The sequence below is a fragment of the Grampus griseus genome, assembly GCF_964374135.1.
Source record: "Grampus griseus genome assembly, chromosome: 5".
NCBI lineage: Eukaryota > Metazoa > Chordata > Mammalia > Artiodactyla > Delphinidae > Grampus > Grampus griseus.
The window spans coordinates 43,071,272-43,143,360 of NC_138998.1; positions in this window are offsets into that span (position 1 = coordinate 43,071,272).

Below are 72,089 nucleotides of genomic sequence, written 5' to 3' on the forward strand. Positions count from 1 at the left end.
GTCAAGCTGCCTAATTTTTCACATCATGAAATTTCCCATGTCATTATATGTTTTTCAAAAACATGATTTTTAAAAATAGTGATATAACATTTCATCATATGGATCTACCTTCATTTAAAACACTGTTAAAAATGTAGATGGTTTCTGGGTTTTTAATAATTCTTAGTAATAATTCTTGGTAATTTTTCATAATTTTTAACAATTACTGTATAACATTTTAAAAGAAAAAATGCCAGGTGAACGCCATCAACAAACAAAGTGACCCTGGATGCTGCAGAGGGGGATTTTGTTATTTACCTAATTAGAAAGTCTTCCTCCCTCATCTTGACCAAGAGTCAAAGACAGATTTTCAGGAGCCCTCAGAGGTAAGAATAGAGTTGTCTTCCTCCACTTGCAAAATACCTCTATCCTACATACTGGAATAGTAAGAAAAAATCCTAAGTGACTGTGTTTTTTTTTCAATAAGTCTTTGTATCAACTTTAGAAATGTATTCTTCGAATAATGGCACACTGAAATTGTTGCTGTTTATAGAAATTTAATGAAAAACCGAACTGACATGAACTAAACTGAATTTATCTTTAAGACCTATAAGTTGTCTCATTTTTATAGAAAATTTCATTTTCTTTCATGTGTGAAATAAACCTTTTCTTTTCAATTGCATTTTAGGATACAATAATGAAAACATGTAAAACTAAGGAGAATTCCAGAGCACTGGAAGAATATACTCTTTGTTTTCTAAGAATATGGCCAAATGATTTTAAAATATCTTTTGCAGGTAGACCTTGGGGAAAATTGTGTACACTAAATTTGCCCATGGTGGTTTAACTTTTCCATTTATCTTCTTTTCCTTCCTGCACAAGCCCTTTTCAGTATTATCTCCCCTAAATTCCAACCTTAATAATTGGGAAGAATAAAAGCAGTTTTCCAGTAATTTCTATCTCACCTGATTACTGAGGGAACATTGCCAAGGGAAGAAAAGAAAGCAGGTGACCCAAGCTAATGTCTTTGTCAACATGGTCTTCTGGGTAAACAAATAACATTAACATTCTTTACAGGAAGAATCTATTGCTATGGAATGTCCTCAAAAGTTGCTCCTGGTAAAGGATCACTTATGATAAGGAAATCTAGAATCAATGGATTTTTGATGCATGGCTCTTTGACGAATGTCACATAAGCTATACAACTCTGGGCATAAAATGGGTTTGTGTACTTTGGGCTAGAGAGTGTCTGTCTGACAGGAGAAAGGAGGACAAGGAGGGCTGGCTGCAATGCGTGTGTGTGTGCCTATGTTGTGGACCTTTCTCTGCTCTGTCTGAATCTCCTAGATCCTTGAAATTTCTAATATGTGTGAGTCTGATTTAGCAAACTAATCCATTGCAATAGCTCAGTTACTCATAATATTATGTACTTTCCTATGACTAACATAATTATCCTAAGGGATACTTGCATTTGGAAAGATGATAAATGCTTTAAATACGTAACTTATTTCTAATTCTAGAATGCCATTCATTTGCAAAGAGAGCATAATAGATGGATTAAGCAAAAAGTCTGTTGTGTTTTATTTTAGTTTTTTTTTTTCTGTTTTATTTTAATGAGAAGTCTGAGTTACCAGCTCTTCTAAATTTTGATTTTACTTTCCCCTCTGACATGTGATCCCACATTGTTTCCCTTTGCAATTTTCCAGGCTTCATCATCACTATGGGATCTTTTTTGGAATAGTAGTTGTGTGTACAGTGTCAAATATTTCTTATGTTGCATACTATCTAAATTAAATTATTTAGGATCAGGTCATACCTGATATTCCTTTATACTAAGCACAATGCTAGGCCAATAATATATTCACATTATAAATATGAATAAAAATAATAAAAATGAAAGTAGTTTTAAGAGTGTAGTCCTAAAACGTCATGTTCTTTAAAATAATACTGGCATGTAGTCATAGCCATATATGATAAGGGCCATCATTTCTGTGTATAGGGAGTGTGAATAACCCAACACCAAAAGAAATACATAGAGAATGTGATTTTTACATGTATATTAAAATAGAATATAAAATTGTTTGCAAAATACACACAATGTAACCAAGCAGGCAAAAGGAACCCTTATAGAGTTAATCAAAACTTAATTGCACTAAAAGTTATTTTTCAAAGACACAAAAATCCTGTAGGGGAGTGTAAGTGGACTTATATTTATAAATGTTCATATTTTTTGTTATAAATGTATCATTAATCATCCAGAAGGAAAAAATTTACAAGAATTTAAACAATTGGTAAAAGTATTTTTAATGAGGTATATTAATATGAACAAAATGTATTGTAAATACCCATGAATCATTTATTAGAATGAAAGAAGAAACAACATATAGAAGAAATTATTCCAATATTTAATCACATTACATTGTAGATGGGAAAATTTGAAAATTACTGGGGGTAGGAACCCACAAAAGATGTAGGAAAATAACGATAATTAATACTAACAGGAAAGCCTCAATTTATTAAATTTTCTCCTATACTTTAAGGATTAAAAAGTATATTAAAATGATGTAGTGAAAGGAAGTGACTTTCAGAATATACTGTTGGTAATTATAATCATTTCAATGTTTTATACCTACAGGTGTATAATCATGATTAATATTCAAGGTGGTCTTCTTGAGGCAATTCATTACTTTATTTAAAAAAAGACTAAATTACATTTCATATCATGGTCAGAAAGTTAATAACATACAGAAATGTTTTTAGCAATGTTTTAAATAAAATGATTTTATACTGGCAAATTTATTTTCATTAACTTATATGTTCAAAGATTTGAATGTAAAGAGAAAAAGTCAATATGGTCCAAGACCATACAAATCATAAAGAACATGGAAACTACTTAACTGGGATATTTAAAATAAATTCTAAGATAAAAGTTATCACTTCCTTAAATTATAACACTTTATAATACTAAAATCTGAGATACAGACAGTGGCATTACATGAGGGCATCTACACTGCCTTACAAAATGTGATGGCTTTACAGCATGTTCAGAAATTCTTTGACATTCCTCCCTTCAAAAGGTGAAGCCTAATTCCTCTCCTTTTGAAGGTGGGTCAGGTTTAGTGACTAGCAGCTAATGAACAGAATATGGCAGAAGTAAAACTATGTGACTTTTAAGATTAGTTTATAATAGGTGTAGTTTTCACTTGGTTCTAGTTCTCTGATGGAGGGTTGCCATGCCATGAGGATAATCAAGCAGTCTATGGAGAGACCCATGTTGCAAGGAAATGAAGCCTCCCACCAACAACCAGCACCAACTTGTCAACCATGTGAGTGAGCCACCTTGGTAAAAATCCTCTGGTCCCAGTCAAGCTTTCAGGTGACTCTGGCTTTGAGTCATTAAATTTGTGGTGATGTGTTACAGCAACATCAGGAAATTAATACATTACCTGTATGACTTCTCAACTGTCTCATATATAGATAGTCCAATCTGGACTCTACCCCAATTCCTTTGCATTCCAAAATTTCACCCCCAGTCCTAAAACACTGAAAGGTCACTGTAACTGGAAATCAAATTAATAGCTGTATCAGCAAAGATCAACATACAAAATCCTAACAAAGGGGAAAAAATAAAACTATGACATAAAATTAAAGGCTTTAAAGGGGACTAATTTATTCTGAAATAAGGTAGACCAGTTTATCTGAAATAAAGATACTTAAGTATACATGAAGCGGTCAATAAGAATCTTAGTAGCTAGGTTAAAAAAGCAGTCGTTCAAACTCAACTACATTAGGTTTATGAATAGAGAAGCTTTATCTGGCCTGTTAGTTGTGTATTTCATACTTAGCACATGATTTGCCTATAATACATTGGTCCATAACTCTTTGTCAAATACATTTCATCTAAAGATTGAAGGATAAATAATTCAACATAAAGATGTACTCTAGGTAATATAAATCTTGTTTTCAAGTAGAAAAAATATTGTTAAAACTTCCAAAATTTATTCTTAATGCAAAAATTTTCATTGTTCATAAAATCTAAATATGCTCAATGTTTTCTGATATAGATTGCTGTTATCATCAATGAACCATTAGGTTCATTTTATGAACCATTAAGTCAGCCAATGTTCCAATTATAGTGGAATAAGAGCCTTATAAAATCTGGGGGCCAAAAGGGAATTGATAATTTTTAAAAGGAGGTGATAATTGAGAAGCAGAAAGCATGGATAACACCAAAATGTAGTTAGAACAGCAAAAGATGAGTTAAAGAATGATCTGCGTTAGATACTAATTTAATATAGCAGGGGACATTAAATTCAAGAAGGTCTAAGTAAACGAAAGAAAACCATTAAGTCCAAATTCAAGTGATTATTAAATGGAATACAGCTGGTTTAATTCAGAGGGATCTTTGATCTAAGATGAACTGCAGGGACTCAGAACATGCTGTGATATGTTCTGTGTATTTTGCTGGCATATGAAATCTGCAAGGTAATCAGCGATTCTAAAATAAGTTGTGAATCATAGATCCAGATCAACTTTTATGGACATTTTTGAAATTAAAATGACCTGTTTCCACAATCATAAAAGTACAGGCTTCATAAAGCTTAATTTCATCAAAAGTGCCCAAAACAGATGTGTTACACTAAGATGTTAGATAGGTTCATAAATTATCATATCTTTAAAATACCTCATACTTTTGTATCCTCCCATTCCCATCTTAGGCATCATAATCTAGATTTCCTATCATCCTACACATCTGGTTTTAAAACTTTGGAGTAATACTGGAAAGCAAATTTATAGGCAATTTAGCTATGACATTTTTTGAAGTGGCATAATATCCTGCATGTATATATATATATATATATATATATATACATGCGTGTGTATATATATGTATATACACATTATATATATTATATATGTGTATATATATATATATATATTCTATTGTAACAAAATTCAAGTCAAGGGAATAGTATAATCCATAACCCATCTTCTACTATTATCAACCCATGACCAATCTTGCTTTATTTATACTGTCTTGTCTACAGTTCTCATCTTTGGATTACTTTGAAGCAATCCCAGGAATTGTATTATTTCATCCAAAATATTTTCTTTATATGTTTCTAAAAGATGCTTTTTTGTTGTTATTTATCCCATCTCTTTTATATCTATAATTTATATTTTATGTTTTCCTTCTATTAATTTGTTAGTTACATACTTTTTACTATTCTTTTAGTGTTTCCTGTATTCATCTTTAACATTACCACCTAATAAAAATTCTTAGTTTTACCAATTCTGAGAGAGTTGTAGAACTTCAGATTCTTTAAAATTTGTTTTCCCCTCAATCAGATTTTTCCATTTTGGCATGCATTGCTTTTCCTAATATAATCTGAACAGTATAAGACATAATTATTGTGTTCTTCAGTTGGTATTTATTTTATTGACCTACATATTTACCTTCTGTGATGGTCTTCATTTGCCCTGAATAGTCATGTTTCTGTCTGGAAATTTTTCCTTTTCTACCAGAAGAACTGTGTTTAATTTTTTAAGTGCAGGCCTGCTGGTGACAAACTTCCTTGGTCACTATTTGCTTAGAAAAGTCTTTATTTCGTTTTCTCTTTTGAAGGATGTTTTCACTGGGCAAATATTTCTAGACGCATTTACTTCCTTTTATCACTTTATATATGTCTTTCATTGCTTTCTGGCTTTCAATGTTTCTGTTGAGTAGTCAGTCACCTATCTATCATATTGTTGGCCCTTTGAAAGTAATGTGTCTTTTTATCTGACTTTTTTTAAACCTTTTTTCTAAGATTACCAACAGGTTTACCTTACATGCATGGGTGTGGTTTTCTTTGGTTTAGAGGTTTGCTAAATTCCTGAATCTGAGGGTTGATATATCTCAACAGTTCAGAAAATTCTCAGCCATTATCACTTCAAATATTATTTCTACCATATTATCTCTTTTGTTTCCTTTTGAGATTCCACTAGCACACAAATTAGACCTTTTGCATATAACCCACATGTCTTCTTTTTATTAAAATACTTTCTGTATTTTATTAGAGTATTTTTTATTGACCTGTCTTTGAGTTCATTGATCCTGTATTTTCTGTTAAAGCCATCCAGTGAGCTCTTAATTTTATATTTCAACTCTAGAATGTTCATTTTATTCCTTTTAAAATTTGATTAAAATTATTTTTTGAAAATCCTTATTCTGCTTTTTTCTCATTTTAAAAATTTTGTTTAATAAATTTATCATAGTTATTTCAAAGACTGTGTTTGGTAATTCCAGTAACTGTGTCTGCTAATTCCAGTAACTGTGTAGTCCACATATATTGTCTGATATTTCCCTTGATTATCAGCCATTGCTTTTGTCTCTCACATGCTTCATCATCTTTGTTATTATATGCTGAAAATTGTGTACCAAAAAAAAAAAAAAAAGAATCCAGATGATCTCATCTTTCACCAGTCATGGGTCTCTCTTTACCTTATTAAGTAATATAATCAGGAGTTGAGCTGGGTCAGGCTAGATTGCAGTTTTAGTAAAAATCAGTCCATCTTAATTTCACTTGTTTTTAAGGCACGACCCTTCCAGTATAATGGGGCTCTCTCCTTTGCCTTGATGTACTGTGGGAGATCAAACTCTGTCCTTCAGATATTCCAAATCAAGCTTTTTCTTTTTCAGTTCCAAGTAGTTCAAAATTGAGCAGTATCTTAAGGGGAATAAAATTGTTGTGCCTGAGGTAAATATCCTTCCAATAGGTCTTTATAAACTTTCAACCTAGTTCCCCAGTCTCCTAAACAGCATCAGAACTCAACTAATGTCCAATGACACAAACTATGAGTTTCTTTCTCTCTAGTTTCCAATTGTTCCCATCAGCCTCACATGACCACTACATTTTAGGTTAATTTCTCTTTCTCCTAACAGATGTTTTTTGGTCTAGAAAAATCCCAATATTTAGCCCATTCCAAGAATTAATGAACTCCCAGAGGAGAGCATTAGCTTCTGTTAGAAAAGTTCTTTTCTTTGTGGAATATTTGCTTGTCTAATCCTCATGGCACCAAATCTCTGATACCATTACAATATTATCTTGTAATTTAGGCAAGTTTTTGTTTGAGCCATATGAAATTTCCAATATTTTTTAGGTCAGAAACAAATTGCCCCAAGAGACTTAGCCAGCCTTGACCTATCATGTTTTATTCATAAGCAGAATTTTTATATAAAAAGACTTTTTACAATATATAGAGCATTTGCAGCCTGCAAAACAATCTTTATGTTTTAAATCCAATAAAATGATTAATTTATTTATACAACAAAGAGCTAATACATGCCTTTTATTATTCTCAGACTTAGTGTTACACGCTGAACATGCAATAACTGGTAAAACAGACTCAGTTCCTACCTAGATGAGCTGAAATCTTTAATCAGGGAGGCATCTTTGCCCACAAATTCACACAAATACATAATCTAAAAAAGTATTTAGATGAAAAATTCTGTTGAGCTATAAAAATATTTATAAAGTGGACCTGATCTAGTCTGAGGAGTTTAGATAAGTCTTCTATAAGAAGTGGCTTTTAAATTCATAGCTGAAGAATATACTAAGTAACACAAAGGTAGGATTTAACATGTAGATAAGTGCAGTACTAAATAAATGCAGATAAATGGAAATATATTTGCCAAAAATGAGGGTACCTTAGTAAAATAAAAACCCATAATTCTATAATAAAATAGGACACATGATGTTATGTTAACCCTTGAGTGTCATTTAATCTGGCTTTGGTGGGCCAGAGTATGTGCCTATAGAATTTTCCATCTAAGCTCACACAGGAAAGGTGAGTTGATGTCAGCCATGAAAATATAGGGAAATCTTATATTTTAGGCAAAGGGAATTACAGAGAAAAACATGACAGTCCTTTAAGATGTCTGAAAACAACATAAAGGATAAAGATAAATAGCTATTCAAGGATTTTCATCAGGGAGCTGACATGACCTGTTTAGCATTTTATAAACTTTACTCTGAATTCAATGTGCTGAAAGATCTGGAGAGAAAAAGCCTATAATCAAGAGGTGACTATTCCAGGATGGAAATGAGTAATCAAAATTCCAGACAGCATTGTGAACAGTGGCTATTTTGAGAAATTTTAGAAGACTGATGAGTCAGGACTTTTCGTTTGATTTGATCTGGGGGTTTAAGAGAGAAGAAAGATAATATAGGGAGTAAGGGAAGAGAGCAGCAAGCTTGTCATCTGAGGGAGATAGATTGGAATTTGATATTGATGAAGTAAATTTTTAATGAGGCTGAAATTTAAAACATAGTCTATGTAGGCATTTGGTTGTAGTTATGCTGAAATAAAGGTCATTAGTGTTTACAAAGGTAAAACAACTAAGAGGCTAGGATATATAAAATTAAGCAAAGTGGATATTGAAGTCAATCAAGTGGATAGTAACTGGAAAGATCTCTAGGTAGAATGACATTGAGAAGGTTTAGAGGGTGTAAAACTTTTAATACAGATGAGAATGTTGAAGATGGGAGAAATACATGAATTATCCTAGGTCAGAAGTTGACATCAGACATCACTTTTACCATGTTAATTCCACTTAACCTTATTTATGTTTTGTTTTACTTATAAAATCATGTATATTCTGACACTTTTGTTTTGATATTAGTATAAAGTAAGAAAATGTGCCAGTCATGAAAGTAAATCACAAGAGCACAGGGTAGCAATTCATTTGGAAAATAGGGTTAGCTGTAATAGCAATATGATATTAACCTAAAGAGTATATTTTAACTTATATAAATATAGCAAATTGCTTTTCTGAAACAAAGAGTTCAGTACAACCATGAAGAAAAGAATAAGACTCTTTCATTTTACCTGGGGGAAGTAAATGGATACTGATACTGACAAGGATGTTCCTTCCTGTGCTTATATTTTTACTAAAGAAGTCAGAAGAGTTGTCCATTTTAGTTAAATGCGGCTATATTCAAGAAACTTGGACTTTGAAAATGGCACAGAAAAGCAAAGAAAGATATATAGGGCAATCCTGACAATATTTAAATCAGTCCTAACCCATAATGCATATCAGGGGAAGATAAATTATTGTAAAGTGATCTTATCTCTGTTCAAAGTTCAAATAAAATCTTTGCACTTTTGTAAAAATAATTTCCTAAAAGAGTATTCCCCAAAATAAAAGATGTAAAGATTTGCTATTTTTTGCTTACCTGCTCTCGTGAAAATTTTATTCAGGTATACAACTCAGGAAAAAATATCCCTGAGTTTATAAGCAGCTAAGAAAACAGTGACACCTACAGCAGCAATAGTTAACATTTGTAAGTGATATCCATCACAAACCAAATATACCTATTTCACATTCAGTCTGGAGAGTGGGAGCCAAGTGACAGCTCATGTGCGTGTATGCAATCTAAATGATGAGAGGTGAATCATTCAAATCCTCTTTACTGTAATAAGAATGGAGAAACCTGCTGTAATTAGCTCAGAAAAAGAATGACCATCTCTCACTCAAGTAATGTTTAAAATGTAGATTGTGTAAAGTGGTTTCTTTTGTGAGGTCATGAAGGAAGGTCTACACATCTGTGTGTAGAAAATAATTTTGGAATACTGTGTCACAAAACAAATCAGAACCAAGGGGCCATACACACACACACACACACACACACACACACACACACACACACACACATTCATCTACACAGAGAATATAAGTCAGAAAAGAAAAAAATAGAAATGTAATCTGAAGTCTCGTTTCCTCCTAGCAAGTAAATCTCTATGTCATTTTCTATATATCACTCATTATTAAGTTCCACCTCTGTCTTGTACATGTCTTTACTTTCTTTCTACCTACTGAATATCTATCTACTTTTCCTCCAAATCTGATTATTTCCCAATTACCTTCAAGAGGTAGGTTCATGGTCACCCTTTTCAAAAAGCATCTCTGTGTTCATGTTCTAGACCAAGACGAGGGTCAAACTGATATTAGCAACTAGTATTAGTAGTTGTTGAAGTTATGCTAAACACACAATGGGAAAGACAAATTGCATAGGGTATAATTCAAGTCAGGCCAGACATGGAACACTCCCAAAACCAAGGTATTCAAAATAAGAAAGGCAAAGTTCAAAGGCAGAAAGTATAATTAAGACTACACAAAGTCTCTGATCCCCTGAGTCAGACAAAGGGAAACTTTACTTCTCTGGCCAGCTCTGTGAAAAGTACACAAAATTGACAAATTCTCAGTTTGGACTAAAGAATTCTATTCTCTGCTTTCAACCAAGGCTTCACAAACTTCTTCTACTGGTCTGTAAATAAGCTTTCACTAATTTGCAAGAGAAAAAACTGTGAAAAATGAGCATTAATGTAATTAGTTCTTTATACGGCAACATTTATTAAAATTAAGACTGTGCTGTGTTTAGAGATTATGTCCTTCCTACACTTTTGGTGGTAATAAATGATAATTTGAATTATTTGTTTTGCTTGTTTCCAGGTCTTAATTCTGTAAATTAAATATCATAAATTATACTTTAGTTACTGATTTCCCCCCCCACCGGGGTCTATAAAAAAAAAAATCAAAGGGATCTACTGTCACTTAGTTACTCTCTAGATAAAATTCTTTTTGATAAGTGGATATCAAAGAATTTTGTAACTCTGAAAAACCTTCTCAATTCTTCAGGAGATTTTTTAATCTCCATTCTTTCATTCATTCCCTCAAAAAACATTACTAAACCTTACCATATGCCTGACAGTATACTAATCACCTAGGATATATGTGAAAATGCCAGACAAGTTTCCTTCTCTAACGGAGCTTAAATTCTACTCCAGGGACAAAACCAATAAGCAATTAAATTGATTAATTTATAGAGGCATAGCTCACATAAAAACATAGAATATATAGTATGTGTAAAATTAAAATACAACTATATGATAGTCACTGAGTAGTTATTTATATTTGGAAGATCATAATGGAAAGTCTTTCTGAGAGGTAGCATTTAAGCTAAGATCAGATTGACAGAAGCCAGTCAAGGAAAGCCTCTTTCAGGAAGATGGAAGAGCAGCTGGAAAAAAAGGCCTGAAGGTATATTCTATGGAGAGTGACTGATGCCCCCTGGAGCTGCACAGTGCAGGAGAGCTAATTCCAAAACAGAAAGAAGGCAGGTATGTTGAAAAATATTAGGCAAGACTAAGGAAAAGGAGTAGGTTATGGTCAGAGAGATAATGAGGATTATGAAATCAATTCCAAAACATTGTCTCCTCAAATTTAATCTTCCATTCAATAATAACTCATATCTATTGGATGTTCGATATAGTTCATATGTGCAATTTCTCATTTCTCCCTATAAGGCTTTAATGTTTACTTTTTAGACCTCCATTTTATAAAGGCAAAACTGAAGTAATCTGTGCTCCATCATACAGATAATAAATCAGAAGTAGTATTTGAGTGCATGCAATCTAACTCTAAACTCTTAAGTAGGATGTTACACTTACTGATACGTTCCTTGCAGTTACTTCATGACCATGCCATAAAAAGATAGATGTCCTTATGAAATTTAAATTCTATTTGAAGATAATGTATTTGGTTAAAAATTCTAAATAACTGACTTGAGAATTAAAATATGTTTACCAACGTAAGTGCTTTGGACTAGAATTTCAATGAATGAGGATATTTTGTTTGCCATAATTGGGAGGGGTGCAGAGTGGCTACTGGCATCAAATGGGTAGACACCAGAGATGCTGCTCAACATTCTACAATACACAGGATAGATCCCATAATAAAGAATCCAAAACAATCATCGACAGGAAGACACTGGAACTCACCAAAAAAGATATCCAACATCCAAAGACAAAGGAGAAGCCACAATGAAATGGTAGGAGGGGCGCAATCACAATAGAATCAAATCCCATAACTGATGGGTGGGTGACTCAAAAACTGGAGAACATTTATACCACAGAAGTCCACCCACTGGAGTGAAGGTTCTGAGCCCCACATCAGGCTTCCGAACCTCGGGGTCCAGCAACAAGAGGAGGAATTCCTAGAGAATCAAGCTTTAAAGGCTAGTGGGATTTGACTATAGGACTTCGACAGGACTGGGGGAAACAGAGACTCCACTCTTGGAGGGCACACACAAAGTAGTGTGCACATCAGGACCCAGGCAAAGGAGCAGTGACCCCATAGAGACTGAACCAGACCTACCTGCTAGTGTTGGAGGGTCTCCAGCAGAGGCGGGGGGTGGCTCTGTCTCACCATGAGGACAAGGACACTGGCAGCAGAAGTTCTGGGAAGTTCTCCTTGGCATGAGCCCTCCCAGAGTCCTCCATTAGCCCCACCAAAGAGCCGGGGTAGGCTCCAGTGTTGGGCCGCCTCAGGCCAAACAACCAAAAGGGAGAGGACACAGCCCCACCCATCAGCAGACAAGTGGATTAAAGTTTTACTGAGCTCTGCCCACCAGAGCAACAGCCAGCTCTACCCACCACCAGTCCCTCCCACTAGGAAACTTGCACAAGCCTCTTAGATAGCCTCAGCCACCAGAAGGCAGACAGCAGAAGCAAGAAGAACTACAATCCTGCAGCCTGTTGACAAAAACCACATTCACAGAAAGACAGACAAGATGAAAAGACAGAGGGCTATGTACCAGATGAAGGAACAAGACAAAACTCCAGAAAAACAACTAAATGAAGTGGAGATAGACAACCTTCCAGAAAAAGAATTCAGAATAATGATAGTGAAAATGATCCAGGACCTCAGAAAAAGAATGCAGGCAAAGATCGAAAGATGCAAGAAATGTTTAACAAAGATCTAGAAGAATTAAAGAACAAACAGAGATGAATGATGCAATGGCTGAAATGAAAAATACGCTAGAAGGAATCAATAGCAGAATAACTGAGGCAGAAGAACAGATAAGTGACCTGGAAGACAGAACAGTAGAATTCACTGCTGCAGAACATAATTTTAAAAAATGAATGAAAAAAAATGAAGACAGCCTAAGAGACCTCTGGGACAACATTAAACGCAACAACATTCGCATTATAGGGGTCCCAGAAGGAGAAGAGAGAAAGGACCCGAGAAAATATTTGAAGAGATTGTAGTCAAAAACTTCCCTAAAATGGGAAAGGAAATAGCCACCCAAGTCCAGAAAGCACAGAGAGTTCCATACTGGATAAACCCAAGGAGAAACATGCCGAGACACATAGTAATCAAACTGGCAAAACTTAAAGACAAAGAAAAATTACTGAAAGCAGCAAGGGAAAAATGACAAATAACATACCAGGGAATTCCCATAATGTTAACAGATGATTTCTCAACAGAATCTCTACAAGCCAGAAGGGAGGGGTGTGATATAATTAAAGTGATGAAAGGGAAGAAACTACAACCAAGATTACTCTACCCAGCAAGAATCTCATTCAGATTCGATGGAGAAATCAAAAGCTTTACACACAAGCAAAAGCTAAGAGAATTCAGCACCACCAAACCAACTCTACAACAAATGCTAAAGGAACCTCTTTAAGTGGGAAACACAAGAGAAGAAAAGGACCTACAAAAACAAACCCAAAACAATTAAGAAAATTGTAATAGGAACATACATATGAATAATTACCTTAAACGTGAATGCATTAAGTGCTCCAACCAAAAGACACGGGTTCGCTGAATGGATATAAAAACAAGACCCATATATATGCTGTCTACAAGAGACCCACTTCAGACCAAGGGACACATTCAGACTGAAAGTGAGGGGATGGAAAAAGATATTCCATGCAAATGGAAATCAAAGAAAGCTGGAGTAGCAATACTCATATCAGAAAAAATAGACTTTAAAATAAGGAATGTTACAAGAGACAAGGAAGGACACTACACAATGATCACGGGATCAATCCAAGACAAAGATATAACAATTATAAATATATATGCACCCAACATAGGAGCACGTCAATACAGAATGCAAATGCTAACAGCCGTAAGAGGGGAAATCGACAGTAACACAATAATGAAGGGGACTTTAATACCTCACATACACCAATGGACAGATAATCCAGACAGAAAATTAATAAGGAAACACAAGCATTAAATGACACAGTAGACCAGATACATTTAATTGATATTTATATGGCATTTCATCCAAAAACAGCAGATTACACTTTCTTCTCAAGTGTGCATGGAACATTCTCCAGGATAAATCACACCTTGGGTCACAAAGCAAGCCTTAGTAAATTTAAGAAAATTGAAATCATAACAAGCATTGTTCTGACCACAATGTTATGAGATTAGAAATCAATTACAGGGGAAAAAAACATAAAAAACACAAGCACATGGAGGTTAAACCACAAGTTACTAAATAACTAAGAGATCACAGAAGAAATCAAAGAGGAAATCAAAAAATACTTAGAGACAAATGACAATGAAAACACAATGATCCAAAACCTATGGGATGCAGCAAAAGCAGTTTAAAAAGCGAAGTTTATAGCTATACAAGCCTACCTCAAGAAACAAGAAAAATCTCAAATAAACAACCTAACGTTACACCTAAAGGAACTAGAGAAAGAAGAACAAACAGTACCCAGAATTGGCAAAAGGAGAGAAATCATAAAGATCAGAGCAGAAATAAATGAAATAGAAACAAAGAAAACAATAGCAAAGATCAATAAAACGAAAAGCTGGTTCTTTGAGAAGATAAACAAAATTGATAAACCATTAGCCAGACTCATTAAGAAAAAGAGGGAGAGGACTCAAATCAATAAAATTAGAAATGACACAACAGACACTGCAGAAATACAAAGCATCCTAAGAGACTACACAAGCAACTCTATGCCAATAAAACGGACAACCTGGAAGAAATGGACAAATTCTTAGAAAGGTATAACCTTCCAAGACTGTACCAGGAAGAAATAGAAAATATGAACAGAACAATCACAAGTAATGAAATTGAAACTGTGATTAAAAATCTTCCAACAAAAGTCCAGGACCAGATGGCTTCACAGGTGAATTCTATCAAACATTTAGAGAAGAGCTAACACCCATCCTTCTCAAACTCTTCCAAAAAACTGCAGAAGAAGGAACACTCCCAAACTCATTCTATGAGGGCACCATCACCCTGATACCAAAACCAGACAAAGATACTACAAAAAAAAGAAAATTACAGACCAATATCACTGATGAATATAAATGCAAAAATCCTCAACAAAATACTCGCAAACAGAATCCAGCAACACATTAAAAGGTTCATACACCACGATCAAGTGGGATTTATCCCAGGGATGCAGGATTCTTCAATATATGCAAATCAATCAATGTGATACACCATATTAACAAACTGAAGGATAAAAAACGTATGATCATCTCAACAGATGCAGAAAAAGCTTTCGACAAAATTCAACACTCATTTATGATAAAAACTCTCCGGAAACCGGGCATAGAGGGAACCTACCTCAACATAATAAAGGCCATATATGACAAACTGACAGCAAACATCATTCTCAATGGTGAAAAACTGAAAGCATTTCCTCTAAGATCAGGAACAAGACAAGGATGTCCACTCACCACTATTATTCAACATAGTTTCAGAAGTCCTAGCCACGGCAATCAGAGAAGAAAAAGAAATAAAAGGAATACAAATTGGAAAAGAAGAAGTAAAACTGTCACTGTTTGCAGATGACATGATACTATATAGAGAGAATCCTAAAGATGCCACCAGAAAACTACGAGAGCTAATCAATGAATTGGGTAAAATTGCAGGATACAAAATTAATGCACAGAAATCTCTTGCATTCCTAAACACTAATGATGAAAAATCTGAAAGCGAAATTAAAGAAACACTCCCAGTTACCACTGCAACAAAAAGAATATAATACCTAGGAATAAACCTACCTAGGGTGACAAAAGATCTGTATGCCAAAAACTGTAAGACACTGCTGAAAGAAATTAAAGATGATACAAACAGATGGAGAGATATACCAATTTCCTGGATTAGAAGAATCAATTTTGTGAAAATGATTATACTCCCCAAAGCAATCTACAGATTCAATGCAATCCCTATCAAATTACCAATGGCATTTTTTTATGGAACTAGAACAAAAAATCTTAAAATTTGTATGGAGACACAAAAGACCCTGAATAGCCAAAGCAGTCTTGAGGGAAAAAAGCAGAACTGGAGGAATCACACTCCCTGACTTCAGACTATACTACAAAGCTACAGTAATGAAGACAATATGGTACTGGCACAAAAACAGAAACATAGATCAATGGAAAAAATAGAAAGTCCAGAGATAAAGCCACTCACCTATGGTCAACTAATCTATGACAAAGGAGGCAAGGATATAAAATGGAGAAAAGACAGCCTCTTCAATAAGTGGTCCTGGGAAAACTGGACAGCTACATGTAAAAGAATGAAATTAGAACACTCCCTAATACCATACACAAAAATAAACTCAAAATGTATTAGAGACCTAAATGTTAAGACTGAACACTATAAAACTCTTAGAGGAAAACATAGGAAGAACACTCTATGACATAAATCACAGCAAGATCTTTTTGATCCACCTCCTAGAGTAATGGAAATAAAAACAAAAATAAACAAATGGGACCTAATGAAACTTAAAAGCTTTTGCACAGCAAAGGAAACCATAAACAAGACGAAAAGACAACCCTCAAAATGGGAGAAAATATTTGTAAACGAATCAACGAACAAAGGATTAATCTCCAAAATATATAAGCAGCTCATGCAGGTCAATATAAAAAAAAAAAACAACCCATTCCAAAAATGGGCAGATGACCTAAATAGACATTTCTCCAAAGAAGACATACAGATGGCCAAGAAGCACATGAAAAGCTGCTCAACATCACTAATTATTAGAGCAATGCAAATCAAAACTACAATGAGGTATCACCTCACACCAGTTAGAATGGGCATCATCAGAAAATCTACAAACAACAAATGCTGGAGAAGGTGTGGAGAAAAGGGATCCCTCCTGCACTGTTGGTGGGAACGTAAATTGATACAGCCACTATGGAGAACAGTATGGAGGTTCCTTAAAAAACTAAAAATAGAATTACCATATGACCCAGCAATCCTACTACTGGGCATATACCCAGAGAAAATCATAATTCCAAAAGACACATGCACCCCAATATTCACTGCAGCACTATTTACAATAGCCAGGTTGGAAGCATAAAAAAGGAACGAAACAAACAAAACGAAAAAAGGAACGAAACTGGGTCATTTGTTGAGACGTGGATGGATCTAGAGCCTGTCATACAGAGTGAAATAAGTCAGAAAGAGAAAAACAAATATCGTATATTAACGCATATATGTGGAACCTAGAAAAATGGTACAGGTGAACGGGCTTGCAGGGCAGAAATTGAGACACAGATGTAGAGAACAAACGTATGGACACCAACGGGGGAAAGCGGTGGGGGGGGTGGTGGTAGTGGTGTGATGAACTGGGAGATTGGGATTGACATGTATACACTCATGTGTATAAAATGGATGACTAATAAGAACCTGCTGTAAAAAAATATAAATAAAATAAAATTCAAAAAAAAAAAGAAAAACACTTAACAACAAAAAACCAACAACCTGATTCAAAATGAGCAAAAGACTTGAGTAGATATTTCTCCAAAGAAGAGATACAAATGGCCAATAAGCACATGAAAAGATGCTCAACATCCCCAATCATTAGGGAAATGCAAATCCAAACTGCAACAAGACACCACCTTACACCCATTAGGATGGCTACTATCAAAAAAATAGAATATGAGTGTTTGCAAGGAAATGGAGAAACTGGGACCCTGGTGTACTACTGGTGGAAATCGGTACAGTCACTATGGAAAACAGTATGGTGTTTCCTCAAGTAATTAAAGATAGAATTACTATATGATCCAGCAATTCCACTTCTGCACATATACCCCAAAGAACTGAAAGTAGGATCTCAAAGAGATATTTGTCCACCCATGTTCAGAGCAGCATTATTCGTAATAACTAAACCATGGAAGCAACTCAAGTGTCCATCAGTGGATGAACGGATAAGTAAAATGTGGATATACATACAATGGAATATTGTTTAGTCTTAAAAAGGAAGGAGATTATGCAGTATGTTTACAACATGGATACCTTGGGGACATTATGCTAAATGAAATTAGCCAGTCAGAAAAAGATACATACTGTACGATCCCACTTATATGAGGTACTTAGAAGAGTCAAAATCATAAAGACAGAAAGTAGACTGGTGATTACCAGGGGCTGGGGGCATGGAATAATGGGGAGTTATTGTTTAATGAGTATAGAGCTTCAGTTTCACAAGATGAAAACAGTTATGGGGATGGACAGAGGAGATTTTTGCACAACGTTTTGAACGTATTTGATAGTGCTGAACTGTACACTTAAAAAATGGTTAAGATGGGAAAAAATTTGTTTATCATGAAATATATCAAATACAAAGTGTAAATAAAATACATATGTATAATTTAAAAAAGAAAAAGATGTGGCACATATATACAATGGAATATTACTCAGCCATAAAAAGAAACAAAACTGAGTTATTTGTAGTGAGGTGGATGGACCCAGAGTCTGTCATACAGAATGAAGTAAGTCAGAAAGAGAAAAACAAATACCATCTGCTAACACATACATACGGAATCTAGAAAAATGGTACTGACGAACCTACTGACAGGGCAGGAATAAAGACACAGATGTAGAGAACGGACTTAACAACACAGCAGGGGAAGGGGAGACGGATGTAGTGAGAGAGTAGCACTGACACTACCTGGTAAGCTGCCACATAGCACAGGGAGATCAGCTCGGTGCTTTTTGTCACCCTAGAGGGGTGGGATGGGGGGGTGGGATGGAGGCTCAAGAGGTGGGGATATGGGGAATATGTATACATATAGCTGATTCACTTTGTTGTAAAGCAGAAACTAACACAATGTTATAAAGCAATTATACTGCAATAAACATGTATTAAAAAAAAAAAGAATCAGCTGACCCAAAATGTCAATAGTGCTGAGATTGGGAAACTTTGCTTTATAGACACGAACACAGAAAACAATATATCCTATGGGAGTTAATTTCTTTCTTCTTGAAAATCTACTGCCCACACTATGAATAAAGCTTATAGTAAATCTCTTTCTTTCTCTCCCTCTCCCTCTCTTTTACTTTGGTTACCCAGTATCTGAAAACCTTTTCTGTTTGGGAAGAATCCCACATTATGATTCTCAGTGAAAAGCTGAGAAAGCCTCCTATCATAGGAGTTTAAAAATGTCACCGATTACATTTTCCTTGCAACTAGTACACAGTCATGTGGCATTGGCTCAACAGTAAAATAATCCACCCAGATCTTGAATTAGGACTTGGTGATGCAAGCAAATGGGGATGGCCAAAATCTACCTCTGACAACAGCTACAGGAAAGCCAGCTTACTGGAGTGATGGAGCAGCAGTGATAAGAGCTGGTTATGTTGGCAATTCAAGCTGCTCTTGGTGCTTGGAAGCTGCAAGGTTTCCTTCACCAAATCTGCTCTACAGTGTGATTTGGGAGGTTGTTCCTGGATCTACAACTTGATGCTGTGGCCCATCCAGCAATTATGAGAATTGCCCAGGGTCCTTTAATAAATTTTTGTCCTATTTTATTCAGCCAGAATGGGATTCTGTTGATTTCAAGTAAAACACTGATAAAGAGCTACTTTTTGCTCTTGCTCTCTGGGTATTTTAATATGTATATCTTGTAACTACCTACATCTTGAGAAGACATACAGCATTGTATATATTCAATTTGATTTTCCCTTTAACTTTCTATTTATTACAACTATATACAAAAGCATATAAAATATGAGTATACTTTTTTAAGGTAGCAAATCAAACCCATGTACCATCACCCAGCTTATAAATGAAGAAAAACAAAAACAGAGAATGAGGTGTTTTCTGTGTTCCCCTCCATATTTGCCCCATCTCTCTCCACAAAGAGGCGACCCCGCACTGAATACATATAATATACACATATATATGGATATATATCATAATATTCTGGTGTATATATATTTATATATTCTGATGTATACACATATATGTCGATATATATATTTGCTATATAGGCTGATACATATTCTTATATATATATACTGATTCTTAGTATATCTGAAAGATGTAGTAATGACTTTTGAAAGTTAACACAGAGAGATAAAACTTCGTAACTGCCATTAATAATAAAAATGGATTTGGATATTACAATTATGTTCAATTTTGAGAACTAATTATCTATTTTAGTGTTAAAATGCAGATTCCTCAAGTACAATCCAGAAGTTGTAAACCGGAATCTCTGTTATTGGGAACTGGCATTTCTTGTTACATGCCTTTCTGTGCCTTCCATGGTTGAGTCTCAAGGAGCCAGAAACACCTGCTGAGTGGGGATGTAAATATCACTGTGTGACCCAATGCCCTCACGGGTCCATTCGCAAAGCCTGGCACAGGTGGTGTCAAATCTGCCTCGCCTCGCCTCCCTTCCTCCTCTTCTCCTGGGGCCCCTGGCTGCTCCAGTTCCCTCTCTCCTCCAATCCAGTGGAACCACTCATCAGGCAGCCCTCCTCCCGACCCTCATATACAGTTACAGGTGAAGCAGGCAACAACAGCAATGAGCGTGGGTGGGAAGGTCACAGCTGTGTCGTTTCCCTTCCAAAGGCTACACCTGTGGCTCTTAACAACAAGAATGCCCTGCCCTACCCACTGCGACCAGGGCTAGCAAACAGCCCGGATTAAACCCTCACTACATCTGGGATGCTCCTGTCTCACCTGCAAAAGGTTTTCATCAACGATGGGAGCAGTAGGTACTCTGACCTGCATACCTACGCTCCTGGGAACAACATGCCTCCAGCCTGGGCCACCCACCCAGCCAACCCTGATGTCCCGGGTGGCGGGGTACCTAATGGTGGTGGTGGCTGGCACCCCCAGGGTGGCCTATGTTGACCCAGAAAGGACCCCCCAGACAGCCACAGCCTGCACGGCCAATGAGTGCCAGTTCCCCCTTTACAGTAAGCCATGACACAATCCCTGGGGGCCCATTCCAGCTGTAGGAGCCCTGCAAGGCTACAGAAAGAGGCCACCAGGACCTGGAGACCCACTCCTCTGAAGGGGCCTTGCACACACCCCGTACAACCTTGCCAACTGTGGCACAGGAGTCAGCAAAGGGCGTGGTACTCCCAGCAGGCGCGCAGCCCCCAGAGCGTGATGGCCAGGCCCACCTCCGCCGAGATGGCCAAGACGTGGTGTTCCGGCGCTGGTGGCAGAGAGCATCACTCCCGCTTGGTAGTCCAAGACGGGCCCCCTTGTTTCACAGAGGTGGCCAGGGCTGGGCCCGCAGGGGGAATGGGGTGAGCTGCCGTCCCCCGAAACTGGGCTCGCCTTCCCCACCTCCCTCCCCTTCTACTTCACTGTCCCGGCGCGGCGGCTGCGGGCGCCGCCGTCCGCCAAGGCCTGGGCGACCCTGAGGAGAGAGAAGCATGGGCCCGGCGCCTATGGAAGGCAGCCTGACTCACACAGTCCCGCTCCCCCCGACCCCCGCGCCGTTTCCTCTGGAGACGCCAAGAGTACAGGAGATAGAAAGTTACAGTGCACCCACCTAATGCCATTTTGTAGACTCACACGCCTTCTCTCTCAACTTCGAAAATGCAAAGTCAGCTGGAAGACTACACAGTGGCTCCGAGCCTTAGGAGCGGAGACGGGCAGGGGGAGAAATCTTGCTGCCGAAGCGGAAGCATTAACCGAGGCGCGAAAGATGGAACTGCGCAGGCGCACAGCAGCTTTCAAATGCGGGCAGCTGGGAGGGTGTGTCCAGAAAACGTGGTCTCAGGACGAGACCTGTTTTTCTCTCCTCTGTGTTTTATCAATAGATATTGTCATATCTACAGTCAATGTATGAAAAAACTGAGGCACAGAGAGGTTAAGGAATTTACCTGGTGTCACACTGCCAGTGAGTAGCTTAACTAGGATCTGAACCTAGAAACTCTAATTCCAAAATTTGCCTTCTGGATAAATAAATTTATATGTACACTTGTTCTCAATTCCAAGTTCTCATAAAAGTGACCAAAATATTTTTTAAAAGATGAAATGTTTAAGGAAGTCGGAGCGTCCATCAGTGATATAATAATTTTAATGTGTTTGTAGAGGATAGAAGGTTGATGTGATTGAAGGGTAAAATGTCAACTGTAGATAAAATATAGGAAATTTTATTTCCTTTCATGAGAAAGCGGAAGAGACTCCAAATCCTTTAAATTGTAGTGGCAAATATGATACAAAAATTAAAATTAATTAATTAAAAAATAAGACCCTTGTCAGCTAGAGCGTTGAGATTGACACCCTTGGATACATGATTGACTTGTGGCCATGACTCTCTTGCTCCCTCACCCCCACCACCCCAAGTAAAGCCTAAGAACTACCTTTGAGCCAAAGTATGTAATTTACCATCAAGGACCTTCTAGTAAGGACAGTGGGGTCTCAGTGAGAGGCAGAGCTGTCTGCAGAACTGAAACACCTTACCCTTAAAATTAGGCTTTCCCACTTGGTCTGTGCTTGTACTCCCATCACTCGATCACTGTACAAATTGCCATCTCATATCCACACATAATCCCCTCATGCAGTCTACATTAACATAGATTCGTTGACTTGCCTTTATTCTGTCTGCTAGGTGCACCTTTCTTCATCTTACTGGAATATTCTTACTTTTCAAAATCAATTCTTAGTCTTTATTATAATTTATGTGAAATTCTAACTCACTTTTTAAATATCTTAATCATCATCATCACCACCACCACCACCATCATCATCATCATCATTGCTGCCATTAAAGCATGCATTCATAACTGCATGTTAAACACTCCATATGCATTATATTACTATGCTAATGTTATTTGAGTTGAAAAAACTGAGGGTTAAAAGATTAAGTAACTTACCTAATATTACAAAGTTAGGATGTAGTAAAAACAGCATGAAATTCATTCTTTTTCTTATTTCACAGTCTGTCATACTGGCTTGATCTACAATACCTTTTGTGCAATTTCCATGTGCATTTATAATTACATATACCACATAATGTATTTATTTGTTTACATGTGTATCATTCCTCTCTTATTCATCCAGGAATGAATATTCCTTGACAATATAGATTGTAAGTGATTTGTGAATATATCTATATCTGTATATCTATATATCTAACACCTGGTGAAGTTTCTGATACTCTATAGCTATATCATATATAAGTATAAAACATAGAAAATAGGAACAAAAATTACAAATGTATGGGGCACATATATGCATATGAAAAACATTATACATAAATCAATATCTTCAAAATTAATTCCAGTTCCAATCAATTTTAATAAAATAGTTTTGGGATGTTCTTTTAACTTGACAACCAGTAGAAACTTTATATAGAAAAAAAATTGAGAGTAATCCCAAAAACATTAATAAAGAATAAATAGATATTATTCCTACAGATATTAGAACATGTTATTATAAAAAACAATAAACAAAATGACATAATACTAACAAAAATAGATAAGGGAAATGGAAAAATCACCATACACAGTCACTATTATATAATATATAATATATAATGTATATATTATATATATAAGAATTTATATGTGTAATTTCTTTCTTGAACTCATGAAGAAGTACTTTTAAAAACAGACTTTAGGAATACTGATTATTAATTTTAAAAACATTAATTAATAAATATCCTTACTTCATGCCATATGCACCATATTACAATGTAATAAAAATAAAATGCTTTAGAATAAGAGACAAAGATGAAATTTAAATATTGAAGCAATTCAAATATAGTAAAAACATATAAAATTTTGCTACATAAAAATTTAAAGTTACTGTATATTAAAAATGATAAAATAAAAGTGCCAAATAATTTTGGAGAGAAATAACAAGGAATGTGACAACAAATAAGTTGATATTTTTATTTTATATAAAATTTATGAGTGATGATATGAAAATACTACAGATCCTATGACCAGACATATCTGAATATAGAAGTAAACTAGCTGATAAACAATTTTCAACATATCTCAGAATAAAAAATCAAATTAACACAACAAAAAGGCATTCATCCCCTAAAATATTGGAAAAATGAATTAGAAACATTCCAATGTTTGCTTAGTGTCCTAGTACACTGGCAAAGATGTAATTTGGTGAAATTCTTCTGAAAGACAAATTAATATCATATGTCTAGAACCTTAATTTATATATTTTGACCCATTATTTCCCTTTCTTAAATTTATTGCAGTGAAATAATTGTAATGGTAGGCAATAGTTTATATGTGCAAATGTTAATCTCAGAATTGTTCATGATAAATAATCAGAAAAACATTAAATTTTCAACAATGTATACATTTAAAATATTGCATCTTAATAAATAAAAATGATCTGATCATTAAAATATGGCTTTAAAAGATAATTAAACATCATGATTATAAGCTTATGATATAGAATTGAACCAACAATAAGGCAGATTACAAAATCATATTATTTGATGTTTATTAAATTATATTGTTTTCATTCATATACCAAATTTAATAGTTACCTAAGTTTAGACATTTTTAGTAATTTTGTTTTCATCTTTATATTTCTCTAAGTTTTTAAATGATCATATAGTATTTTTGTTTTCATTACTAGAATGTTCGCACAAAAATTATCTTTTCAAAAAATATTTATCTCTTTAAAAATACTCAGAGTCTAATAAGTAGGATAAAAAGAACTGCAGAAAATTTTACAAATATGCTAATGCAACTTTTAAAAATAAAATTTAAACTCTTTAAATATATTCAACAAATGCCACAATGTCCTTGCTAATTTGATGTAGTTTTCATATATTGTTCTACTTTCCAAATGTTTTATTTATAACCTAAATAAAATGTTGATAGTGTATCTTTACATTAAACTTCATAAACATTTCCAAAGAAGATGTGTCCTAATTAGTTGTTCAGGCTGCTGTAACAAATTACCATAGACTGGGTGGTTTAAACAACAAACATTTATTTCTCTCCAGATCTGAAGGCCAGGAAGTCCAAGAGCAAGGTGCCAGCAAACTTGGTGTTTGGTTAAGGCCCTCTTTCTGGTTTGCATATGGCTGCCTTCTCAATTTATCTTCACATGGCAGAGTGGAAACAGATCTTTCTGGGGTACTTTTTATAAGGGCACTAATCCCATTCATGAGAACTTCACCCTCATGACCTAATTAGCTCTCAATGGCCCTACCTCCTAGTACCATCACATTGGGAATTAGAATTTCAACATATGAATTTGGGGGAGACACAAATTTTCAGTCCATAATAATATGCAAAATAACAATCAAAACAACAAAAACATTCCAAAAAACTTTTAATGTTACACATGATTAAAATTTTTCAAGATATTCTTTTTATAAATATGGATTTATTCAATAATTACATAATGATGTTTTTAAATGTGAGAGAGGTGCCTCAGTAATAAATAACATGTTGTTTTAACAATCAGGCTCCTACAAATTCAAATTAAATAACTCTCATAAACTAATACTTGATGTAGAGAGACATGGACATTTGAGAATTCATTATTTGATTCCTAATAACTTAAAAATAAAGGTGACAGAATTAACACTTTTCCCAATCTCACCCAAAATCCCAATATATTTAACAATGACAAATACATCTGTTACAGATGATTCGAACCATGTTGTGTATTGTAGCCTTGGTTTGGAATCTAGTCCTTTTTGCCATGTACATGAGTTCAAAGGATAATCTCAGAGAGGAAATGTCTAAATATCTAAGACGTCTAAGAAGACCTTTTACTGGGAATGAAATCTTTTGGTGGGAGCCTAAGGTAAAGATGCGGATGTGCAGTTCTGTGGGAAGTGATAGCCCTATGCTTAAGCATTTTCACAGTTGTCAACCTATCCCAAAATACAAGAGTTGAACTTAGAAAAAATGATAAGTGTAATCTTAAGTAATTCATGTAGTCACTGGAGGAAGCTGGTGTACTCTTACAAAACACAAGGATAATTAAAAGTTTTGAATGGCTGGGGAACTTGAAGATTGTCAATATTTTACAACGTGCAATGTCCAAATTTTATAAATAAGTGCATTTGGTACCTATACAATGTTCATACTTTCATACAGAGTAAACATTTATTTCTCCAATCATTTTAAGTTAATTTAAAAATATGGAAAACTCTTTCTTATGTAGAAAGAGTGATTCTAAAATATACCTTATTAATATTTCAAAATAAGTAAAAACAATACATAGTCTCCTCAGATATCTACAACAGCTTGGTATGATAAATATATTTTACCAGAAACTGAATTTTAACTCACAGAATCAGTTACTGAGGACATCTGTTACTATTCTCTTCATTTTTCTCAGTGTTCAACTGAAATGCATCTTTAAACTTAATTGCAATTTAAAAATAATTTTTAGTCCATATTTCTAATTTTAAACACAGATGATTAGACTGGCAACTGCCCACATGTCTAAATTATTGTCCTTTTATCAGTATCATGATTGTTTTTATTTAAAGTGCTGAATAGAAAAAATAATCTTGCCTGTACCTGATTATATTGTTAGAAATTGAATGAAGAAATTGCAAAATGGAGGAAAATAAAATTTAGCTAAATAAACATTAGAACAACTACAGTTACCAGAAATATTTTCAAAAATCAGCTTCTCCATATCAACTGATTTTGGCTCTCACATCTTTCCTTTTTGATTTGGGAATAATAATTTTATAATATTGGATATGTTCACAGAGCTAGCATACTGCAGCTGAAACCACCATTCAAATTTTTACACTGATTATACTCACTAATTACAACTGGGATGCAAAACAGATTTCATATTAAGCTACATTATAATGGAAGAAATTTAAACAGACCCATTTTTTAGAAGTATATTCTTTCGGAGACTGCAGATTTTAAGGCAGCATTAGCCAATTAAAAACACCAGGTTTGGGCTTCCCTGGTGTTGCAGTGGTTGAGAGTCCACCTGCCGATGCAGGGGACACGGGTTCGTGCCCCGGTCCAGGAAGATCCCACATGCCGCGGAGCGGCCAGGCCCGTGAGCCTTGGCCGCTGAGCCTGCGCGTCCGGAGCCTGTGCCCCGCAACGGGAGAGGCCACGACAGTGAGAGGCCCGCGTACCGCAAAACAAAAAAAACAAAAAAAAACAAAAAACACCAGGTTAGTTCTTGAATAAAGGATTAAAGCAAAAGATTACTTTCACACTTGCGTGGTGTATGTCAAAACAGACATTTTGCCTGATGGCCACCCTTGTAGCAAATGAAATGAAAAGCTAGACTATACAATAAAAGATGACCATTTGTACAGTTCCATATTAAATAATGCATTTTGAGAAGCCTTTTCTATTTCCTTGGTAGGCTGTCTAATTTGAATTCGGTCTTTATTTCAGCAAGACATATTTCACTTATTTACCCTTGTATATTCGTCAGGCGTTTGTGTTTCTAGTGCAAGTGTTCTCTCCGTGACTAACCTTATCCTTTCAGGAATGAGCCTGCTGGTTTGCGACATACACAACACCATGTAATTTAAAAATCTCATATAAGTGTGGACCCAATATTCCTTCCTCAGGACACAGTATTGTTTACAAATGAAGGAAAACAAACCACTCTGGCATTAGGTTCTGAAACTATATGATGGGTAAAAGTAATGTGTCTGCTCTGAAAGTAATTCCAGACCTGATAGGACGTTTGGATAAAGGTTTAGCATTGAATTTGAGATGAGCAAACATGGGGTAGAATGATTCAATAAGAATTTTGCACTTGTTTTTTATTGTTTCAGTAACATACTGAGCTAACTTTTACCTCCATGCCTTTGCTTATACTGTTCTGTACCTAGAATGTCTATCTTTCTAATTCCCAGTATCTAGATTATATCCACTTTTTAAAGCTTAAGTCAAGTTGCATGTATTTGTTGAAGTCTTTTCTGCCATATCAGTAAGTAAATAACCTTACTTTCTTCTGAGCCTCCTATACTATTTTTTTATTTCTACACAATGAATTAAGTGATATTTAGGAAAGAGCACACACATTGTAGTTAGATGACAGTCTGAATTTTATCTCTGCCATTTACTAGCTGATGTACATTAGGAGATGATGAGGATCAAATATCTTAAAGCAAAAGGAAGTATGTGGTAAACCAAAAAAGAAAAGCTTTTATATTTTAAAATGTACTTTTGTTTCATCATGTACTTTCCTTTTTTATGTAATTGTTCTTTATGTGCTTTCCAATATTGTTTCGATTATAAATCCCTGGAGAGCAGGGATTGAGGCATGCATATGCACAAATGTTTTACATTTTGGAGATTTTTGGTACATTTATACAGTAAATGAATCTATATCCATCTAGTTAGCTATCTACCTACCTATCTACCAACTATCTTGGAACCAGAATGGATAAAAGGCTCAAGACATTTTAGAGACCAGTGCAAAGGGAAATAATTAAATAATTGAACTAACGTTGATACAGGTTAAAATATTTAATATACTAAGAGAGTAGATCTTAAAAGTTCTCATCACAAAAAAAAAATCTGTAACTATGGGTGGTAATGGATGTTAACTAAACTTATTGTGGTAATCATTTTCACAATATGTATATCAATACATACATCAAATCTTTATCTTGTACACCAAAAACTGATATAATGTTATGTGTCAATTATATCTGAATAAAAATTAAACATTTAATATGTATCGAACTGTACCATGACAGAAAAAGTCCTGTAGAGCAAGTAAAATTTTATTTGTTTAAGAAAGAAAAAAGTTGAACTGACAAGGAAATATACAAAATTGCATAAGAATAAACTGCTCCCAAGTTAGAGCAACTATCAGAGGACTAGAAAATAGCTGATAGTAAATACATGATTTTTCAAATTTGAAAAATTTAGTTAACAGAGAATAAACATCAGGAAAAGCTGAAATAAGAGGTGACCTAATAATCATGAATAAGCAAATGCTGAAGGTTCTTTTTATCTTCAAATACTGTAATGTCTTTACAAGTTTGCCATAGCCTCTCCTTTCTGTCCTGGAATTCTTATATTTAGAGATCACTAGTGGTTAAAAGTGAGGCCAATATGTATTTATAAACCACCTGATACAGAAAAAAACAAACAAAAAAGTGATTAGGAGAGGTAAAATATCCAAAGTGGACAACCTGAAAGATTACAATATCTATTTCATATGAATAAACATTGTCCTGGTCATTGTAAGAGAAAATTAAGATGAAAAAGGTTTAGTTACTGCTCTGAAAGTTATAATTTGTAAACAAAATAAGTAAACAATGTAACAATAATATAATATACTATGCCTAATGTGAAAGTATTGTTTAAGATACTAGTTACTGTCTTTTATTCCCAGAAGCCCTCCTCTTTTAAATATTCTCAGTCTACCACTCAGACTCCTAGCGTCAACTGCAGTTTTAACTTCCGTCTCTCAAATGTATTTGACTTAAGCAGGAGGAAGTTAATTAACTTTTACCTAGCCCTCAGGATGCAGCGGTCAGTGTACGCAGCTAGAATTATTCTGACTTAGGGTCTCACTTTTAATATTTCGGTTTCCACTTTCCCAATTTTACTCTTACTTTTAGAAAATAGAAGTTCCTCTACTACAGTCGTTATTTTGATTGGCTGACAGTAACACATTTCCTCTGGAAATTTCAACTTCCTCTAAACAATTTCCTTAATCATGTACCACACTGTGATCCATAGACCCTACTAATAGCACATAAACATCTCTGATGCAACTGCTTGTCTGTTCTGTTTGAATCTCTTAATGTTTTTGGTCTTGACTTCTGAATTCCACACTATGATTTTTGTAAAGACACACAGTTTCTCTCAGTAGTACCTCCTGACATTGCCTTCTGAAACAGACATGCCAGCAATGTCTTGTTATATGGTGAGTATCATATTTTCCTACCAGACCTTCCTATAATTTACTGGCTCATGCCTACCCTTAGTATGTGACTCTATTTTTGACTCTTGCTTCTCTACAAAACATTCCTATTCCTAACCTGGAAATGCCTATCTGTGTGTGCTAAGATGTATCAAAGCAATATTATAAAATGAATGATTGTTATTATATCCCAAATCTCATCAGGATCTGGAAGTGTTTTTCATAAGAAGTATACCTGGGTCAAAGGTCTGCCAAGGAAGAGAATCAGGTTAGTTTCTTCCAAACATGTACAGTGCTCAGCAGGGACAGCTAAAGCAGTCAACTAGTTATCAACTTGATCACATTATTAATGAAAGCAGAATAAACAAAACAAAACAAATCAAAACTTTTCCTGAAAGATTGTTTAATTTACAACTATGGTAGGCAAAATAATGGATCCCTAAATGTGTCCATGTCCTTATCCCAGAACCCTTTGTGTATGTTATGTTACAGGACAAGGGAGAATTAAGGTTGACAATGGAATTAAATTTTCTAATCAGGTAACTTTACAATAAGGAGAGTATCCTGGATTATCCAGGTTGGAATAATGTATTTGCAAGGGTCCTTTTTTTTTTTTTTTTGCTGTAAGATTTGGGGTGGTTTATTACACAACAAGTCTGTCTAATACATGTTGCAAAGAATAATCTTGCACATACAAGTTTAAGAGTAGAAGTTCCCACATAGGGTGAGAGATGGAGTGAGGCTTAGTAATGGGATCCTTAGTAATGGGATGGAGTTTAGAGATGGAGTAAGGAGAAGGGGCTCAGGAATGGGATAGAATCATAGATGGGATGAGAGTTTAGGATGGAGATGGGAAGCTCAAGAATAAGTGAGGATGTCTGTGTGCATTTACTTGGTAATTTTCAAAATCTGAATATTTACTGGTGTATTATGCTGCACCAAAATGTCATCTACCAGAGAGTGCATATTTCACCACATACTCACCAACAACACGTATTATTCTTTTTCTTCTTGGCCAGTATGATAAGTGAGACTGATATCTGCTTGCTTTGATTTTGCACCCTGTGGTTACTGGTAGAGTTGAATTTCTTTTCACAGAGTTACTCCATTTTTCTTTTCCCTGTTCATGCCCTTGGTTCACTTTACACTGGATGTTCCTCTTATTCTTATTAATCTTCAAACCTTTTGTCACAGAGGTTGCAAATATTTTCCTAGTTTATAGTTTGCCTTTTAATTATTTTTACAAGGCTTTTAAAAAGTCAACTTGTTTGAGATACAATTTACATTAATAAAATTAAGTTATTTAAAGTGTAAAGTCTGATTTTTTTTTTGCGGTACGCAGGCCTCCCACTGCTGTGGCCTCTCCCATTACGGAGCACAGGCTCCGGATGCACAGGCTCAGCGGCCATGGCTCACAGGCCCAGCCGCTCCGCAGCATGTGGGACCTTCCCAGACCAGGGCACGAACCCATGTCCCCTGCATCAGCAGGCAGACTCTCAACCACTGTGCCACCAGGGAAGCCCTGATGAGTTTTGACAAATGTATACACCTGTGTAACTGCAACCACAACCAAAATTTAGAACTTTTTCATCACCCCTAAATATTCTTTCATGCTCCTTTCCAGCCAATTTCCATTTCCATCCTGGCCCCAGGCAGCCACTGATCTACTTTTTCTATCATTATAGATTAAAACTGTCAAGGCTTTTTGATATGCAAAATGTACTTTAAGCTTTTTATTAGTCAAACCTCACTCTTTTCCTTTAAATATGTTGTGTTTTTTCTTTTTTTTTTTTGTTTGAGTGGAGTGCCCTGTGCTATACAGCAGGTTCTCATTAGTTGTTTATTTTATACACATTAGTGTATATTTGTCAATCCCAATCTCCCAATTCATCCCTCCTCCTGCCTTTCCCCCCTTGGTGTCCATATGTTTGTTTTCTACATCTGTGTCTCTATTTCTGCCTTGCAAAGCAGTTCATCTGTACCATATTTCTAGATTCCACAAATATGTGTTAATATACGATATTTGGTTTTCTCTTTCTTTCTTACTTATTTCACTTCATATGACAGTCTCTAGGTCCACCCACATCTCTACAGATGACCCAATTTCATTCCTTTTTATGGCTGAGTAATATTCCATTGTATATATGTACCACATATTCTTAATCCATTCATCTGTTGATGGACATTTAGGTTGCTTCCATGACCTGGCTATTGTAAATAGTACTTCAATGAACATTGGGGTACATGTGTCTTTTAGAATATGGTTTTCTCTGGGTATACACCCAGTAATGGGATTGCCAGGTCATATGGTAAGTCTGTTTTTAGTTTTTTAAGGAACCTCCATACTGTTCTCCATAGTGGCTGTACTGGTATACATTCCCACCAATAGCACAAGAGGGTTCCCTTTTCTCCATACCCTCTCCAGCATTTATTGTTGTAGATTTTTTGCTGATGGCCATTCTGACCAGTGTGTGGTGATGCCTCATTGTGGTTTTGATTTGCATTTCTCTAGTAATTAGTGATGCTGAGGATCTTTTCATGTGTCTCTTGGCCATCTCTATGCCTTCTCTGGAGAAATGTCTGTTTAGGTCTTCTGCCCTTTTTTGATTGGGTTGTTTCCTTTTTTAGCATTGAGCTGCATGAGCTTTTTGTATATTTTTAAAATTAATCCCTTGTCTACTGCTTCGTTTGCAAATATTTTCTCCCATTCTGAAGGTTGTCTTTTTGTCTTGTTTATGGTTTCCTTTGCTGTGCAAAAACTTTTAAGTTTCATTAGGTCTCATTTGTTTATTTTTGTTTTTATTTACATTACTGTAGAAGGTGGGTCATGAAAGATCTTGCTGTGATTTATGTCAAAGAGTGCTTTTCCTATGTTTTCCTCTAAGAGTCCTATAATGTCCGGTCTTACATTTAGGTATTTAATCCATTTTGAGTTTATTTTCTAAGTTCATTCTTTTACATGCAGCTGTCCTATTTTCCCAGCATCACATATGTCAATGGAATGAATTTTATAACAAAAAATTTTGTCCAACATCTATCTGTTGAGAATATTATCTGAATCTTCTTCAGAAACATTACAATTTTACTGAACTTGTGAAGAAGCAGTATTGTGACTGGCATGGATTCTAGTTCCTGCAGAGTTCAGAATGTTCTTGAATATTCTGATGCTTTATGAGAAAATGTTAAATTTAATTAGAACAGCAGCTCAAAACAAATAGAATTAGAACATTAATATAATGCTTAAACATTTTTCTATAAAGACATTTCAAAATTTTTATTACTCTATATTAATGTTTTTATCAGCTGATATTCCTGAGTGGGATATATGTTAGTGTCTTCACAAATCTACAAGTTATCTTTGTACTGAAACATATAAAATATCATGTTAAAGCTAACATTTTTATGAGTTTGCGCTTAGGAAATCTTTGCCTGATATCATTTATGAAAGGACAAAAAAGGTTCATTTAAAAATCACTCCAGGCTATACATTGCTTTTATCAAAGATTTTAATTTGTATCTGAGAAAACAGATTAGAAATGCTGCATCACTGTCATTTTGATCACCTGTTTATAGTTCTTGAATTATATTCTTTCATGGAGCTACATATATTTAAGTAATCAGTTGTGAGGTAAGAATAAATGTTTCTATTTATTAGAATAATATTCAATGCATAATGTCACTAGAAGATAATTTCTCTTAGATTGTGTGTGTGTGTGTGTGTGTGTGTGCATGTGAATGAGAGAGAAAAGAGAGAAAAAGAAAATTTCACAACTACTGGTTTATATATATAACAGTCAATATTCTCAACAATTAGAAGTTTACAAATCATCCAAATAATTGGCACTCCAGCTGGTTTTTGAATCAACTGAATATTTGATAATTTTTTAGTAATGATTCAATTATAATAACTAGCAGTTATCAATTGATTGCTCTGTGCAAGATAATGAATTAAGTGCCCTGAAGGCACTTTATCATTTACTGCTCATGACGATGTCATGTTATAGTTATGAGAATTATCTATATTTATGCTAAGGAAACTGAAACTTTAAGAAATTAGACAAATCCTGTGGTGAGCATATGATACAAACCAGTACGTATTTGAGAGGGAAAGAAAAGCTATTAATAATTATCTATGTGGCTTTATAGATGTACACCAGAATTGTCCCAGGTAAACCAAGATACATGATTACCTTACACATATAGTAACTAGCAGAAGTAAGAGTCAGCCCTAAGGAACCCAGGTAATTTTCCAAATGTATGATTTAACTACTATGTAGTGAATCTGCATGATCCAGACAGAGTAGAATTTTAAATGCTCCATGAATGGTTTGGCATCACGAACCAATGTCCTAATCAAATTAAACATTTCTTCTTGTCACCCATACGTCTCTTTTCACTTTTATTTAACCAATACGAAAGCCAATTCATACATCTCTGAAGTAGTAACACGATATTTCACTTACGTATCTCTGCATATTTTCCCTCCATCTCCAAACATCAAATTTTTACCAATATATACACTATTCCTAATTTGATGCTCAGATGCAAATTTCCTCCTCCTCCAAGATTCCTTTGCAGATTCACACCTGGAAATTTCAAAACATGTTATTTGTATTGTTGTTATGGTAATTATGACAATATTTATCATATTCATCATAATTTTGTGTATACTTTGTCTCCCCTAAATAAAACCTCAACTCTTACTCATGGTTGAAAGTTTATAATATGATTAATAATATGTATATACATGAGTCTTCTGCATTTCTAAAATTTTGTTTCTCTTCAGAATTAACAAATTCTTAAACTTGAAGAAAGTTATTTACTCTTTAGTTTACTCTGGACATGAGGGTATAAATGTGTAACATAAGAAAACAAATTGTGTGAAGATTTTTCTATTCATAATTTAGAGAGGGATTGTGGAGCAATAAATTTTGGCTACAAATATAATTTTTATAAATATTTGATGTAAATGTATTATAAATTTCAATATGACTTTAGATTTTTATTTCACTCAGAGTTTCTCATTTTAAAACTCTCTCAGATTATCTAATTTTGTCTAATAAATACATATTTTTAAATTTATTAAGCTGTGCAAGCCATGATCTTTCTATCAGGAACTTTCTATCATGCATATATTCATCTCATTAATACTTTTGTAAGTGAATATCATGTAGGAAAATCATGATTTTGCTTGTAAAGATGCGCACTCATCTACCTTTACTCTGACTGGCATTTTAAATTGAAAGGCAATGGTGGAAGTTATTTATATATTGTTGTAACAATTTTTTTTTAACACAAGAGTTTCTTCTGAATGCCACTGACAGAGAGAAACTATTTAATTCATTCCACAAGGGTGATATTTAGAGCCTGTATAAATCAGGATAATAGCTGTCCATGTGCTATATTTTTAGGAACCTTAAAAGAATCACCCAGCCTAAATAATCTGCCTCACTATATTTCCACAGTGCCTAAATTTTTGTCAATTAATGTCACTCCGTAAGGGTGTTGCCAAGAAAATGGACTTTTAATTCATTACCTTAGAGGGGAAGCACATCGGTACAGATTTATCTTTATTGCAACTGGGCTGTCGCAAATAGCAGGATCCAGCTGTTATAAGACAGTAAATGAGTACATTTTAATTTAGAAGTAAGCAGGAAGAAGTTCTAAACTGACAATTCCTCGCCAAGGGCATAAATTCCCAATGACCTAAGTTTTTATAAACACAGATACCCCGGTCTTACCAGAAAACGGTTTTAAGAGTCAGCAAATTTTCAGTGAACCCCAAATAATCTTATTGTGCATTGGAATTGAAGCCAGTGCTACTGAGGGAAATTATTCAGTGTTGTTCTGTGCCTCAGGGAAGACCTTGAGAACTGAAGAAAGCCTCCCCCTCAACCCCCCAACCACCCCCCCCACCGCGGCTCCCGAGGGTACTGAAGCAATAAAGAGGGGAGAAAGGAAATAGAAAATTTGAACTCAATCTCAAGTTCATCTGAGTCCTGGGTTAAGTATTTCCCATGTTCACTCTCAGCACCTCTGTTGACTTTCACATGTTAATTCTGAGTTCCTCTGTTGGATTCTAGGGAATATTTTCATTCTCAGAGAGTAATCCAGAATAAGGCATCCAGATTGTTTGTATAGAAAGTAAGTCATCAGACTTTCTGCCTTATCAGAGCTTAGTTGGATTTTAAACAATACATATCTAGTTAGGTAATGCAGTACTGTGAAAAGAGAATTTTATTACCTCTATATGGAAGGTGAGGAGGGCTTCCCTGGTGGCGCAGTGGTTGAGAGTCTGCCTGCCGATGCAGGGGACATGGGTTCATGCCCCGGTCCGGGAAGATCCCACATGCCTCGGAGTGGCTGTGCCCGTGAGCCATGGCCGCTGAGCCTGCGCATCCGGAGCCTGTGCTCCGCAATGGGAGAGGCCACAACAGTGAGAGGTCCGCGTACCGAAAAAAAAAAAAAAGGAGGTGAGGAGATGTATCTTCCCAGCAATTAGTCTCAGGAGGAATTTCCTGTAAGGTGACCAGATTTGGATTTAATGACTAACACTGCTGAACCCTGGTGAGGAAAATACTGCAGTGTTGCCACTGTGGGTCATGATGAAAGGAAACCTGCAGGTCAAAATAAAGAGGAAAAGAAGCCAAAAGGTAGATGATATTGCAATAACAAGAGAAAAATAGATACCTGTTCAGTCTGGTAAGATGATTGTCTTTCCTTACCAAACAAAATTTCTAGTACTTTTCAAAATAGTCTAAACAAGACTCAGTTATGCATCATACTCTTCATATACATTTTAGGACATCCATATTTTCTTTTCCATAGAAGGTATCATTTATTTATTATGTTCCATTCTTCTATATTACAAATTTAACTAATAAGTTAACTTGCTTTTTAAATCACTAGAGGCATATATCACCCTACATTCTAATCTCAATATGAAGCTAACACTCTCTTAACAATCAGGTTTTTTTTCTTTTTGCTCAATCATCTCAAATTCCTCCCTTACGTCATCAGACTCTCTCTCTTTCTCTATCTCTCTCTCAATCTCTGTCACACACACAAATACTCTTTCTTTTTTTCTCCTTTTTCTTTGTTTCTGTATTTTATTTTCTGTTTTTTATTCACAAATCCCTTTCCTCCACAACTTTATTCTTCTTTGATTAACATGTAGTGTACAGAAGTGAAAGGAAAATACTTTGCTGATGAAAGAAATTGGTTTCTGGAACCAGAGCCTCATTTCCTACAGCCATTGAAGTTTGACAGTAAAGAAGAGGATTTTTAAGTCCTTATTAGGATGTACTTTATTTTATTCAAATGTATACTCTGGGGCCTATCAAAATCATGAATAGGCCTAGCATTCAGTTGGTTTCCTGAATGAAGGAAAATGAGAAGAGGGCACTGCCATAGTATTAAAATATCCTGCAAGCAATTCTTCTATTTTTATTTTAAATCAAGATGGAGAAAATAATTGAATAAAATTCACAAATTTTAAGTGTATAATTAAATTAATTTTAACAAATGTATTATAACCACTGTCATAATCATGATATTTTCATGACTCCAAAGAGTTCCCTCATGCTATTTTGCAATCAATTCCATTCCCTCGCCACTGGTCCTGCTAACCACTGATCTGCTTTCTGTCACTGTAATTTTGCAATAAACAGTATGTGGCCTTTGTGTATTGCTTCTTGAGGCAGTAGTGATGTTCCCAGTGGCAGTACAGTGTTTTCCACCTTCTGGTTAGGCACTAACTACACAATGCATATAATTTACATGTATTTTTGTAGCTCAATATATTTGATGAGATTTCTTTCACATGAAAATGTAAATACAATACTTCTAATTAAAAAAGGTGTTGAATAGATACTTGCATAAGCCTCTTAGATACCCTCATCCACCAGAGGGCAGACAGCAGAAGCAAGAAGAACTACAATCCTGCAGCCTGTGGAAAGAAAACCACCTTCATAGAAAGACAAGATGAAAAGGCAGAGGGCTATGTAACAGATGAAGGAACAGGATAAAACCCCAGAAAAACAACGACATGAAGTGGAGATAGGCAACCTTCCAGAAAAAGAATTCAGAATAATGGAGTGAAGATATTCTAGGACCTCAGAAAAAGAATGGAGGCAAAGATTGAGGAGATGCAAGAAATGTTTAACAAAGACCTAGAAGAATTAAAGAACAAACAAACAGAGATGAACAATACAATAACTGAAATGAAAACTACATTAGAAGGAATCAATAGCAGAATAGGTGAGGCAGAAGAATGGATAAGTGACCTGGAAGACAGAATGGTGGAATTCACTGCTGTGGAACAGAATAAAGGAAAAAGAATGAAAAGAAATGAAGACAGCCTAAGAGACCTCTGGGACAACATTAAACGCATTATAGGGGTCCCAGGAGGAGAAGAGAGAGAGAAAGGACCTGAGAAAATATTTGAAGAGATTATAGTCAAAAACTTCCCTAAAATGGGAAAGGAAATAGCCACCCAAGTCCAGAAAGTGCAGAGAGTCCCATACTGGATAAACCCAAGGAGAAACATGCCGAGACACATAGTAATCAAACTGGCAAAACTTAAAGACAAAGAAAAATGATTGAAAGCAGCAAGGGAAAAACGACAAATAACATACAAGGGAACTCTCATAAGGTTAACAGCAGATTTCTCAGCAGAAACTCTACAAGCTAGAAGGAATTGATAAACCATTAGCCAGACTCATCAAGAAAAAGATGGAGAGGACTCAAATCAATAAAATTAGAAATGAAAAAGGAGAAGTTACAGCACACACCGCAGAAATACAAAACATCCTAAGAGACTACTACAAGAAACTCTATGCCAATAAAATGGACAACCTGGAAGAAATGGACCAATTCTTAGAAAGGTACAACCTTCCAAAACTGAACCAGGAAGAAACAGAAAATATGAACAGACCAATCACAAGTAATGAAATTGAAACTGTGATTAAAAATCTTCCAACAAACAAAAGTCCAGGACCAGATGGCTTCACAGGTGATTTCTATCAAACATTTAGAAAAGAGCTAACACCATCCTTCTCAAACTCTTCCAAAAAACTGCAGAGGAAGGAACACTCTCAAACTCATTCTAAGAGGCCACCATCACCCTGATACCAAAACCGGACAAAGATACTACAAAAAAAGAATATTACACCAATATCACTGCTGAATATAGATGCAACAATCCTCAACAAAATACTCACAAACAGAATCCAGCAACACATTAAAAGAATCATACACCATGATCAAGTGGGATTTATCCCAGAGATGTAAGGATTCTTCAATATATGCAAATCAATCAATGTGATGCACCATATTAACAAACGGAAAAATAAAAACCGTATGATCAACTCAATAGATGCAGAAAATTTTTTGACAAAATTCAACACCCATTTATGACAAAAACTCTCCAGAAAGTGGGCATAGAGGGAACCTACCTCAACATAATGAAGACCATATACAACAAATTGACAGCAAACATCATTCTCAATGGTGAAAAACTGAAAGCATTTCCTCTGAGATCAGCAACAAGACAAGGATGTCCACTCTCTCCACTATTATTTAACATAGTTTTGGAAGTCCTAGCCATGGCAATCAGAGAAGAAAAAGAAATAAAAGGAATACAAATTGGAAATGAAGTAAAACTGTCCCTGTTTGCAGATGGCATGATACTATACATAGAGAATCCTAAAGATGCCACCAGAAAACTACTAGAGCTAATCAATGAATTTGGTAAAGTTGCAGGATACAGAATTAATGCACAGAAATCTCTTGCATTCCTATACACTAATGATGAAAAATCTGAAAGACAAATTAAGGAAACACTCCCATTTACCACTGCAACAAAAAGAATAAAATACCTAGGAATAAACCTACTTGGGAGAAAAAAGACATGTATGCTGAAAAGTATAAGACACTGGTGAAACAAATTAAAGATGATACCAACAGATGGAGAGATAAACCATGTTCTTGGGTTGGAAGAATCAATATTATGAAAATGAATATACTCCCCAAAGCAATCTACAGATTCAATGCAATCCCTATCAAATTACCAATGGAATTTTTTATGGAACTAGAACAAAAAATCTTGAAATTTTGTATGGAGACACAAAAGACCCTGAATAGCCATAGCAGTCTTGAGGGAAAAAAACGGAGCTGGAGGAATCAGACTCCCTGACTTCAGACTATACTATAAATCTACAGTAATCAAGACAATATGGTACTGGCACAAAAACAGAAACATAGATCAATGGAACAAGATAGAAAGCCCAGAGATAAACCCATGCACATATGGTCAAGTAATCTATGACAAAGGAGGCAAGGATATACAATGGAGAAAAGACAGCCTCTTCAATAAGTGGTCCTGGGAATACTGGACAGCTACATGTAAAAGAATGAAATTAGAACACTCCCTAACACCATACACAAAAATAAATTCAAAATGTATTAGAGACCTAAATGTAAGACTGGACACTATAAAACACTTAGAGGAAAACATAGGAAGAACACTCTTTGACATAAATCACAGCAAGATCTTTTTTGATCCACCTCCTAGAGTAATGGAAATAAAAACAAAAATAAACAAATGGGACCTAATGAAACTTCAAAGCTTTTGCACACCAAAGGAAACCATAAACAAGATGAAGAGACCACCTTCAGAATGGGAGAAAATTTGCAAATGAATCAACGGGCAAAGGATTAATCTCCAAAATATATAAACAGCTCATGCAGCTCAATATTAAAAAAACAAACAACACAGTCGTAAAATGGGCAGAAGACCTAAATAGACATTTCTCCAAAGAAGACATACAGATGGCCAAGAAGCACATGAAAAGCTGCTTAACATCACTAATTATTAGAGAAATGCAAATCAAAACTACAATGAGGTATCACCTCACACCAGTTAGAATGGGCATCATCAAAAAATCTACAAACAACAAATGCTGGACAGAGTGTGGAGAAAGGGGAACCCTCTTGCACTGTTGGTGCGAATGTAAATTGATACAGCCACTATGGAGAACAGTATGGAGGTTCCTTAAAAAACTAAAAATAGAATTACCATATGATCCAGCAATCCCACTATTGGGCATATACCCAGAGAAAACCATATTCAAAAAGACACATGCACCCCAATGTGCATTGCAGCACTATTTACAATAGCCAGGTCATGGAAGCAACCTAAATGCCCATCGACAGACAAATGGATAAAGAAGCTGTGGTACATATATACAATGGAATATTAGCCATAAAAAGGAATGAAATTGGGTCATTTGTTGAGACATGAATGGATGTAGAACCTGTCATACAGAGTGAAGTAAGTTCGAAAGAGAGAAACATATATCGTATATTAATGCATTTATGTGGAACCTAGAAAAATGGTACAGATGAACCGGTTTGCAGGGCAGAAAGTCAGACACAGATGTAGAGAACAAATTTATGGACACCAAGCGGGGAAAGCAGCAAGGTAGTAAGGGTGGTGGTGGGATGAACTGGGAGATTGGGATTGACATGTATACACTGATGTGTATAAAATTGATGACTAATAAGAACCTGCTGTATAAAAAAAATAAATAAAATAAAATTTAAAAATTAAAAGAAAGGTATTGAGTAAATGGGGAAATACAAATGTACACTGCAGAATTTCTTAAAAAATATATAATGCAAATACTACATTCCTGCTTCTATGGCATGCATTTAAATAGTGAGCAGGAGAACAACTGTACAAAGAAACAGAACCCATATGAGATGAATGGGTGGAGGGAGGTATCTATTGTAAAGAATGGGCTTATGAGATTGTAGGGGTTAGCAAATCTAAAATCTGCAAGGTAGACCAGCAGACTGGAGATCCAGAGAAGAGGTGATAAAGCAGCTTGAATCCCAAGGGAGTCAGCTGGCAGAATTTCCTCTTCCTCCAGAGAGATCAGTTTTTTTTGTTTGCTTGTTTTCTATTTATTTTGTTCTATTCAAGGCTTCAGTTGATAGGATGAGAGCTAATCACATTACAGAGGGTTATCTGCTTTACTCAAAATCTACTGAGTTAAATGTTAATCTCAACCAAAAAAACTCCTCCACAGAAACACCTAGAATAATATTTGAGCAAATATCTAGAAACCATTGCATAGGCTAATTGACACAAAAAATTAACCAGCTCAATTTGTGTCAATTAAAAAAATTTAATACCCAGCAAGACAAGGAGTAAGCTAAGAAAATCACAAGGAATAAATGATAAAGATAAAATTAAAAATTGAAGAGATAGATAAAATAAAAACAATATGTCTGGTTAATGTCTGAGTTAATTAGAAATGTTTTTTGAGTAAATTTATAAAATTGACAAACCACAGGTAATTATTTCAAACCACCATAATATCTGAAAACTGTTTATATTGATGTAACCCATGTCGTATTTTTAAATGAGATATTTAGATTTTGGAAACTGGGTTTGCATTATTAATAGTTTATTTCATTTTCTAGCTTTATTGAGGTGTATAAAAATCTTAATTATATATATTTAAGGTGTACAGTCTGATGATTTGATATATGTATACACTAAAATAGTCAACATACTCAAGCTACTTAACATACCGATCACCTCATATAGTTACCATTTTCTTTTCTCTTCTTCTTTTCTCTTTGTGTGTGTGTGTGTGTTTGTGTGTGTGGTGAGGACACTCAAGATTTACTCTCTTAGCAAATTTCAAGTATACAATACAGAATCGTTAACTATACTCATATTGTTTGATGTTAGAGTTCCAGAACTTACGTATCTTGTATAACAAACTTTGTCCCCCTTAATCAACATCTCCCTATTTTCTCCTCTCCCAAGTCCCTGATAACCACCATTCAACTTTCTGCTTCTATGATTTGACTCTTTCAGATTCCACATATACCAGTGATCATGCACTATTTGTCTTTCTACCTTTGGCTTATTTACTTAGCCTAATGTTCTCCAGGTTTATCCATGTGCTTGCAATTGGCAGTATTTCTGTCATTTTTAAGGCTGAATAATATTCCATTGCATATATATATCACATTATCTTTATACGTTTGTCCATCAATGGACATTTAGTTTGTTTCCATATATTGACTATTGTGAATAATGCTGAAATAAACATGGGAGTGCAGATATCTCTTCAAGGTCCTAATTTCATTTCCTTTGTATATACACCCAGAGGAGTGATTACTGGATCATAAAAATAGTTTTATTTTTAATTTTGTGAAGAGCCTTCATACTCTTTTCCATATGGCTGTACCAAATAACCTGATTTTAAAATGAGCAAAGTACCTGAATAGGCGTTTCCTAAAAGAGGCATATAAATGACCAACAGGCATATGAAAAAGTGGTCAACTTCACCAATCATCAGGAAAATGCAAATCAAAACCACAATGTGATATCACCTACACCTTTTAGAATGGCTTTTGTAAGAAAGACAGAAGATAACAAGCTGTCACTATTGATCCAGTACTTGTACCTTTAAAAAACTGAAATTCAGGGCTTCCCTGGTGGCACAGTGGTTGAGAGTCCACCTGCTGATGCAGGGGACACGGGTTCGTGCCCTGGTCCGGGAAGATTCCACATGTCGCAGAGCAGCTAGGCCTGTGAGCCATGGCCGCTGAGCCTGCGCGTCTGGAGCCTGTGCTCCTCAACAGAAGAGGCCACAACAGTGAGAGGCCCGCATACTGCAAAAAAAAAAAAAAAACCCTGAAATTTAGATATAGGAATCTGTCAATTCTCATTTATGAATTTTCTATTTATAATATCATGGCTTTTCCCTAGTTATACATCTCATCTCTATATATAATCAGAAAGTCTTAATGGAATTCTTTTAGCTGAAAACTCTACACAGCTTAAAAAATTAATTGGATACCCTTGTGTCATTAAGTTTAATCACATGAATTAAGAGGTTAGATTTTTTAAGTTCATAGGAAGATAATATGCAAAATTCACAAGTTGTATATTGTTGTTTTTCTAGCCTCCTTCTTTTACAATGAGACTATAAATGCATGGAGAGCTTAGTTTTCTAGACTCCCCTGTTACTAATGCTTAGGCTAGTGTTTGTAGTTGTAGGGAGTAAATCACAATTTATAGTTGAAAGCATACTGATGTAGTATTTTTCTGGTCAATGATGTTTTTCTTTATATTTTTGTCTGACACCCACAACTTTTATACTCCTTAAGGAATAAAAAAATAACTTTATTTCTTCATGGTTTAACAGTTGGCCATTGTGATGGTTAATTTTGTGTGTCAATGTGACTGGGCCACAAGGTACCCAGATACTCAGTTAAACAGTACTTCCTGGTGTAATGTGAGCTTGTTCCTGGATGAGATTAGTAGACTGAATCAGTAGGCTGAGTAAAGCAGATTGCCCTCCTCCATATGAGTGACCATAATCCAATCTGTTGAGGACCTGAATAGAACAAGAAGGCTGAAGAAGAGAGAATTTACTCTCTTTCCCTGACTGATGAACTGGAACATCAGTCTTCTCCAGCCCTCAGACAGACCTAAGCTATCAGCTCTCCTGGTTCTCAGGCCTTTGGACTAGGACTGGAACTGAACCACCAGCTCTCTTGTGTCTCCAGCTTACAGATGGCTGATGGAGGAATTCTCAGCCTCCACAATCAAAGTGAGTCAATTCCTTGTAATAAATCTTTCTCTCTCCCATCTCTGTACCTATCTCTTTCTCTATCTCTATCTCATCTCTACCTCTGTTTATATATTTTCTTTTAGTTCTGTTTCTTTGGATAACCATGATTAATAAGTAGTTAAACATTCAGTAATGTACAAATGTTGAATAAAAGCATAGGTTCTGCTGTCAGACAGACTTGAATGAATTCTGCTTTTCACAGTTGCTACTATGGAATCTTAGGCAAGATGAGTAACTTTTTAGTTCTGTTCATCTGAAAAATGGAGATAATATTACTATCTCATAGATTTCCCCCCCCAGGGGATTGGATGAAACATTTTATAAATTTTAAAACTGAGAAATACATGTAAAGCTCGCTGAAAAGTGTCCGGCATATATTAAGAGTTCAATAGCTATTATTGTTAGGCTTCTAAATCTCTTTCTTTCTACAAAAATTGTCTTTGGAATCTTTATCCCCCAATCTCTTTTCCAACCATTTTTTAGAAATTTTGTGTCTCAGTTTTCAGTTAAATAGCATTCAAGAGTATTGTGAATTTTTGAAGAACTAAGTGACAATTGAATCTCCTGAAAACTATTCTCTATAGATCATATATTCGACCTATTTTCTTTATATATCAAACAATTTAGTCTGATAATGAATGATAAATGCAATTATAGTATGTAAATGTGTGTAATAGAACCTTTCTATTGATGTTATTTTTCAAAAATATTGATCAAATATAAGTAAATAATCATTATGTACAAGCTTCTACTCTTGATCTAACACACTGTCTGTATCTTGAGATTTATAAAACATTGAATAACTATCATTTTCTTCAGCATATAATTGAAAAATATTTTGTGATGGCTCTAAAATATGTATGGTACTTCATCAAAATAATGTGAAAGCCAAGAACAGCATAAAAAAATAATCAAAGAGAAATAGAGCCACCACACACAGGGAGTTTATTTATATAAACTGCAGATATGATAAGAGTAGATAATCTTTTCTTAGCCATATTTGGCTTTTTTAGAAACTTTAAGCTTTATTCCCAGGGAGAACACTATCAAAGAGACACTTACCTCTTCAGAGAGGAAAATTTAAAAAGGAAATTTCAATGTGTAACTGTGTTCTTCCTGGGACTAGGACTTCACTTTTTCCTCCCACAGTAAGGACATTTCCATTCTTGAATTTTTGCTTTGAATTCATGCTGTTCTGTTATCCCCTTGAAGGTCGTCTTGATTATGAGAGTGTAGATAACAGTTCCCAAAAGCAGTTTTCACTACTGCTTTCAAGAAAATGTTTCATATATTTAAAGTCTACGAAAGCATAGAAACATTTACATGTCATATTACTTTTTGGATATATAGAAATGCTATCAAATATTGAATGAAATATATATTATTTAGTTACAGGAATCATTGTATTCAATTAAATGGATTAGTTGCTAAAGTGCTAAAACTGTCCCCACTAATAATTGGCAATTTTCATGGGGCAAAATGAGATGATTCTCAAGTTAATGAATTTCTGCATGAAATGTAAATCTTATTATATTGTCAGTGGTTTATTCCTAGGTATTATCACTTAAAGATAGTTTAGTATTTACTTGAACGACCTTTTGAGCTTCAAAAAGAGTATCACACTGAAATAAACTCACTATCTGAGAAGTAAATACAAGTGAGGCATGTACAAATTAAGTTGAATATTTTTCAAAATTGTAGCCATACTTGATTAATATATAAGGTAATTCTGGAAAAATAGGTGTTTTACCATTGAACCATGCCCTAAGCATATATATGACTCATGCTTAAAGTACATGTTTTGCTTTATTTTAGACAAAAATGCTATCTCATTGAGTACGTGAAGTCCTCACACATTTGTGAATTAATTGGATTATGAACTTCAGTATGAATTAATTTTTATAGCCAACATAATTGCCAACAAATTCTATGAAAAGAAAAAGGAAAATATTACATACTAGATACAAAAATGATGAAAACAGATAGCACAAAATAAATTCATAAATTATATTTAGGTAAAAGCACAGTATTTTATCAGTTTTTCCTTACTGAACAAGTAAAACATAAATGTTTGACAAATGTCCAAAAATTAATAAGTGAAGCCTGGAAGGTATTTGGTTGTAGAATTGTAAAGGTTTGATTTAATATTGTGTTTGGACTTTATTTGCTATTACTTTCTCTGTTATTTGTCAGGCTGCACCAATCTGTCATTAATTTGTAAATCACAGGTTACTGGTTACAAATGTTGACTCCTATAAAAGATAAATCTCTAGGAGTTTCACTTTGTGCTATTTTCTTTGACTTTTAGTGACTGCAGTAAGTAATATTTACTCATAGTACTATGAACTTATTATAAATATAGAAAATATTTAGCAGTATATTGAATTGAATTGTTGATAAACACAGCAGGTCTCTACACACCATAAAATAAGTTACTTTTATTTTATAATGAATGCTAATGAAGAAGCCTACCATGCCAATTCTTAGAATTATGTTCCCATTGATGTATTTTTGGCAAATACTTCTTTAATAAACTTCCCTGTAATCTCTTACAGATTTAGAAAAACTGATACTTGAAAGTTTTCATTAAAATATATACTCACATTTTTCTTTGGGAAACCAAAACTTACCCAAGTTTATTCATTGGAACACTATTAGTAATAGCTAAAGAGATGACTAGAAGTAGATTGAATAACCTAGAGCAAATGTAGCAAAATATGAACAATTTCTAAATCTACAGGTTATGTGTAAATGTATAGGGGTGCACATTATTCTTTAAAAATTTCTAATTTTGACATTTTGTGTAATACATTTGGAAAATAGATTAGGAAAAAATCATTCAGCTCTAGAATGCTTCATCACTCATATTACTCTTCAAGTTTATAAATTTCCAAAATACTATAAGAAATTCATTATTGTAGCTATGGAAAAAAATATGGTGGTTTAACTCCAGAAAGATCAGTCAGTGAACCCTGATATAATTAAATGTCTTTGTCACTTTGACCTATAGAAAAACATTAGCAAATAAATACACTACTATATATGCTTAAGCAAAATAAATAAATAAACAAATGGAAATTTTTACAGATTATGGATGAAGTGTTCATACCATGTAGTGAGAAATTTAGGATTTCATTTCTTTTTATACATAAAATATATTTAGTATATAAAATATATCTAGTATATTTTATATATTTTATATTTTAACATTTAAATAGACATTTGTTTAGATATATTCTTTCAGGGAAAAACTTTCTTTCATAAAGTAAAAATGATATATATTAAAATATCTTTACAATATTGATATCAAATATAATAAAGTATAAGTTATAGTCATTTCATGTTGTTCCAGGTGTGTGAATATTATTTCTTGCACAAATTATCATTATACAGTGGAAAAGCACTCACTCAAATTTGCTTCTCTTTTTCATTAAGGAGCTTAGAAATACCAGCATAGGCTCTGTTAGTATTTTCAGCAGCATTGTACTTTGTGATTCAATGATACTTGAGTACATGATTGAAAAATATTCACAAACTTTTGTTTTAGAGGGCTTTCCTCTTTTGTGTATTTTTTTCAGAGACATACCATCATTGATGTTTTGGTTACCTATATAATTGTATTTCACTGCTTATGAAAGGTTTTATTATTTCTGAAATCCAGAGTCCAGAGTTAGATTTTAACCTCTGTCTGTTCTAAATTAAAGATCTATAGTCCTGGGGGCTTCCCTGGTGGCGTAGTGGTTGAGAATCTGCCTGCTAATGCAGGGGACACGGGTTCGGGCCCTGGTCTGGGAGGATCCCACATGCTGCGGAGCAACTAGGCCCGTAAGCCACAACTACTAAGCCTGCGCATCTGGAGCCTGTGCTCCACAACAAGAGAGGCCACGATAGTGAGAGGCCCACGCTCTGCGATGAAGACTGGTTCCCACTTGCCACAACTAGAGAAAGCCCTCGCACAGAAACGAAGACCGAACACAGCAAAAATAAATAAATAAACTAATAAACTCCTACCCCCAACATCTTCTAAAAAAAAAAAAAATCTATAGTCCTGTGTATGAAGATTATAGAGTCAGCTTACTTTAAATGCTGACTCATTCTGAAATAAATTTTATAATTTATTTGAGTAATTATTTAAGCTTTTACAATAAAATTTTTAATGTCAAACTACAAATTTGGAGATAAATTTTAGGATATATATTTACAAAATTCAGGAGAAATGTAAGAGAAGAGAAAAAAGAGGAAGACTCTTATGGTAAATTGTATTCTTGTTCATGATTGTCTCCTCTTCTGTAAGAGGGTTATACTCGTCTTTTCTTGCCATATATCTTTCTATACTTCCCCACACCCTTAGCAGTCTTGACCTTTCACTTAACTTTTCTTGGATGTGATTTTTGCCAGATCTGAGAAGAAGCTTTATGATTGTGTGGGTCAGCACAATCTCTTATGCTTCTGCCACCTGTCACTGGAATAACATATCTCAAAGGCAGTCTTTTTTCAATCTGGGCTTCAGAATGAGAAGATACAGTCTGGAGAAGAGCCACAGTCAACCTATAGCCTATATGTGAACAAGAAATAAGTGTTTACTGTTGTAAACCCACTGGGATTTTAGGAGTGATACATACTACAGCATAACTCAGTAAAAGGTAAATATTACTAATGCCCACAAGCACTGTTGCTATTTCCACTGGATGTTTCTGCTCCCATTTTGCACTCTTGGGAAATATTTCCTCTTCTAGTAGGTAGCACTGCATCTTTCAGGCACCACAGACTCCTATCATCTACTGCCATATTCCGTTAGGTAACGGCATTATTTCAACAAGATTTTCTCATTCCCTAATAAAAGCAAACTGTGCACAACTTCCAATTCCACTGGGCAAGTAACATCAGATTGGCATCATCATCATTTGTAATAAGTTTCATCAAGTTATTCAATACCAGAATCTCAACTGTACGTTCTATAGCACAAACTCTATTTCATAGGCGAAATGATCTGTGAATATCTCAGTATACGAAAACTCTATGAATTGCTTTGCAGAATTGGAGTCATGTAGTGACACTGTGCAGGGCAGGGAGAGTGGGGGAAGAGTGGTTCCCCCACACCACCAACAAGCAATTCTAAGACATCATCTGTGTGTCCTATAATTCAACTCAATTCTGACACTATCTGCTTGGAAATAGCATCAGATTCCACAAGTTAATGGTTCAGTTCCATAAGACTACCCTTCCACCACCACTTCAGATGCCAGTTGCAAGCCTAGGTTGTTATCTACCTGTACTTCTGAACTACTGCCTATAAATCAGAGGTTCACAACATCCTCTCATTGGTTCAATTAATTGGTAGAGTGGCTCACAGAACTCAGGGAACATCTTACTTATTAGATAAACAGTTTATTGTAAAAGGACATGATAAAGTTTACAGATGAACATCCAGATGGAAGAGATGAGTAGGGCAGGATATGGAGAAAGGGCATGGGAATTCCATACTCTCTCAGAGCAGACCATCTCCCCAAATCTCCCTGTGTTCACCATCCTGGAAGTTCTCCCTCTGACTGCAGTCCTTTTGGGATTTTATGGAAGCTTCATTACATAGATATGATTGATTAAATCATTGGCTATTAACCATTAATTCACACTCCAGCTCCTCTCCTGTCCTCTGAGGTAGGGGGAATGGGACTATAAGTTCCTAATCACATGGTTGATTCTCCTGGCGGCCAGCCTCTATCATTAGGTGGGGTCTAAAAGTCTCTGCATTAACATAAGAGACACTTTTATTGCCATAATCACTTAGGAAATTCAAAGGGTTTCAGATCTGTACCAGAAATGAGACTGAAGGCCAAATATACATATTTCTTATTATAAATCACAATATCACATATGCCTTTTTCCACAGGTATTCACTTTCAGACATTCGGTTCCATCTATTTTTATAGACACTTTCCTTATTAAATACTTCTACTCCCTCTCCAGAGGAATTATAACCCATACCCAGATGGTAAAACATCATTCTGTGCTCAGAATTTTCCCCAAACCATTGGAAGTGACCAGATATATACGTAATCTAAATCCGGGATCTTAGTTCCCAACCAGGGATTGAACACTGCCCTGGCAGTGAAAGCGTCAAGTCCTAACCACTGGACCAGCAGGGAAGTCCCGTAAATCTGTCATCTTTCATAGCATATAATTACTAATTATTTCCTAAATGTTGATGAATTAAAAATTTAATATACAAATTTAATGTTACATTTTTAGTCATATGAACATATACAGAAGTGTTTACAGAGAAAATTATGAAATAATTACCCTTTTTGCTCCCCATTAATAATAGTTATTTTTTAAAATAATACATTTTAAAAAGAGTGACTGATACTTCATAAAAATTGCCTTCAACCTGACTCACCAGGCATATAAGAATTCCAAGGGGAGTCACAAGTTAGGTTAAAATTAGGACCCTGATCATAGTATAATTTATCTCTATGATGTCTAACATGGAATGTCCAACCCCAAGTATAAAATATTTCATAAGTTATATTACCCTAATTTTTCTTCTTTGCATAAAATTATATGAGAATTCTAATGCACACAAACGTATACACAATTGTGATATGTATAATCAAACTCTGACATTTTGGTTCAAATAAATTATATTACATTTCTGTCGAGGTTAATTACACCAAAAATGGAATTCAGAAATAAGTAAAATGAAAGTAAATTGGGTTAAAATATATAAATAGAACAATTTTTGTTTTGTTTTACAATAAGAACTTTAAAATACAGAGGAGACTAAGAAAAAGTGACTATAGACTATAGAACTTGACTATTTATTTATGTATAATAAGTTGATGGCATGTGCCTGATCCTGAAGTTACTGAGAGTAATCTTTTAGCCATATATTGTTTTTTAGTGGGTAAATGGATTTAAAACTAACTAAGTAGACTAAATAAAGATTACTTTCTCACCACTGCCTCTCCACTGGGGGGACAAAAAAGATATTTAAACCCTTATATTTCTCTGTTCTGGATAGGTCCAAGTAAAAAGGATTTTAAAAATATCTGAAATATAAAAATAAAAATATTTTGAACATATGATTAGAAATAAAGAAAAAATATTTTGTCATATATTATTATAAGCACCACCACCAAAAGTTTGTAAATATGTTGATTATTTTTGGTTTAATATATATTGGCTAGGGCTTCCCTGGTGGCACAGTGGTTAAGAATCTGCCTGCCAATGCAGGGGACGTGGATGTGACCCCTGGTCTGGGAAGATCCCACATGCTGCGGAGCAACTAAGCCTGTGTGCCACAACTACCGGGCCTGTGCTCTAGAGCCCGTGAGCCACAACTACTGGGCCTACGTGCCACAACTACTGAAGCCTGTGTGCCTAGAGCCCATGCTCTGCAACAAGAGAAGCCACTGCAAAGAAGAGTAGCCCCCGCTCACCACAACTAGAGAAAGCCTGCGTGCAGCAACGAAGACCCAGTGCAGCCAAAAATAAATAAATTAAATAAATAAATTTATTAAAAAAATAAGTAACTAAAATAAAATACATTGGCTAGGTAGATAGTAAAAATATTTTATAAGAAAATTATAGCAGATAAAAATTGATTATACAATACTTATTATCATTAATTTATGACATTACAAAAGTTAACTTAATAACTTATTTCTATAATTTCAGTCCTTACTGCTTCATTTTCAATAGTATAAGAATAACTAGTTTGTGAGAGATTTTACAAGTAATCACAATTATTTTTTGGATGAGCAAAGCATAATATGTATCCATAGTTTAATTTTTTTGTTTGCCTGTGTCTTTGTTTTAATAAATACTTTTAAATCTTAGTTAGATTTGGAATATGTTCTCTCTTTCTATTAATTTTGTCTTTTTATGATGTGTTACAAGTTTGATGCTTATTTTTTATACTCTAATAAATTATTTATATTTTAATCAATCTAATAAATTGTTTATATTGTAATCACATGAATACAAGCCATGAGGATGAAAAATATTGACCATTTTATTTTTTAAAACAAATCTGAAAGTTTCCAGTGAAATGAAATAGAGGAGAATAACAAGGAACTTCCTACACTAGCTTGTTCATGTTTTAATAAACGTTTTTGGTTTTCTTCTTACTATTAGAGATGAAAATAAGTGACATCATCTCATATTCCCCACGACTCAATGCATTTTTCAGCCTCTGTAGCATAACACATTGGAAAGAGCACAGGCTTTATTGACAGACAAACTTGAATTTTAATTCTAACTCTACAAATTACTTGCTATGGGATGTTGGGTGAGATACTTAATTTTTATAACTGAGGGTCCTCATTAATAAAATAGTGATTGTCATATCTAACTCAACATACTGTGAGGATTAAAGGAAAAATGGTATGTAGAAGAGATTAGCCCTGCAAACAGTAATAAATGGTAGCTGTTCTATTAAAATTATTATCATTATTATTACTGCTATTAGAGAAGTGACCAGTGGCCCCCAAGCAGTTCTGGGGTTAGAAACGGCACCTCTTCTCAAGTCACCCCTCCCAAGATTCAGAATTAGTTAAAAGAAATAGCAAGAAAGAACATTTGGCTGCATAGTATTAAACCTGCCACTACCTACTCTGCTTCTTCCTCTTGTCTGGGAATTTCAACAGTCATACCATGGAGGAAATGGATTGCCCTCAAAACAGATCCCTGAAGAGTGGGGAAGAACTGTGCCCTGACTGAAGAACAGTAGCTGACACAATTATTGTTCCTCATATACTATGGAGAGTTTAAAGTATGTGTTCAATTATGCATAGGTATCATATTTGAGTATTAAGTTCCATAGTTATCAATTTTTTATTGTACAGGTGACTGACACATTTAAAATGAGATTCTGAAATGCCATTTAATTTGCATATTGTGAGGAGTTTTAAAAATACTATTCTAGCATAACCACCTATTAAAATAGCCATAGTCACCTATATTATTATACTTTTCCTAGCATAATTTATTTCTGAAAATTCCTCCCTACTCCTTTTTTATAATGCTTAAAGTTTTGTAAACTAATTGGGACCTTATCAGCACTTTGATGTCTGTAACTCAAAAAAAATAATAATATTTGTTGAGTGTTTAATATGTGCTAATGTACTATTTTAAAAACTTTGTGACACAATATTATTATTTTCATTTTACAGTCAAGAAAATTAAGATTGTTAAAGTTGTTACTATAATGATTTCTACAATAAAAATGTTAAAGTAATAGCTTATTGAGAAATCTCTGAAGGCAATTAACTCTCAGGTATATTTTCAGCTCCTAAAATGTGAATTCTTGCTTTTGTTAGTGTCTTCTTGTTCTGTTGTCTCTTTAAACATCTCACAACTCTTTTTGGAATGCTAGAGATCAGTTGATTAGAGAAGGTGTTCACATGTCAGGCATGTATTACACACTTCCTCATTTAAGCATGTTAAAACCACTTTATATAAATCAGTAATATTACCTGTTTAAAAGCAGAACACAACTTCCCAGTTTCTCGCATACATTATCGCATGCTTCCTTTATTTTACTTATAGATGATATCTAAAATAATAGCAATTCGAAGTGAGTTCACATTTTTAGGTATAAAGAAATTATCTCTTGTCTTTTCACATCTGCATTGCTCCTATTCCTCCTTTCCTCCTTCACTTTCTTCTACATTCCACCTTCAACCAGTTGTTGACAGTGGGTGATAATATGTTTAATAAGTTAATGTTAAGTGCAACAGTGATTGTAATAATGTAATTCATTAACAAATCAAACTACCAAAGCCCTTTAGTGAATATTTATATAGTTGGATATTACTGGATATATTGAATTTATTTGTAATGGTTAATTAGGGAAGACAATAGAAGAAGGTAAGGGAAAGATTACAAGGCGAGTGTCTGAAAGGGAATTTGCATGGAGATATATATATGTACATGTATATGTATGTCCCCACCACATCCATTGCCTACTCTGGTAACTTCCAGTTTTTCTTACACATAGAATGTGGACAATATAATTGATAGAAATAATTTGTTAATAGGATACCTATTGATAGAATCGATTTGAAATTGAATCATAGATAATCATAGAATTGAATTATTGACTTGAAATTGAATCATAGATAATCTTTCTCAACCCACCCCAGCTCCTTTCTCTGATTATATGTTTTTATGTTTGTAAGGACACTGAGGTGAAGTGAGAATGAAAAAATAAGCTTTTATTTTGCACATTTTCCACTGTTAACCAGTGATTTACAGAATGACTTTATTCTTAACTCTTCTTATTTGGAAAGAAAACAAAACAAACATAAAACCCTGACTACTGTCAGCCTACTAAACTGATTATGTTTTATAAGGAAGACAATAAAATGAGGCAGTAGACAGATTTCAAATCCTCTATATGCTACACTCCAGCTAGAAGGGAAAGTCCCTAAATGTTTGCTATTGCAATAAATAACCTCTGCCCACTTTGTTGAATATTATTGGAGCTCACTAGGGAATATTTCTAGCGAGGCACCATATGCTGCTCTCCTTTATATTGCATGCTAGGGCATACAAACAATATATCCATTCTGTTAAAGAATATATGAAGATTTATTGGAGTAGAATTCACTGCATCATTTGGTTTAAATCAAATTCATGAGATTTGCCAACCTTGCTAATTACTTTGGAAAATATGAGAAAAAAGATCCTCATTTCTTATTCTGGAGAGGTCAACCTATTCCGGCTTGAGATATTTCTCGGCTTTTTCTTAGGAACAGGGACTTGATGTTCCATTAGCATAATTGCATGTATCCTTCAAGCCTCGAGGAGGACTTCCAACACACTGAAATTTTAACTGTGTCTGACTCCTCATTAAAAAAAAAAGTAATTTCTCAGAAAAAATCCTACAGGGTCAACAAAGTTATGTGTCATACTGAGGATTAAGGACATTGAAAATGTCTGTTCTGTGATAATAAATTTCTTCACTCTTTTAAAATGGAAACCTCAGAGGAAGTGATTTTGAAATGAGAAATTAAGGTTTAGAAACAAAAGGTCATGCATAGTTAACCTCTATTATCACCAACAACTCACAAACCATATTAGTCTTGAGAACAATCAGATAAAATTTAGCAAATTACATGAATATTGGATAAGAAAGATAACATCCTTTGTTAATATAAATTGAAACTGAACTGCATTTTAACACACATTTTCTTTTCTGCATTAATGCATGTCGTTTTAGATGTTTATGTGAGAGGAATCATATTTTTAAAAACAGCAAAAATAATCACTAAATCGGCCAATCTGGAAATATCACTGCCTTACAGACAAAATGTTGGGCTATAATTTTTAACTCTATTTGCTGCCTTGATGGAAATAATCCATTGAGTTTTATTCTTTCCTTTTTTCTTCTTAAAGATTTTTTTGATGTGGACCATTTTTAAAGTCTTTATTGAATTTGTTACAATATTGCTTCTGTTTTATGTTTTGGATTTTTGGCCTCGAGAGATGTGGGATCTTAGCTCCCTGACCAGAGATCGAACCTGCACCCTCTGCATTGGAAGGCAAAGTCTTAACCACTGGACTGCCAGGGAAGTCCCAAGTTTTGTTCTTTCTTAAAAAAATTAAGAATATGGAAAAGATGAATTTCAAAAATTCTTTACAGTTTGCAACCCTTGATTTTAAATTATAGGTATTCATACATGTTACTTTTGATACAACTAATAACTAAAAATCCAATGGAGAATATATTTCCAAATCTATGTCAAAGGATGGGATGAGTTGGAAAAAAAAGGTATTAATTTTAAGTAAATACCTAAATAGCATAATAATGTGGAAAATCAGATTTGACACATAATTGGGGATAAGTGTAAAATATTGTTATATATTTGAGCACAGTAAACAATATATTTGTTAAATGAATGCATAATCAAGAAAAAAATAAAGAAAGAGGAAATGTGAACATATTTAGGTAGACCAAGTTTAAAAGAGATTTTAAGTTGTGGGGAGAAAAAAGTATTTAAGATGGAGAAAGCAGGAATGAGATAGAAAATAGAAATTTGTGTATAAAAAAGGGTAGACTCTGCTAAATACTGTGCTTGGAGCTTTTACATGTTATCTCATTGAATCTTCATAAAAACACCTCAAAGTGCATATCAATCTCACCATTTCACTCAAGGACAACTGAGAATTTGTCAATATAAAGGCCCTTTTAGATATGTTCAGAACAGTGTGGAACAAGAAAGGGATATGCTTGCTTCTGGGCCCAGACTGATATATTTAATAACCTGGAGGAAGAAATTCTTTTCAACTTCCATTGTACCTTCTTCTTCTCCTTCAATGAAAATTTCCCTGTGAAAAGACAACTTGAAAAACAATAGTAAAGAAAAACAGACATACAGATAAGTTGAGACTAAGTTTAAGAGAGAGCTCATATGCTTTAAATCAATTAACAAACATTGGTTCACTCCAGGGTACATAGTGACCCAGTGTTCTGGTCCAAGTTGCTGTGTAACCAACACCAGTACCTTCCTATGGATGGAAAGTGAAGAAGGTCATCTATATCAGGGCTTGGCAAACTATGGATAATGGGCCAAAGCCAGTCCACCATCTGTTTTTTTAATAAGTTTTATTAGAACACAATTACACCCACTGTCAATGGCTGCTTTTGCATCACAAAAGCAGAGTTGACTAATTACAGCAGAGACCACAGGGCCAACATAGATGAAAATATGTACTATCTGGCCAGTTACAGAGAAAGTTTGCCAATTCTGCCATAGTTACTTGAAAAGGGTAGATCTCTAGGTTGTTCATTTTCTCTGTTTATCTACCCATTAAGGCTCACAACAATGTCAGTGTGGAAGCACATGATCATTACTTTCTTAAAATAATATTTTAATCTTGGAGAATTACCTTTGAAAGTTAATTGTTTTAAGAAAATTAATTTTAACACCTTTTTCCCACTTATTGTTCCTATAGTGCAGCAAACAAAACACCTTTTATGAGAATGTAGTAACTCCAACAAAAATATTTTACTGATCTTAGAATCATCTCAAAGGAAAACATGAGAAGGAATAAATATTTTCCTTGAGAAATGTTCATGTATACTTCCATAACTTCATGTATACTTCCATACTTTTTCCAATAAAAGCCCATATCACCATAGGGTTGTGGGGTTTTTTCCACATTGTGCACGTGTGTGTGTGTGTGTGTGTGTGTGTGTGTGTGTGTGTGTGTTTTAACATCTTTATTGGAGTATAATTGCTTTACAGTGCTGTGTTAGTTTCTGCTTTATAACAAAGTGAATCAGCTATACATATACATATATCTCCACATCTCCTCCCTCTTACATCTCCCTCCCATCCTCCCTATCCCACCCCTCTACATGGTCACAAAGCACCTAGCTGATCTCCCTGTGCTATGCGGCTACTTCCCAATAGCTATCTATTTTACATTTGGTAGTATATATAAGTCCATGCCACTCTCTCACTTCATCTCAGCTTACCCTTCCCCCTCCCCGTGTACTCAAGTCCATTCTCTACATCTGCAACTTTATTCTTGTCCTGCCCCTAGGTTCTTCAGAACCATTTGTTGTTGTTGTTTCTGTAGATTCCATATATAAGTGTTAGCATATGGTATTTGTTTTTCTCTTTCTGACTTACTTTACTCTGCATGACAGATTCTAGGGCTATTCACCTCACTACAAATAACTCAATTTCATTACTTTTTATGGCCGAGTAATATTCCATTGTATGTATGTGCCACATCTTTATCCAGTAATCTGTCAATGGGCACTTAGGTTGCTTCATGTCCTGGCTATTGTAAATAGAGCTGCAATGAACATTGTGGTACATGACTCTTTTTGAATTATGGTTTTCTCAGGGTATATACCCAGTAGTGGGATTACTGGGTCATATGGTAGCTCTATTTGTAGTTTTTTAAAGACCTCCGTACTGTTCTCCATAGTAGCTGTATCAATTTACATTCCTACCAACAGTGCAAGAGGGTTCCCTTTTCTCCACACCCTCTCCAGCATTTATTGTTTTTAGACTTTTTGATGGTGCCCATTCTTACTGGTGTGATGTGATACATCATTGTAGTTTTGATTTGCATTTCTCTAATGATTAGTGATGTTGAGCATCCTTTCATGTGTTTGTTGGCAATCTGTATATCTTCTTTGGAGAAATGTCTATTTAGGTCTTCTGCCCATTTTTCGATTGGGTTTTTTGTTTTTTTGATATTGAGCTGTATGGGCTGCTTGTATATTTTGGAGATTAATCCTTTGTCAGTTGCTTCATTTGCAAATATTTTCTCCCATTCGGAGGGTTGTCTTATCATCTTTTGTTTATGGTTTCCTTTGCTGTGCAAAAGCTTTGAAGTTTCATTAGGTCCCATTTGTTTATTTTTGTTTTTATTTCCATTTCTCTAGGAGGTGGGTCAAAAAGGATCTTGCTGTGATTTATGTCATAGAGTATTCTGTCAACGTTTTCCTCTAAGAATTTTACAGTGTCTGAACTTACATTTAAGTCTTTAATCCATTTTGAGTTCATTTTTTTTGTACGGTGTTAGGGAGTGTTCTAATTTCATTCTTTTACATGTAGCTGTCCAGTTTCCCCAACACTACTTCTTGAAGAGGCTGTCTTTTCTCCACTGTATATTCTTGCCTCCTTTATCAAAGATAAGGTGACCATATGTGCGTGGGTTTATCTCTGGGCTTTCTATCCTGTTCCATTGATCTATATTTCTGTTTTTGTGCCAGTACCATACTGTCTTGATTACTGTAACTTTGTAGTATAGTCCGAAGTCTGGGTGCCTGATTCCTCCAGCTCCATTTTTCTTTCTCAAGATTGATTTGGCTACTCAGGGTCTTTTGTGTTTCCTTATAAATTGTGAAATTTTCTGTTCTAGTTCTGTAAAAAATGCCATTGGAAGTTTGATAGGGATTGCATTGAATCTGTAGATTGCTTTGGGTAGTATAGTCATTTTCACAATGTTGATTCTTCCAATCGAAGAACATGGTATATCTCTCCATCTGTTTGTTTCAACTTTTATTTCTTTCATCAGTGTCTTATAGTTTTCTGCATACAGGTCTTTTGTCTCCTTAGGTGGGTTTATTCCTAGATATTTTATTATTTTTGTTGCAATGGTAAATGGCGGTGTTTTCCTAATTTCATTTTCAGATTTTTCATCATTAGTGTATAGGAATGCCAGAGATTTCTGTGCATTAATTTTGTATCCTGCTACTTTACCAAATTCATTGATTAGCTCTAGTAGTTTTCTGGTAGCATGTATCGCATTCTCTATATATAGTATCATGTCATCTGCAAACAGTGACAACCTTACTTCTACCTTTCCAATTTGGATTCCTTTTATTTCTTTTTATTCTCTGATTGCTGTGGCTAAAAATTCTAAAACTATGTTGAATAATAGTGGTGAGAGTGGACAACCTTGTCTTGTTCCTGATATTAGAGGAAATGGTTTCAATTTTTCACCATTGAGAATGATGTTGGCTGTGAGTTTATCATATATGGCCTTTATTATGTTGAGGTAAGTTCCCTCTATGCCTGCTTTCTGGAGGGTTTGGTGTTGAATTTTGTCAAAATCTTTCTCTGCATCTATTGAGATGATCATATGGTTTTTCTCCTTCAATTTGTTAATATGGTTTATCACATTGATTGATTTATGTATATTGAATAATCCTTGCATTCCTGGGATAAACCCCACTTGATCATGGTCTATGATCCTTTTAATGTGCTGTTGGATTCTGTTTGCTAGTATTTTGTTGAGTATTTTTGCATTTATGTTCTTCAGTGATATTGGCCTGTAGTTTTCTTTCCTTGTGACATCTTTGTCTGGTTTTGGTATCAGGGTGATGTTGGCTCTGTAGAATGTGTTTGAGAGTGTTCCTCCCTTTGTGCTATTTTGGAAGAGTTTGAGAAAGATAGATGTTATCTCTTCTCTAAATGTTTGATAGAATTCACCTTTGAAGCCATCTTCACCATAGGGTTTTGATTCCACAGTGTGAGTAAAATAAATTCACTTATGCTGTGCATTAGAGAGCCTCCAGAGGGGATAATCAATGCAAATACATATAAAAATGGGTCTGAAATTCAGAATCCTTCCGATGATGGAGAAGAGATGATGACTTTTGAAAGTGCTGAAAGCGAAAGTTGGAACTCTGTGTTGTATATATTTTAAACTAGAGTCATTATCAAAGCAAACAAAGAAACAATATTATTAGCAGTAATGTCATCACTGTTATTAATATCACAAATGGAAGTGGTGGAAGCATTTGAAGATCTTGTTTAACCAAATTCTAATTGATATTCTATGTTGATATCGGGTCTGAGGTGCAAGTTGTTGTCATTGGTGGGTGTCTGATATCACTAAAATAAATTTATATTTTGAAATCAAAATCAATCCAACATTAGACTTCATTTTTCCTTTAAAATTTAAGAACAATGGCTCAACAACTTTTTTTCATCACCATTCACATATTCAGTTAAATTTATTACAACCAATACATATCAGTATCTGACAATTCTGTTGATGAAGATCATATCAATGATCAAATTTTATGTGCTAAGTCAATGATGAACTGTAAAGTGTTCAATTCTATGGATTCCATATAGCTAGTCTTTGGAACCAGGTCAACTGGTAAATGAATCACATTTGATTCCCACTTACTGAATCTGTGAATTGGGTGAGGTATTTAACATGTCTGGGCTTCAAATACTATGTTTTTTGAAAAACACTTTATTGAATTATAACCACAAAAGCAGTACTCTATACTCCAGTCTTTGAAAACTTAAGCATGACTGGTAATTAAATCACAGTTATTTTCATTTATTAATTCTGGGTATTAGGTGAGGAATTTAACGTGTCTGAGCCTTATATAGCTCATCTCCAAAACTGGGATGCCAATATCTAATTAATAAGAACAAGTGTAGTTTAGATGACATATAAATTGTTCTTAGCACATGGTGCCTTAAAAGAAACACTCAGCATAATCATCATCATCACTGTCAACATCACCATTGTCAACATCAAAAATTGAGATAGATGCTAGAAAATACTAATAAGCAAGAGTTATTCAAATTTTCCGCATAGGAAGATGATGAAGAGTATGACTTTCTTTGGCTGAACAAACATAAACTCACCATCCTTCTCCCTTCCTATCTTTACAACAGAGACTGGAGGATGGAAAATTCACTTTCCCTGCCTCCTTTACATGTGTAAACTACCAGTTCATACAGTTCAGAATGGAGGAAATTAGAATTATGTAGCATTTATCCTTTTTTAGCCATCCTAATTAAAGGAACAGATATGCTGGCACCTTGCCTTCCCATTCTTTGTTTTAGAATTTTAGTATTGTGCCTGGAGCTTCAGCTACCATCTTAAAACTATAATGTAAAAAATATAAAGGAAAGGCCAAGAGAATTTTTGTGTACCAAGCCAAATTTTGTATATTTTTGTGCATACACACAAATTTCTATGCAATTATTTTGTGGTTATGATTAAGTGAATAGGTTAATAAGTATCATTTATGTGTAACACATTTGCATACCAATTAGAGACAAAAAGGAAATGAGTAGATCCATGTATACATTATTTAGTAATGTTCAATGTATATTTTTAACTAAAAGTATACAAAGTTGCAGATTCGTGAGATTTTATTTAAGCAATAATAAATCATGTAACCAGCTACACACAAAAAATCTTAAATATTATATTTGAGCTAGGATAAATAGATAAGGCTGTGTGAATTCACAGAATTATATATACCAGATTGTTAAATTTTTATATTTGATGTAAGGCTGCAGGAGAAGGCAAAGACAGAAGAGCAACCCAGAAATTACTAGCTTTCTTATTATACATATTCATATGTTTATACTTGCTAAAATGTGAATATTTGGACTATTGTTATATGAGTAACTCATCAGCTCTTAAGGATTATGTTGAATATCATATTAAGTAAAAATATTGAGAACTTACAAATAAAACTATATGAGAGAGAGGTAAGTGTTCATTCACTAAATCCAATTTAATTGAGTTTAGGAAATGTCCTGGAGTCTTAATGACACTCAATTCAATATATCACCAGCTAATTATGTTTTATAACTTTTACTGTAAATTATATTTTGTTGTTTATTGAAAGTACAATGACAGATACGAATTTTTAAATTGTAAAGCTAAAAAATAAGACATAGATGAAGTTTCCAGTTCTCTGTTTAAAATGATCCTTTGAGTAGAAATCGTCAGTTTAAAATTGAATTAATGGATAATATGGTGCAATAAACTAACCAAAAGAGCATCTCTAAGTTTTGTAAATGAAGTTGATTTCAATATTTGAATCTTCCTGACTTCAGATATGACAGTAAGTCTCATTACATAAACTGATCTCTTAATTCCATTGAGTTTATGGCAATGCTCCTGAATGAGATGTTCAAAACATGATATTTTACTTCTTACATATTTTTCATCTGTGTCCATCAAAAGCAAGCATTTTTTAAAAATCAAATCTTTTAAAGCTATTTTGTTGGAGTGTTTTTGAACTGAGACCAAACAATATTGATAAGGTTGAGTTATAGTCTTGGAAAATATAGTTATTAAGGACAATACTTACACCTTTTTAGATGTTAATGAAATGTCTAGCTTTTTAAAAAACTTTGATTCAATTGTGCTATGAAAATAAACAAAAAGTTTTATATAAACCTGAGTTACCTTTGTTTCTAATATTTAAACTGTTCAATATATGCACATCACAATCCTTTTACTTAAAGGCCATATGACTTGATGATATTTAGAAAATAGAAAAGTAAGATTTTTGTGGTTAAGTATTAGTGTAATGTTTAATAATGAGGTGTCTGTTTTAATTGTAAAAGTAACTTTAAACTTCAAATGATGTTTAGTATGCAGAAGGATGTTATAGACCTTTTCCTCTCTGGAATAAACAAACAAACAACCATCCAACCATACTCTCTACAGTACTACTGAAGATTGGTGGACAGAAGGGAAACTTAATGCTAGATTTTCCTAATTAAGTGGAGAGTTATAGTAGCAAAAGCTGAGGAAATACATACTTAGGATGTAGATAGGTTGAGAAGTGTGTCTGCAATTGGAAAGGGAACTTGCATAAAGAGAAATCAAGAGACTATAATAACTGTGGACATTTAGGGAAAACTGAAATCTAATAGTGCCTTGGATATAAGAAAATGTCATTAAAATTCCAAATTTTTTTTTGTCCTTTTCAACTCAGGAATTTACAAAATAATTGGAATTCAAGGAAGAGATAAAAATAGAATAATTTATTCAATCTTCACATTATCACATGATTGTGGTTCTTGGTTTCTTGGACCCCTCCAGAGGTGCAGCCAAAGGGGATCAGACTACATGACTCTGAACTCTGCCACTTCAACTTCTGGGTTATTTTAAGCTGAAGGCAATCAACACCCAGCAGATTCAAAGAAAAATGTTTACCGCTCCCTTGAGAATTTAGATAGGTGGCCTGGCTCAGAGAGAGAACTATTACCAAAAATAACTTTCATCTGAAAGACCTATCTAATTTGCAGGACAAACATCTAATTACCAAACATCTGCTCTTCTCATTGTCCTGTAAATTACCCTCCTCCTCTTTCTAATCCCAGGCCCCTATCCCTTTCCTTAGCTCAGGGGGACTTTAAGCCTCAACTGCCTGACTTGCCTTTGGGTTTCATATTTTAAAGGGATCTCACATATATAAAATTAAATTTATTTTTCTCCTATTAATCTGTTTTATGTCAATTTATTTATTAGACCATCCAAAGAAACTAGAAGGGTAGGATGAAACATTTTTTTCCAACAAAGCTAAATGTAAAGCAAAAGCATGGAGAACTACTACTTAACTACCTTCCAACCTAAACACTGTCAAGATCAAAGGAAATATCAGAGAGTTAGTTTAACCAAAGGTGAATTCACTATAATCAAAGATGCAGGCTAGCCTCCAACTCAACTGAGCTCTTGCTCCTGCCAACTATCCCAAAAATGAAAGAATTTATACTATGTGGAAAAAACAAACAGAATTTTACTTTTCTTTTCTACACTATATCTGGAATATAAGAAAAAAAATCATGAGTAAAGAGTGTCATCACCAAACGGTGACATATGTCGTTCTTGCTCCCCTTCACAAGAACAGCTAACATGTATTCAACCAATGAGGGAATCCCAGAACATGGGGGTAAAGTTGAAGCACTCCCCTGCATCACAGAGACCTAGACAGACTGCATTAGAGGGGTAAGAGAAGTGACTACATTTGACCACATTGCCCCTCCCACCTCCTCAGCAGCATCACACAGAGAGGTCTTCCCTGAGCCGCTGGTTCCTCCAATGGGAAAAGAATACCCAGGGAGGACAACCAGCCTCTCCCAGCATTGTGGGTTGCTTTATGGGAGCCTCTACTTTGTTCTTACACCACAGGGGTTGCAACAGAATCTGTGGGTCCCAGTCACTGGAAATCCTACTATGATGAAGAAAGTGGGAGGAGCTTGCAACAACCAGCATATAGTTCCTACCTGCACTGCCCAAGTAGAACCAGCAGCTTTGCTTATCTGTAGAATCAAGTCAAGGGTGCACTCTGATTAGGAAACTTGGAGGGTCCAGATCTGCCTGATTTGGATTCTCAAACTAGTTTTTCTGACCCTAGAGCCTGGTTTGCCCACACCCAGGTAAGGTGTTGAGTCATAGCTTCACCCACTGTGGAAAGTGACTTCTGGCCTCATCTGACCAGAAGGGCTGGTGACAACTCCTGGAAGCTGCACTGGCTCAGCAATGTACAAACTGAGAAAAGGGCAGACTGAACTGACAGTTTGCATAGCAAAGCCAGTGACTCTGTTTGACCAGGGAACTTGGAGTGTGGATCAAGTTAAGACAGCAAACTGAGAGCTTTGCCAGTTTCAGAGGTGCTTCTTCAGCTATGTCCAAGCAAGGCATTTAATGTGTATCTCTGCTCATCTCTGAATACAGCCTTCAGCCTGTCCAACCAGGGAACCTAACTATAGCATGTGGGAAGCTGGGTAACCCATTCAATGGTGCTATGTAAAGTGACACTTGAACAGATTGCACAACCCATGGAGCAGAGCAAAACTGGTGGCCTCACCTGACCAGGGAATTCAGTACACACTCAGGCCTGATTTGGGCCTCCAAATAATGAGCTGTACAGCACCTGGGCACTGACCTGCTGCCCTGCCAGGGCAGGGAACCTTATTCATAGCCCCATTTTCTTTTTTTTTGTATGTGTGTGTGTTTTTTAATTAATTAATTAATTTTTAATTTATTTTATTTTTGGCTGCGTTGGGTCTTCGTTGTTGGGCACAGGCTTTCTCTAGTTGCGGCGAGCGGGAGCTCCTCTTCGTTGTGGTGCATGGGCTTCTCATTGCCGTGGTTTCTCTGGTTACGAAGCAGGGGCTCTAGGCGCGTGGGCTTCAGTAGTTGTGGCTCGCGGGCTCTAGAGTGCAGGCTCAGTAGTTGTGGTGCACGGGCTTAGCTGCTCCGCGGCATGTGGGATCTTCCCGGACCAGGGCTTGAACCGTGTCCCCTGCCTTGGCAGGCGGATTCTTAACCACTGTGCCACCAGGGAAGCCCCATAGCCCCATTTTCAACTGCATATAGAACCTAGACTCAACCATCTAGTTAAGCTTGCCCAGAGAATTCAAGCAATCATGAAGCTCATCCTACAGCCCCACTTGGGTAGGGAACCAAGTCAGCACTCCTGTCCGACTTTTTTCAGCCTCTAGCACGCCCCCTAATCTCCATTCTCAGAGCTACTACAGTTGCCTTGTGCCCAAACAGACCATAATGACAGGCCCAACCTGCCCAAGCACATTACCAGCAGACATACCCAGAAACCCAAACTGAGCTGACTTGTGAAGAACTGTCTCTGCCAAAGCAAACCTGCAATGTCTGGAAAAGGAGTCCCATTACTCAAATGTGCAGATATCAATGTAAGGAATCAAGGATCATAAGGAGATGTGATTTTCACTATTAAAGATAGGAATTTAAACTTTTGAAAGGGACAAATTAGAATATTAGTAGGAATTCTGAAATGATGTTTATACATATATAATAGTATGTGTAGTATATATGTGAGTGTACTTATCTTCAAGCTTTTTCCACTGAGTGGTTTTAGAACAGCATTCATTATCTAATAGAATTTCCTGTGATGATGGAAATGTTTTATGTTTGTGCTATCCATTATGTCACTAGCCACATTTGGTTATTAAATACTTGAAATGTGACTAGTATGATTGAGAAACTTACTTTTAGTTGTATGTAATTATAATTAATATTTATGTTAAAATAGCTATGTGTTGATAATGGCTATTATAGTTGCAGCACAGAACTAGAAGCAAGAATACACCATTAGCAATGAGCACACAGAGAACCCAGATTTTGATTTTTACTAAGAGAAACCAGGACTCTTTGGAGAAAAGTTTGATTCCAGAGCTGGGTCAGGGAACGTATGATATGAGCTTGGCAAATCTCACTATAGCAAAAAGTAAAAGAGTTCTCAAAGAATGAAGGGTCATATCAAAATGATATGAGAACCAGCTTAAAGGATTCCTGCTAGTCATATCTGGGGCATTTGGATATCAAAATAAAGAGGGATCATAATGAATTATAATCCATTAGATAAATCATTTCCATAAGTCCATTTGGATATAAATAAATAAATACATAAATAGGGAAAAAAGAAAAAACTATTTCTTAAAGTAGAATGTCAACTGATAAAGGTGGAAAAAATAATGGAATTAGGAAGTATTAGTGGATCCTAAAACTAGTTAGTGACTATTTGATGAAGAACAGGGTATTTACATGCTCTCAAAATATCTCATATTTATGTAGTCTTGAAATATCTCTCAAGAAAATATATCAATTTCCAAGAAAAATAATATTAGCAGTGAAGAGACTTGACAGACACCATCTTAAACAAGTGATCTAATTTTACATGTACCAATATAGGGACAAGCCAACATCATGTGTTTCTTGATACGATACTCAGAGAAGAACATAAAATCATTTACGTAGTATTTCTGCCAAAAATGCATAGTCTGAATTCAATCATAAGGAATTTTCAGAAAAAAACAAACTGAAAGACATTCTAAAAATAAAAAAAAAAGTAGTCTGTATTGTTAAAATGTCAAGGTCAAGACAGACAGATAATATTCCAGGTTAAATGAGACTAAAAATAAATGGCAACTAAATGTAATGCATGATCCTGGACTAGGAAAACACATAGCCATTAAGAACATTAATGGTACAACTGACAAAATATGAGAATGGACTGAATTCAGATAATAGCATTGTATCTATGATATATTTTCTAATTTTGATAATTGCTCCGTGGTCATGTAAAAGAATGTCCTTGTTCTAAGGAAGTACACACTGAATTATTTCAGGGTAAAGTGACAAAGTTATCTCCAATTTGTTCTCAAATGATTTAGAAAAAATAATCATAAAACATATATGAGGAAATGTAAAGAATTGGTGAATCTGGATAAAGAATTATTTGTATGATCCTAGCAACTTTTCTGTAAATTTGAAATTATAACAAAATGTAAATTTAAATCAACTATATTTTTAATAAAAGCAAAAAAATGAAATTTGAAAAGTATAAAAATACCAAGAACTGTAAAACACTTAGAAATACATTTAATAAAAGTTCTGCTAAGTCTCTTATAAAATGTGGAAGACTCAGTATCTTAAGATGTAAGTTCACTTCAAAGTAATCTAAAAGTAACTCAACCCCAGTCAAAATTGTCAGGCTTTTTTTTTGGTAGAATTTGACAAGCTAATTTAATATTTTTATGGGAATGGAAAGGACCTAGAATAGTCTCCAAAACTTCTTTGAAAAAGGATAACAAAATTGAAATAAGTACATGATGTGACCTCAGAACTTACTAGTATGCTACACTGGTTGCGACACTGGCAAAGGATAGACAAATAAATCAAAGGAAGAGAACAGAGAATCTAGACAACAAGCAACATAGACATATTGATTTTCTACAGAAGTACCAATGCAAATAAAAGGACACTGGAAAGTCAGTTTCTCTCTCTCAAGAGAGAAAGCAACCTGAAGTATGTGTAAATTTTAATGAGTGCTATTATCTTCATAATATGCTAAATAAAAATGATTTCTTTTACTGTAAGAGATGCTAACTTCCTTTCAAATATTATTTTCCTAACTTTTGGTCAGTAATGTACCTAAATGTGACTATTTAAATTCTGAATGTGCTTGCACTGAATTAGACTTTGTATGAATTAAAGTTTCCATAAATGTCACTTCGTCAGGAGATTGACATGAGTTCCAGCAAACATTACTTCTTAAAAAGCCAAAAATGATGAATAAGCACAAATGAAATAACTATGGAGTGGTATATAACATTCATAGCCAGCTGTGGAATTGTTCTTATTATAAGCATGTGACTAAGTTGTCACATGTAGCAGGCATACGCCAACTCAAACATTAAATCAGTTCATCTTATATATCAGCAATGAGAAACAATTCGGCACAAACAGTAAGCATAAATAATTCTAATTTAACATATAACATTGATCTTCTGATAGTTATGACTGATCAGTTTCTCTTTCTATTCTGAAAATTTTGAAGCCAGCTTGTTGCATTTAAACCCCATCCACCTAACACCTCATGAATGCAAACTGATCATATCCATGAGGGTTTCTAGTGATTTGTTCCCAAATTCATGCTGCTTTGATATTACTTTGATTTGGTTCCACAATTTTAGTCGCATCATTCAATCATTATCCATTCTTGCATTGAATTAATTTAGTTTCTCTGTCTCAACTCTTGGCTTCTCCAGAGACTTTCCCTATTTTAGGTCAGTTTAGGTAATCCTTTGTGGGAAATGGGGAGGCAGACTGCTGTGAGAAACCTTATTGAGAGAGTAATAAAATTGGACCAACTACTGTCAACTTATATTCCTTCATTTACTGGAAATGTTTGGGAATTAGGGGGAAAAAAGGAAAAGATTAAAGAAATGTATAGAAGTGGCAATTAGTTGAGATATATTCTTGGTCTTAAGGTCTACTGATTGACAAGTTAAAGAAAACTGTAATCTTTTTTAAGCAAAGGTAATATTTTTACTTATACAGGGAGAAAAATATTATCTGGAAACATAAGAATAATTATTTAAAAGCACAGCAGTTAAGATGAATAAATACTTGAAAATATTAACTATACTACTTAAAAGGGTAATTTAAAAAAAGGCAATTATTTTCTCCTATCAAATTGACAGCTGTTTTATTTTAGCAGTAATACAACTGTTGGCAAAGATTTAGTCAAGTGTACAGACGCCCATGTTGTTGGTGGAGTGTAAATTTGTATAGTCATTCTGAAAGGCACTTTGGCAATGTGCCTTCAGATTTTTATAAAACACCCATAATATTTGATCCACAAATTCTACTTCTAAGAATCGTAATTTAGGGAATAATCATAGAGGTGGACGCATATCTGTGTAAGAGGATGTTCATTAGTGATTTGTGTAGCAGTGAATCATAAGAAACTACTGATATATCTATAAAGAACTAATAGTTAAGACAATAATACCATAAGTTTATAATGAAACACTTTGTAATCATTAGAGCCTTTAATTTTGTTTTGACGAGCATTCATTACATAAAGGGTTGTTCGTGATAAAATAGTAAACGATATCTAGGTATAATACTGATGTATTTTGTTAAAATAGGAGAAAAAAGACTAGAAGTCAATACTCTGAAAATAAACAGTAGTCATTTTATATTTTTTCCATATTTTTCAAACTTTATCTTAATTCACTTGTCAATTGCCTGTTATAACCTGTATCCATCCTACCTTTCTTTATCACTTCTGTATGAATTTTAGCTCTGCACCTTGTCTTCCAGCAAGAGACAAACATTTCTAAGCTTTAATGTGATCAACTGGACCTAAATTTATCTAAGAGATTGTTAGCCCATATTTCTAATTGGAAACGCATGTGTGTTCACCAAGCTTTTTTCCCTTTCAACTGGCTGGGAGTGAAAAGGTCCAGAGCAGCTACCTTAGATTTAGGAAACGTTGTACTAACAATGTGGACCATCCTACTTACTGGTTGCTTACTTCTGGACTGTTAAAGAGAAAAATAAATGTTTATCTCGTTAAAGCCTCCATATTTTGAGCCTCTCCATTATAGTATATAGCATGTGACATAATTAATAAATGTGTACATTTTTATGAAGAAAATTTTATAATAAAAGAACCAAGTAAGTCAACAGGGTAAATAACTAATCTTATTGTATAAAATGCATTATAGTATGTGGAAGCCATGAGCTACCCCTAGAAGGCTGTTGAGCTTATAGTTTCCTCAAGCGCTGATATTTAAAATTTGCAAGGGATTCATACAAAACATACACACAGAAGTTTTAAGAACATGACAATGGGACACAATTCTCGATCTACTGTGAAATTTTTCAACTTCAGCACTATTGACATTTTGAAGTAGAGAATTCTTTGTTGTGATGGGCTGTCCTGTGTATTGTAGGATGTTTAATGGCATCCTTGGCCTCTACCCACTAGGTGCCAGTAGCACTCTCCCAGTTGTGATAACAAAAAATAATCCAGATATTGCCAAATGTCCACTGGGCACAAAATTGTCCCCTATTGAGAACCACTGACATACAGTAACCTCTCATGATTATGGGGAATATGGTGTATAATAAAATCATTGAGAGCAAATTAATAAAGTGCCATGGCTCTGACAAAAATTCTCTCCTTGACCAAACCCTAGTGAGGCTCCTCTGAACCCTCTTCCCAACTAGGTGTCAACCTTCAGCCTTTGTGTTTGTCTTTACATTGCCTGATTTTAGCCAAAGTCCTGCTAGTCTGTTTAGCCAAAATCTCCTACCTGGATATCTGATCAATATTTAATCAAATTTTTCATCTTCCACCATCTCCCAGGTGATAGCTAATCACTCTGGCCTGCCTTCAGCAAGAATGCTGTTACATCATTTTAGGCAGAAATTTTCCCTCCACTGACCACCCAAATTACTCTTTGGCCATAAATCCCCACTTTGTCTTGTATTCAGAATTGAGTCTAGCTCTATACTGAAGTCTTTTCCCCCCTATTTCAATACTTCCTGAGTAAAATTTGTTTTTACCACTTTAACTACTGTCCAGCTCTGAATTTCTTTGACAGGTCCACAGGGAAGTTATATCTGTTGGAAGAAATCAGAAAATCCTGTTAACTGGAGATTCCAGAGCATTTGAGCTAAGATTAAAGACACAGTAGGATTTGGAGGATGTATTAGTTCAGTTTGAGGTGCATTGTGTACCAGATACCTAAATATATGCATTTATCCTAAGCTTCTTAAATTATTTGTTAAATTCATGCCATATGTCAAGCATTTAGGTGGCCATCTCCTAAAGGAAAAAGAATGGACCTCACTCCAGCCAGAAGGGTCGAGTAATTTCTTATGCAACTATTTTTAATGTTAAAAAGAGAGCTACAGGGGCTTCCCTGGTGGTGCAGTGGT